The sequence below is a fragment of the Grus americana genome, chromosome 1, assembly GCF_028858705.1.
Source record: "Grus americana isolate bGruAme1 chromosome 1, bGruAme1.mat, whole genome shotgun sequence".
In the NCBI taxonomy this organism is placed as follows: Eukaryota; Metazoa; Chordata; class Aves; order Gruiformes; family Gruidae; genus Grus; species Grus americana.
In genome coordinates, this window is record NC_072852.1 from 128,461,547 (window position 1) to 128,533,635 (window position 72,089).

The window sequence follows — 72,089 nt, forward strand, 5'->3', positions numbered from 1 at the left end:
GTAGTGCAGAGATTTTAGATCAGTCCCCACCTAAAATGCCAGTGAAGCCAGTAAAGGCATGGCATTGCCACTATGGCTGATGTATGTGGGCGCTAAGATACCAGCCAAGCAAAGTATCCTTATACCCCCGGGCAGCACAGCTGTGCTGGCAAGGGGCTGCAGCGTGGGCCTGACTTCAGCGCTGCATTTGGGATGGAGAGGGAGTACTCGAATTTACACAAATGCAAATATACATACTCCGCTCTGGTGAGACCCCACCTGGAGTACTGCGTCCACCTCTGGGGGCCCCAGTGCAGGAGAGACATGGAGCTGTTGGAGTGAGTCCAGAGGAGGGCCATGAAGCTGATCAGAGGGCTGGAGCAGCTCTCCTATGAGGACAGGCTGAGAGAGCTGGGGTTGTTCAGCCTGGAGAAAAGGCGGCTCCGGGGAGATCTAATTGCGGCTTACCAGTACCTGAAGGGGCCTACAGGAAAGCTGGTGAGGGACTGTTGATCAGGGAGTGTAGTGACAGGACAAGGGGTAATGGGTTCAAGCTGAAGGAGGGTAGATTTAGATGAGATGTTAGAAAGAAATTCTTTACTGTGAGGGTGGTGAGGCACTGCAACAGGCTGCCCAGAGAAGCTGTGGATGCCCCCTCCCTGGAAGTGTTCAAGGCCAGGTTGGATGGGGCTTTGGGCAACATGGTCTGGTGGAGGGTGTCCCTGCCCATGGCAGGGGGGTTGGAACTAGGTGGTCTTTGAGGTCCCTTCCAACCCAAACCATTCTATGATTCCGTGATTTTATACAGTGCATCAAATACTTTTTTCTTTCTCTCCTGAATGCCGTCTTCCAGAAGCAGTATTCTTGTCATACTATAAGCCAGATCCATAAAAAAACCCTGTAAGATACTACGCTGAATCCCAACAAACACCCAACGTGTGGACTTAAACATAACTCTTCTTTAGTTCATCACTCTGTACAGTGCTTCTTTTGGACTGGCTACACAGCCACCTGTCAAGATGCAAGAGGAAGGATTAGCTCTGTAAAGGTGGGTAAGGAGTATATGCTCAGAAGAATGTATCTTTAAAGCCTGATGCTGTCTGGCATCTAGATGCACGATTTCATGTGCCCTAAGACTGTCAGACTTTATCTCACTACAGAAGCAGGAGAAGGGGACAGATGGAGAAAACCAGCTTACTGTTCCTGTTCTGAAACAGGAATGCTTTTACTGACACAGAGTCCAGACTCAAAGTGATGGAGTAGATAACCAAACCCAAAATAATAAACCAACAACTGTTAGCAGAGGTGTCTTGGAAATGCCTGTGGAAAGGTTGTACTTCAGCGTAATTTCAAGCAGCACAATAATGAGAACTCATGCCTTACACACTACAAAACCTCTGACTTCAAAAAAAATAAACTCCAACCTTACCCTACTTACATTTGTTTTCTTCACTATGGAACATCAGTTCATTTCAAAGTCTAGGCAGTGTCCGAGATTAAATATCCACAGAGAGAAAGAAACTGCCTAATTATACTTTAATGGCTACTTTGTGCAGATGGACTATTAGGTCCATGTGTAACCTCAGTACTGCAACTTCATGACTTTTGGGTGAAAATTCACAACATTAACAGTCTTAAGGGAATTTCTGTAACTAAGAATTTCCACACCTCTTGTTTTTTTATGTTATTATGAAAGAGGTCACCGTCTTTCCTCATATGTGTTTAGTACTACACATATACTGCAAACTAGTTTGGCAATACTGATCTACAGTGTGTAAATGAACTGCTCATGTGCTGATGTTATCTCTGTTTCTATTGTAACGTAGTACAGCTGTGACTCATGTTTCTGCATAAATATTTAAATTATGATTTCAACATTTTCATTTTGAGAATACTGTGCCAAATGCTGCTGTGATACTTTCAACAGATGCTACTTTGAAAGGCAAGTGGGAATAACTGATTTTTTTTTTTTTTTAAATGAAGGTATAACAAAATCTTCCAACAATTTCAGATATTCAAGGATACTTTGTAAACCAGTATCATCCTACTGTTATGACATTCAACTATCCTGTTGCTTGTTATATTGATCTACTACTGTGTTACACTGGGTTCTGAACTGCTAAAATTCTGGTATGTTTTTTCTGTCTTTCCTAAGTGCTTACCTCACACACAAAATTATAAAACCATACCTGCATATTCCCATATATAATATGCCTCAGTTGGGACTCAGTATTTCACATACTCATGAATAAACAAATAACTTATTTCAAGATTAGCAAATAGAATCTTTCAGCACTATTATGTTTAATTAATTTAATTAATGCGCTTTTTACCTAACATTGCGTAGTTTGACAAACCTTGCATTGTATACACTTGCTTGTTCGTGTAGTATCAGCAAACAAAAAGATTGGTGACAATCAAAGAAATGATTGCATGATCTGAAATCTGCTGCTGAGTCTGATGGCCCTGGACAACTCTTGAGTCACAAGTTCATCAGGGAGCTCAAACCCAAACCAAGGTACAGTACAATTTGTTTACTTTAAGGTTTATGTATTAGAGGGTCACAGAGTAGAGACATCGTGTTGCGCATGAAGTGGTTTGCAACTTGTTGAAGACTAACTAGGGTCCAAGCAAGAATAGCTTGCGTTGGTAATACAAACTTAATAATCCATGTCTTGAAGTTTAACTGAGACACAACAATCATTATTTAGAGAACAATATTGAAGTTATCATCTCATATTTTGCTTAATGATGAAGACAGCATTCTTGCATGTTACAGATAGGTCACTATCCCCCCTTTTTCCCCTTCTTCCTTAAAACAAAACCAAAAATCTTGGACAATATGTGATGCCTCCAGTATTTGTAGTGCAAGAGCTCTAGAAGCTTTTCTCTTCGTAAAAGCAGTTTCTTCTGCCAAAGCATCAGTTTTTCAGAACTGAACAACTGAAGAATCAGTTCTCCCTGAAAAATCAAAGTTGACAAGCAGCACTGGCACATTCATTTCCAGCAAGTGCCGTCCACAGAAGACTTGGTGTTAGATTCTAGTTATAAGCAGATTGAGATTGAAGCCATGTACATAGTTTTTCAAGTAACCTTCCTTCAAATGAAGCTGTACTCGGCTTTAGTATTTGTGGAAGAAAGCAATGCTGATACTGAAACATCATGCGTGGGGGGGGCATTAATATTTGTGTTATACAACATCCTGTTGTTGGACATGGAGTAGTAATACAGAAGGGATTTCTGGGCTCATAAACACCAATGACAACAGTTAATGAATCTTGCGTTTCTCTGCATCAAACGGTAAGCTCTACGGCACATTTTCAGTAATCTGTTCACCTGCAAGACAACAGTGATATACTCAAAACTCCTGAAGCTGTTTATGAAGCAGCATAGGAAATGTGGGTGCTGTTGAGCACGCTGACTAACCCATCCTGTTGCCAAAACAAACAGAAGACAACTGCAGCTGCTTTAGAGTTGGGAGGGAAAACACTTGTTCTAGACTGCGACAAGTGAGCACCAAAGCCGTCCTGTCTGCAAGTTCTTTTCCAGTTGCACAAGACCCAAGAAGCGTACCAGGCAGTCAGGAAGCCAGAGCTGCTGGATCTTCACTCCTCAGAGCGCTCCATCCCCACAGAGCTGAAAAGTAACGATGTGGGAGATCCGTCCAACTGAAGTGAATGTGCTTTCAAGCATAGTCGGGGAAGGAACCCCCAGATCAGCAGCCCATGGATTAAAAGAAAAAAACACCACAAACAAAAAGATATTACTCCCAAACTGATGTCTTCCCATTACAAAAATTTAAGGAACCCATGTTTTTAGGTTTTACTAACTACAATTTAACTGTGCTCTCTTTGGAAGCATGTTATCCTCTGCTTGTCTTTTGGGCTGCTTTGAAGTACCTGGTGGTATAATCCCCTATGAAAAATGGGGTATTAACTAAAGCAATCAGGAATCTGAAAAACAGTCATACTGCTTAAACTCCAACTAGCAACTGCTTAAAAGACTCCCTCTCAAAACTAAACCGAGTAAGATGATAAGCCCACACAATAGGGCTGATTCTTCCAAAACAAATAGGTACATAGGGTAACACAGTAAGAATGCCAGCTGAATAATGTTGAAATACAGCAGTGGGTGAAAACTGATTCATGCAAAGTGAACTGGTTTTGTCCAAATAAACCAGCATTTCCTTGTCACTGGCCTTTATTATTAGCTGGCTCCAGCCTTCAGCCTGTGCTGGACATAGGCTGTGGCTGACCTAACCCCAGACTTGCAGACCAGCTGAGGCGGGAAGGCACCTCTGGAGATCATCTGACCCAACCTCCTGCTCAGAGCAGGGTCAGCAAGAGCAGGGCCACGTCCCGTTGGGTTTTGAGTATCTCGAAGGATGGAAACTCCACAACCTCTCTGAGCAACGTGCTGCCTCAGCATAAAAAATTGTTTTATTTTGTTTGAATGGAATTTCCTTTGTTTCAGTTTGTACCTGTGTCCTCTCATCCTGTCACTGGGCACCACTGAGAAGGGTCTGGCTCCATTGCCTTTACTGCCTGCATCAGGTGTTGTATCTGAGCTTTCTCCAAACCGAGCAGTCCCAGATCTCTCAGCTTCTCCCATAAGAGAGATGCTCCAATAGTCTAGCCACCTTGGTGGCCTACCACAGGAGTCGCTCTGGCACGTTCGTGTCTCTCGCATCGGCCATCCCAGAGCTGGACCCAGCACCCCAGGTGTGCCTCGCTGGGGCTGAGCAGAGGGGAAGGATCATGTCCCTCGACCTGCAGGTGACGCTCTGCCTGATGCAGCCCCGGGTGCTCTTTGCCTTCTTTCTTGTAATTGCTGCCTCATGTTCACCTTGGTGTCATCAGGACCCCCAGGACCTGTTCTGCAAAGCTGTTTCCCAGGGGTCGGCCCCCCGCACACCCCGGTGCTGGGTGTCGTTCCTCCCAGGGGCAGGACTTGGCAGGTCCCCTTGTTGAACTTCACAAGGTTCCTGCCAGCCAGTTTCCCCAGCCTGTAGAGGTCCTTCTGCACAGCACAGGAAAATCATTCCAGCAACGTTTCTGTGCCATTCCTGAGCTTTAAAGGGCTGCTACTTATTTCCCTGCTCTTATCTCCAGGACTGATGAGTCCTACTTCCATAAATGACAGTCAATTATAATAATTAAAAAAACCCAAACCAAACCATACTGGGCTTGTGTTACAGCTCTTACTGGGATGGTGTTCCAATAGCTACAGAACTAGGATTCTTTAGATGAAAAGAAAGATTATGGCTTGGATGCTGATACGGGTATTAAGAAGCTTGTTTGTATAGAGTTCCAATAATAGACTAGATATTGTACTAGCTTTCTTTATGCATATACATTTCTGGTACTAATTACATTAATAAAGTTCTCATCTCATAATATTCCAGCTTGATGAATCATGAAATTTGAGTATGCTCCTGTGCAGCATGGCTAAGGACAGGCTGTTAACTTTGCTGTGTGAGAGGAAGACTCTAGAATCTCATGAGCAGTGGGAGAAGTCTGGTATTGAGCAATAACATGTTGCCTAAGGTTTCTGTGCTGATATGATAATTTTTTTTTTTTTTTTTTTGGTGGGGGGTGGTTGTTTCTGACTCACACAACTGATTTCAGTATAGGGGATTATGGATGAAGACTATACCCTTGGTAGAATTATGCAGCACTAGAGGTACAGAATACACTTGGAGCTAGATAGAGACAGAACAAGAACCTGGCAGGCACGCTCCATACACGTACCCTCCACATATACACATATCCCCATGCTTCTTAAAACAACAGAAATACCTTAAGCTTCTGGCTACGTTTTCTAATTTATGAACATTTCTTCTCCCAACTCACAATGGCTTTGTAATCTGTAGCATTTAGCAGACCATGGTGTAATAGCAAAAACCATTTGGCCTGTTGGCCCCACCAAGCAAAGCTGTTCCAGACCTTCAGCTCAAACCTGTATCACGACTGAGCCCGTTTTCATCATCCTACTTGTGTTTTCCTGCTTCTTCCTGAATATGGAGGGGCTTGAGGAAATGTAATTTCTAATCCAGTCCTTGAAACTGAATATATCACTGAAAAGCAGAACGCAGTACTGCAGGCATTTGATCCGTATATCTGAGCAAGTTAAAGCATACGTCTGTGATATTTGGAGAGGGTGCTCCGTTGTTTAATATGCATCAGTGTATACTAATGCCTCATGTAAAAAACATTAATGAAAGTGCGTCTGAAAGATAACGTGCAAGAATAAACTGACAGCTGACATCAATTTTTCATGGTATTTTAATACCAAGTTAATGCATTTCTCAAGTAAGAATTTATAAATCTGGTAATTTATAGAAAAAAATAAATCACAGCTTCACAAAAAGCTAACTTTCAACAATTTGTCCCCTCCCCCCCAACACACAGTTTACAACATATTTCAACTATGTTGGTAGAAAGTTAACAAGTGGTGTGAAATTCTTAAAAAATATTTGCAACAGCAATTGAAAATAAAATAATGATTTTTACTCAGTGAAAAAGTAATAGGGCTTGTGTCTCCCAGTAAAAGATAAGTCAGAAAAGCAGCAAAAAACCCTCCCCTCCTACTTATTACGTGCTACCTTTCCCCCCACCACATACATCACTGGCAAAGGCAACACTTCCACATTAATCATTCCCAGGTTCAGTACTTCGGTGGTTTTGGCAAGAAGTCATACTCAGAAGTCCAGAGTTTGAGGTGTGTGCTGCAAAGGCTGCTGTTAGTTCCGTTCCTTGGGGTAAGGTGGGATCAGCAACGGCTCCCAGTAAAGGTAAGGACTATAAAGATTTTTCTATGGGTTCATGCTCATTTTTCACTCGTTCTTCACCTCTCCAAGACCAACTGGAAAACCCAGAAATTTTTGTTGTCACACCTCACGTTTGAGCATTTATAGGAGATATGGGATTTGAATGATGTTATATTTTCACCCGTGCACAAAAATCCCCTGTTGAATTTATACATGCAACCACAGGATGAAAAATGTTCCTTCTCTAACTTCTTACTTAAAAGTCACATTTTCAAAGGTCATTGCACTTGATAACAAAAGGCAATTAATATGCATTTGATACTAAATATATTGTACAGACCTGAACTTCTGTGCAACCCATTGCTTCAGACACACAATATTTAACATCTTTTTAAAAACTAAGCCTCTAATCCTAGTTTAACAAAGAAAAACAAACTTTGTTAAAGACTATTTTTTTAAAGACAAAAATCTTTAAGAAAAAACACACGCAAAAACCCGCTCCCTTTAACTCCTAGTGCATTTAAACGCATCTTTCAAATACCTCCATGTTGTTCCCATGTTTAACCTCGCTATCATTCTATACCGATTGAATGACACTACACAAGAACACATTTTCTCTGACCTAACCAATAAGGCTGGCATTTGTCATGCTGTTGGTACAAACAGGAAAGCTGAAGGTAAGATTATTGCCTCCCTCCTTTACCTGTGGAAGACAAAAAGTTTCAAAGTGGATGCAACTCGGTCATCAACGCACATTGCCTGCGAATTCCAAAGGCCTGTTTCAGGTGCCAAGTGCTTACTCTTCCATGCCAGGGTTTTGGGTTGTCCCAGCACATTTTGTGACAACTTGCTGTTAAAACTATGGACATGGAAACCGAATGGGAGATTTTGGTCCCTGAGATATACTGAATGAGATCAAGAACTAAAGCACTAATATTTAATTTGGAGCAGACCCTCTTTAAGGAAAACTAAGTTAGCTTCAACTTTCAAAAGTTTAACAAATAGTCACTAAAATATCCTTAAGCAGGATGACAGAATATGTGCAGTATTGGTCAAGAAAAGTGCATTGTACAGAGCAGTTTTAAGAGTTACCGGTTGCTGAGGACCAAGAAGCTGTCCTGTCAATAGCATGCTGTATCAAATTTGTCTTTCCAATCTAACACAAAAGCCCAAGAACATGAAACATGGCCTTAACCAAAACGTCTGGTTACTCCTATCTATTTACAGGTACCGCTACAGGCCTTAGTGTCTCACATACTTATAACAGGCAAACTGACTGCGTACGCCAGAAGCCAAACCAAACTTTTTAACTTTGTGATTGATCATTTCGATAGTACTCCGCGGACCACATCAGCAACCTCTTCATTGCCAAGTTGGTGGCGATGTGTGTTACTGATAATACATTTTGAGCTAGTGTTTAAAAGGTTTGTACCATTGAAGGTGTTTCAGACCAGTGGCCACTACAATAGAACACCTTTGGCAACCACAGACATATGATAGGTAATTCACAGCAGCTGGAAGAATTGTAAGATATTTACGAAGTTCTATAGTGCATCATTAACTTTCTGCAGTGTGTTGTATAAAGTACCAAAGCTCCAAAAAGGATGGCTAAACATCTAACATTACCTCAGAAGTTGCAGGGGTTTGTTATACAAAGCTAGGGCTTGTGAAATTTTAGAGGATGATGTGAGATAGTCCACACAAAGGCCTCCAGTGCAGTTGGGGTTGATGGGGAAGGGAGAAGAGTAATGAAGGGCTGAAGACTTAAGTTTCAGTGTACCACTGGGAGGTTACTCAGGGACTGGCAACAGATGGATTCATGAATGGATTTAGTCGCACAAGTAGTATAATCACATTGGTGGTGGAATATCTTCAGACAACAAAACAAAACAAAAAATCAGCTGCATCCAGAGAGTCCACTAAGTAGTCTCATTTACCAGTACCTTAAATAAGAAAGAAGGTGCATTAGTAACATAGAATTTACTCTAAAACATTAATAACACTCTATAACACAGCTGAGCTATAAAAGGAATTCAGTATAACCATCTTTTGTTTTCAGTTAATGCAGTTATGAATGAGATGTGTCTTGTGACACCAGACAAGCCAGCACTTAAGTGTGTGGGATGTGCATATAGTAGGAGAGAAGAGACCACACTATTATTAAGATGGGTAAATTTTTAACAAGTAGAAGAATTGAAGGAAGGTACTCTAAGCTTATTTTTTTCTGAATATGAGCTCGGCTTTCCGAAATTTGGGAAATAGTGTTGCAACTAACTTGCGGAACTGCGTAGTGATCCCTATCTGTAAATTAGTATGCAATTTGGCAGTAACTATCACAACACAAGAAATTAAAAAGGAAAAACAGAATCTTAAAAAAGCCCCCAACAGGTATTTAAGTAGGAAGAATACAGTATTACTATCAGCACTGACACCTTATTCTGTGAGAATAAAGTCAAATAACTTTGTATCCCAGATGTCACATATGATACCATACATAGCCAATCCCCACTTACACCTCACTTGAGAGGTGCTACTTCAAGCATGCAAAGGCATTTCTTTAAATTTGAGTCTAATAAAATATAGTATCGCTTTCAGTTAACTTCCACTCCCCAAAAAAGTACAGCTACGGAATATGTTGAAGTCTCTCAGATGTCCACTTCCAAAACTAGTGTGCAAAACTTAACAGAATCTTAGCATAAGGACTCCAGTTGCTGCATGCAACTTGTTTTAATAGTGAAATAAAGCAAAATATTGGCCCTTTCTCCCCTGGGAGAGAAGAATAATGAAGATCATAAAATAAGGTACAAGTAATTGACCTGATTTTGATGAAATTATGAAATGATATCATGAAATTATGAAATGATATCATGAAATACAGTTTGTCCTTTATATTGAGTCATCAGGTGCTGCAAGAAAATGCAGTTAGTTTAGCAGTTCTGTAACTGGGTTTTTGCCATGTCAGTGTTCTCTATTCTGCCACAATGGCTTTTTCCTTCACATTTCAGTAGTTGTAAAATCATGGCCCTGCCCTACAGAGACATGTTCAACAACAGCACTGTTGCCATGCAAGACTTACTGCTGTTTCAGCACATGAAGGATGAATTCAATCCTCAGTAGATTCAATCCTCAAACCTACTATACTGATGACTGCGTTGGAGTTCCAGAGTTTCATTAAAAGATAAAATGTAACAAATTAATTAATGGAGTTCCTGTACTGAATTAGAAGGAAAGTCTGGTCAGCTCGTTCTGGCTTTTAAAAGCAAAAGGATATTTCCCAGAGTAAATGTCTAAGGGGGAAGCAGCCCTGCTCCAATCAGCAGCACAAATTCTATATATCATGTTCTACCCTTACACACAGCTGAGCAAAACTACAACCCGGACATCATTTTAAAAACAAATAAGAGTTGGAAATTTCTTGCAACTTCTCCTGTCCCCAAGCTTACCAATGCATATAACAATATATTGGTATATATAGTAACTATATATATGTAGTAACTGTAACTATATCAATAGTTACTGTTATCTGAAAACAAGGGCAAAAATAGGTTCTGAAGGCCAGAGTGAGTTGAGATGAATGTTCTCCACTTGTGGGTCAGAAAGGCACTGACAAGCTTAGGGAAGGGAGAAAAAAAATCTTTTTTTATGAGTTCCAGCAGTGCAAGTTTAGATATTTATATGCAGGTTACTGATTAGTTGTATTTAAAAGGCAATAAACCCAGAATTTAACTTGCTTATCATTGATCTTCATATTATTTCAGGTATCCTCCATGTGGTGAAGAACCTGACCTGGAATTAATATTCAAGTTGCTTAGTTCAGCTTGTTAAAAATTTACCCACTCATTTACAGCTGGTTTTATTTTATTCATCATAATCAAAATTGTTCTCATTCACAGATACATTCCAGAGTTAGTAAATCTATGTCAATCCATTTGTTCAATTAGATTTTTGCCTAGAATTTGTTTAGTTTGATTTTAGTTCTCCTACAAGCTCAGTCTCTTCCATGCAAGAAAAATTACAATTGAATAGTTAATTCAGGCTGAATGAGTAGAAACAAAATACAAACGCATCATCACAGGAGCATGCTAGAGTCCTCAATTGTCTGTTTAATTAACACCCCCCGCCCATCCCGCCAAAACCAAAACAAAGAAAGAAAACTAAACAACCACCCAAAAAAAGCTTACTAAGCAGCAACAATGGCTGTATTGTAAATTTTTTTTTCTGAATGAAATTATGAAACACGACAACAAAGAACAAATGACATCAGCATATAAACTTCTTTTTCTTACCATATCTTAATGAAATGTCTTACTCTGGCATAAGTAACTAACACTGTCATCCACATTAAGAACTTTCTTTTAAAATAAAACATATATTAATAGGTTGAAGATGCATCTTCATTGCATATGCACACAGTCCCTTTCCCCAGTTTTGCAGATAGGCCTTTTAGGGTCTCTTCTCTTTACACAAAATGAATTCACTTATCCATCAAGAGTAAACTACAAAAAGAATATTCTATAGATTTAGTAGATGAAGATTTCTAACCATACAATAGTTCCAAGGGGACCAGAAAAATGAAAGGGGTGCATGAAGCCTTTCAGAGACAGAAGCAAAGTCTTCACTTTATTTAAACAAGATCCTCCAAGTAATTTTAAATGTTATGAGAAGAAATACAGGATAAAGGATGGAACCTTATTCTAACTGCAATGCACGCTGTAATGAAGGCAATGCCAAACTCTGCTAGGCTGCTCTAATCTATATCCCTTTTATAAACTGTGTACAGTCTGCATAGCTAGCCAAAGGGAGGGGAGAGTTCAAGGTTCCATGTGCATCTAACAACTAAGAATTTCATGGCACGTGAGGATGAATTTGAGATGGCATTCTCTTGGTTCCCTTAGGTACCATGTCTAATTCACACCCTCAAACACTCGTGTGCATGAACAACAAAAAGCATCAGTCATTTTTGCTAAAAATAAACAGATGGAATACAAAAAAACCCGACACTTAAACTAGTGTAGATAGCTTTTAAAGTGATCTAGTTCAAACAATAACTAACCTGAGACGTACTTTGCTCCGATTAACATTATCATGCTACTCATAATAAAAAAACCCAAAGGCAGACTACAGAAGATACTAGTGTCACCTGATGTCATCCAGAGGAGGGTGTTTCCAGTCAAGCAAATCAAAAGAGAAATATATATATAAATTGCAATATATGTGTTAAAAATCATACGAACAGCAAAAAGTAACAAATGTAGTGACATTTGCAGAAAAACTAAAAAAGATTATGCATAACCCCCACAATAATTCAAAACAGGCTCTCAATATAAGAGTTCAAATCCAAATTCCACTGTTAGCACTATCTAGGTTGAGCCCATTTCTAGTATTTTTCAATCTTAAATACTCCTAGCAGGCAGAAGATAAAGTTTCAAAGCAAGAACTAAGGAAAATAAATTTCCACTCCCAGTGTTAAACTAGATAATCACTCAGGGTAAGTTTTGATAAACATATCCCTTTTCACATGAGCTGAAGAACAAGATCTAGTTTTATTTCTGCAAGGCAGAATTTTCTATCCTTCAAAAGGAACTAAAGATATATAAGTAAGATATGCATCAAGCACTTGGGATTTTAGGATACACAACAGAGACTTTAGATGTAAGGCTACTAAACCCTAACGGACAATACTGCAGTGAATCTTGTTACTGATGCTAAGTTACCTATTTTCCTTCCAAATAGCCTTGATTGATAGAACTGTTTGTATAACCATGGTGTTAAATAAAATACTTAAACCAACATATAGGATGGTAAAAGGAAAATTTGAGCTTTCAAGACAAGTTAAGACACTTCATGCATCTTGAGGGCTGCAACTGTGGATTGCGGGGGGAGTTTACATTTTGAGAATTCTTTACTTAATACTTTTCATTCTAGTAGTTTTTCCAACAAAAGGGAAATTAAATGAAGATAAGGCCCATAAATGATGTATTGTAGGATGATTCAGGACTAAAAACCTATCCTGAAATAGTGCTGAAACAAATTAAAATTATAGATCATAGAAGACTGCAGATTTTATTTAATTAAAACCTGACAGATGAAAAAGCCCTCTACTTCAAAAGAAAGATTTTGTTCAGTTCCTCAAAAATGATCGCATATTCTGTGTGTGTGAACAACAGGTCTGTGCAATTCTTCACTTTATGATAGCTTCTTGGTCTTAGCCCTTGTGGGTCAAACAGATTTTGATGTGGCTACCAATTCCTCCTTCCTATACAGCAAATAATAAAGACAAGATAGCAAGAAAAATCACAGGATAAAATTTTTCTCCTTTGCAACATGAGGTTATAGTATAAGAAAGTTTATGAAGTCCCTGCACTGTCTTAGAATTGTTCTGTATCTCTTCTTCTAGGTAAGAACTTTTTATTTTGTAAACCAATACTATTCTGCAAAACCTGCAGTTAGCCTTGATTTCATGTCCTCTGTTTTTAGAGCCCTACAAGATATTGCTTGTGCCCTCCTTTCAAGAGGAAGACCTATCTATCTATTTTCCTGCTTTGTTTCCACAGTGGTTTTAAGTAATAATTTTTAAATCATTGGCATAGTAGATGCCAACGGAGATGGTATGAACAGAAATGGTCACCAAACTCAAGATTAACTACCTATGCTAACTGGCTAATTAATAAATTTGACCTGCATTAATTTCTGGATTACCATTTGAAGGAGCTTCAGATGTCTCCCAGCCCATAGATTTCATTACAGCTTTCTTCCATCTGGCATAGCGAAATTCACTTTCTGAAATTGAGAGATCAGCAAACAGAAAAGCCTCTTAATGCGTATGAATACAACTACACGTATTTAAGAAGCAAAGGCTACAATATTAACTTTCCACTCTTTTGTACAGTATAGTTTGTCTGCACAGAACAAGTACTATAAAATGCTGTTTTGAACAAAAGAACCAACCCAACCCAACCCAAAACCCCACAGTTATACACAATAAGGAGAAATGAACCTTAAAAACAATTTTCTGCATGTTCACCAGTAAGAATATTTACAAGTAGGACAAAATGGGGCAATTGTTATTCATGTAGAAGCCCTTCAATGTTGAAATTTCTGTTTTGAAGTAGGGGTTATAACTGTAATCAGAATCAAAATGGTAGGATAAAATTCTGTACCAAAAATTAAGAAATAATTGAAAAGACAAAAATGCATTTGTCTTGCATATGGATTAATTATGTCAAGTACATACTTTCCATCTCTAGAAGCACTTAAGAACTGATGAAGAAGATAGCTAGCTAAAAAATAATGACTAATTTAGGCTTTTTAAAGCCAAAAAAAAAGTCTCCCAAATCCAGTCAGTCTGTCCTTTCTACTTATGTGAAAACTCACAAATGCACAGGAGCTTTAGGAATCATCTTTCTCAGTAGAAACCTTTCAAGATTTCTTTAATTTTACTTGCTATAAATCAAAAGCTACTAACTGCAATGCCCAGTGCCAAACTTCTTTCAAAAAGAAGAAAGGAAAAACCCCAATGCATTCCCTTTTGGAGTTATGTTGTTATAAACATTTTCCAATCTTACTAGTCAGTAAATGGACAAAACAGCAAATGAAATGCACTTTTCTCTAAACCAAACACTACAAAGCTGATCTTCAACATTTGTGATGATATTCATGTATAGCTGTTTTTATATCAGTATGTTAGACTGCAACAAAGAATAAACCTGATGTGTTGGACATAAAATATTGAGTTTGCAATTTCTTAGACAATATGAAAGCGTTTTACCCTCTGGGTTGATCTGTGGTTCAAATCGTTCACATGTCACTGCTGTCAAATCTCCAGGATTCAGACTCCAAATTCCAACTCCTTCTGCAGCTCCTGCTGCCATAGCAGCTCCTAGAGCTGTTGTTTCAGGCATTGATGGCTTTACTAAAGTAAATCACAGAAAAGGACATGATGATTTTTAATGAAAGTCACCTTGATGACAACAAAACTAAAGATTTACATATATATCTAGAATGATATATATTTTCTACAACTGCTGTATGCTTTCTTTAAGTTTACCAACAGCAAACCTCATTTTATTGCCATTCACATATTATGAGGCTAACCACCTATGATCATCCAAGCCTTTGAAATATTTCAGATCACTACTTCCTTCAAGCCTGAATCATACAATTGCCCCTTTTCATACCACGTGCAGAGCTACTGATCTCAAACATGAGTTTCCTTAGAGTACTTCTGTTAATAGTATACTATTTTTTTGTCTTCTCCCTCCCTCCCTCCCTCCCTCCCTCCCTCCCTCCCTCCCTCCCTCCCTCCCCAAAGCTGTGATCACTGGCTGTTATCAGTCTTGTTCCCATGCTCTAGATATTGTGTTATTAAAAGCATTTCTATTTAGAAAAGGCATCTTGAAGGAGGCTACACACCTGTTCTTACCAGCTTGTTTGCCTTCCACAGACCCTACAGAAGACCATCCCACCCCCAAGATGTCAATGGCAAATCTGTTCCATTAACTGTAGAACTGCCTGCCTCTGTGCTTCAGGCAGAGGATCCTTTAAAATCTGATTTTATTGATCATATCATTTCATCTGCTAACTATGCATCTGCACTGATAGTATGAGCCTTGTGTATTATGTATTATTAAAGGCAAGCTATAATATCTCTAGAGTTAAAAACTTTCCACTGAAATCAAAGGTTTGTGCAGGCAAAGGGAACAGAAAAAAGGGTATTTGCTATTTGCTGAAATCCAAGAGCAAAACATGAGCAGTGGAGGTACAAAGCTCTGATTTATCTCTGAGCAAGAGTCTCAGGACCAACATGTTGCAGGAGAGTGTTAATTTCACTGATTTTAAAATTGTTAGATGCTTAGAAATTGATATGACAAATTTAACGTTCAATACCATCATAGTGCTGTAATATTTCAACACAAGAAAAAAGTCAGTGATTCTCTATGAAAATGAACCTCAAAACTGGATGCAAGATCTAAAAACATTCTCTGTAAAACCCCCAACATTCTCAAGCAGTAGCAAAAGACAAAAAACAACAAAGCAAGCCATCCAATCATCAGTCATTACAAACCGATGTTGTTTTCAGCTTTAAAAAGAAAACAGGAGTTGTAATTTCATCTTACCTACTGGAATACAGAGAATGTCTGATTGGAGTTGCATGAGGACTTTATTATTGGTCATTCCTCCATCTACTTGTAACTGATTTAGTGGTATCCCACAGTCCTTGTTTATGGCATCTAAAATCTTAAGAGTAATATATGTTATGATTTAATTGCAGAGAAATCCATCATACTCTCTGAGTGTAAAATACTAATAATTCAGCATTTGCTGAAGAGTCTTACGTAGATAATTCCCCTTCCTTATATATCAAGAGAGCAAAACAGAGGTAGTGACAATACAGTTTTGTTTAATATACAGCAAATGTATTCTATTTATTACAGAAGTCCTAGCATAGGAGATGTTTCTCTGATGCTCTATATCTAGCCTATGTGTTGCTTATATGGTCTGAGAGGAAGAATTTTCAATAAAAGCTGATGACAACTACAACATTTATCACAGCTAACAAAGGAAGAAGTAATACTAAACAGAGTCATTTAGCTGATTACAGTTTCTCCAGATACTTTCTTTAAAACGTTTGAACTGGCAATCTGGAAGACACTTCAATAGGAATTGCTGAACATTGAACTGTTTTGAAAGAGCAGATTCTTGAAATATTTTCAATTAATTGTTGAAAATTGAGAATTTCACATTACACAAGATAGACTGCAAAAATAAACTATTAGTGTAATTTTTTGTAAAACTATGTTTCCTTCTTTTGGGCACAGTGGATAGGTGAAAATAAATGAAGAGTGTTAAAGTGTTTGCAAGGGATAATTGAGTGGAGTATTTAATTCACTGATACCTATCAATATGCTTTTTAGAAGGTTTCCTAAAAATGTAAGATTTGCCTCAAACCTTAGCTACTGGTTATACCATGGCATTATCCTACAAGCATCTATTAAATGCAGAATAGTGGGTTTTCTAGGGTTTTGTAAAAGCAGCCAATTAAGTCTTGTTTACATTTTTTAAAGTTAGTGCATAATTTTTGTTGACAAAGTTAGGCATTAACTAGTGCAGAATGATTTTCTTTTTGCAATTTTTCAATTTATTTGAATAAAAAAGAGGTGTGCTTTTCTCAGCTTTAAATGACAAAGTAACATAGACCACGAAAAAGACCAAAACTACAAGGCATTCTGTGCCGTTCTGTAGTTCACAAAGTACCCAGTTATACAATCCTTACTGGGAAAAGCCAACATATTCTTTAAAATAAAGAACAAAAAACTTGTAGGTTTGTAAGGTAGTAAAAAATATATAGAGATGAGTTGTCCAGTAAATTCTACTTATTCCCAGAAAGTAAGTCAGCAAGGTCTCTTACCAGGAAATCTTTAAAGGAACTAAAATAACCGATGCAGGATAAATAATGGTTAAAAATTAGAAGGTAAGAGTAAAAGGCCAGTTTTCATGGTGGCAGCATCTGTCCATGGGCCTGCACTGTTCAATACATTACAAATAACCTGGAAAAGAGGATTCATATCACAGCAGCAAAGTTTGCCGTCAGTACTAAGCTAGTACTGCTCCCCACCACTTATTTCCTTCACATGTATCATTTTACATTTGTCTATGCTGATTTCACCTGCTTTTTTACCATTCAGAACTTCAGCACTGCCTCATAATCTCAGCTTTACATACACATACTGTTTCCTCCAATAGTGGCTTTGTTTACCACTGTGCAAGAGCATGTTGGATCATACTATGTAGTCAGCAGAGATTAAAAAAATGAAAAGAATGCTAGAAATCAGGAAGGGGCGAAGGAACAAAGCAAATCATGATCATGCTGCTGCTCTCTCTATTGTACTGAGGTTGGATGAAGAGCAAGGTGTCCAAGTATGTGAGTTTTGTCTAACGACAGCATTGTACAGCTCTTAGAACTGAAAAGTTGCTTATTCTTCCAAAATGCCTTCTGGAAGAAAAAACATGACAAGTGTCATCTGTCTGCACAAGGAAGGAGCTTTTTGGATAACAAGGAACAGAGACTTAGAAGGATTGAATGGCACAATAAAACAAGCAAAAACTCCAATGAACATGAAATTCGAGGATTTTCCTGAAGGATGCAAAAGACTTCCATTTTAACTGGAATTAAAACAAAAGAACTTTGTTTCTGACAAGACAGAACTAACAATGTATCTTTGAAAAATGTACATATATTTTATCTGTGTCACTAGGACTTAATCTCTTCATTTAAACGCGTCCAGAGACCTGATCTGGCACTCCTGTCATAGTGATAAAAGCACACTGACTAAAGCATGAGGAAGTATTAGATTTGTTCAAACAGTTAACTTCACCCTCACTCAGTTCGAAAGCTTTATTCCCCTCCCTCCTACTCCCAGCCACACGCCCTGTCTCTTGTTCTGACATTTGCTACACTCCTCTGCGAGGCAGCCGAGGTCATTAATCCAGCAGAAAAACAGCCCAGCAAAAAGAGGGATAATTTTCTGCTGGAAAGTTCATTGAGTTGTCACGTGACAGGGAATGGATGGGAGGAGGGGCAAGGAAAGAGAGGAGCAGACAGAAAACTAGACTATCAGTTCAGTTCCCTCTAACTTTACCCTGACTTCTAGTAACAGAATTAGAGATATATACTACTTCCAAGCTCCTTCATGACTTTCTGAGGACTCAGAGGCTGTTAGCACAGCTTCAAAAGCAGATGTCTGGGTGAAATTTCTGGCTGTCTTTTTCCACGAGTACTTTTTACTCTATTCTATGTCACTACAGAAACAGCAAGCTGCTTTCCTCCTCTCACACAGTTTTAGCTGGGTGTTATTTTAAAACTCAGTATGTTTAAATAACAGCAGTTTTAAAACATACAATCAAATTAAGGTTTGACTGTCACCCTTTGGGGTCTAGGGATTTCATTTTCTCCTGTATTTGTATGCAACACAAATATGGAGCGTAAATTGATAGTAGATGGTGACATAAAGATTCTAATGCTGAGAACATACTGATATCAACCCCTTTGATTTGGTTGGAGGATTCATTTCTTCTGTGAGAATTCAGGTTTGCTGTAGCACAATGCCAACTAAGGCAATACAGAATGTAACGGGCAGGAAGTGAATCCAGATTTCCCTTGGTATGTTTGCTGCTGTCTTGCTTTAACTCATTTTTGTTCAGAAGCAACACAAGCCATCTCTGTCACAGCAGACAATATAAAATGTAGTCTCCTACACTAATGCAATCTTTTAGTTATGGCACTGGCCTTGTTATTTTAATGTTTCTATGTTCTGCCTCTCAAAATATTCACAAAATAAGTTCACCTTATTTTAAGTGCTGATAAAAAGCAGCATTGTCACTCCAAAATAATGTACCACCCACCCACATCATTGTAGCTAAGCCCACAGGAAAAAATTTTCAACATTAGCACCAAGTAAAAAGAAGAAGAGCATTCAAATACAATATAAAGTGTATAATTAATCTTCATTAAATCTTTACAATCTTGTCTCTTCCTGAAGAGCTACAGTCCCTGTTATCATACTAATTACAATGAGTTTAGGACCCAGTTTGCCTTTACCTCTCGTGTTTGAAAGCAGACCGCTTCTAGTGCAGCAAAGGCGATATGTTTTTTATTTGTAAACTGAGTAAGGCCACAGATAATACTGTTGAGAAAAAAAAACCACAAAAAATCGCAGTTAGGACATAGTTCTTTACCAGACATACACCGTTATTTCAGACCTAGGCCTTCTTATTCAATTCTCAGTCAGTTCCATTGTATGAGGACTGCTTTTTAATATTAAAAAGCTTGTTTCTCTTTAAACTCTCTCATTCTTGTTTTTCTGACAAACATGCTTTCAGTGTCCAATCAATACAATTGCCATGAATTAAAATTTTATTGCCAATCTCATGCAATTGGGTGCATATTCACCTATATACACACACAAATCCTACTCTTCCTTTAAGAAAAGGAAATTATGATTGAGGCTGATTTTTCTTTAAAAAATAATCACCTATCACTAAAATCTTAATAAATTCTCTAGTGCTTTCAGTTCTTAAAGAAAAGCGCAGGTGGCTCAATGCTGTGCTTTAAATGCTTAAAGTTTTTTTCAGATCTATTTTAATCATTAGTTGCTTCTGCACCTTCAAAGAGATTTTTGGATATGGAAATTATGCTACATCTAACCATGAGTAAGCTGAATTCTGTCAATGTACTCTGAAGTGCAGAACAAATAATCATCCTTTCATACTATTTCAACATCTGAGGAATAGTAGCGTACTACACAGAAATGCCGCTGTATTTGGTGCTGGATACATGCAAATTTAAAGATATTAAAGGACATTTTTAGTTGTTGCTATTCCAAAGATCAGCTTTTAACAGTTAAAAAGTTAAGCACTGTGATCTGAAAAACTGTAAAAATATCTAACTCAAAGATTTTTTTCTTCCTTACGTACAAAAAGTATCTAAATTCTAAAGATGCAACTACTCAAAACCTTGGGAACTATATATTATTTAAGATTTCTTTTCTCACTTTAGGAAAGCTATTTTATATTTAAATTTGTTATGTTTCTGTGACTCCCATGGCATGTTGTGATTTCAGCAACTGTAGGCAAGCTCACAATAGACAAATAGGTGGTAATTGTTTGAACTAGTAATTCTAACTAGTACCACCTAGTTAGATCTTAACAACCAGGAAAGGGACTGGAAGGAGAGGAGAAAAGAGTGTTCAAAAGACTGGAAAGAAAGCTGGACATAAGGGAAGGAGAGGGAGGAGAACTGGGGAGGAATTAAGTAGCCTGTATCATTTCAGATAGTGAATGAAGCAGCCATGGGAAACTGAGCTAAAAAACCCCAAACTACTCAGCACCAAGTTTTTCACTTTCTACTGCTGTAGCCTGACAGCTCAGAGGTATGCAGACCTCCTTTCTCTTTAGTGAGGTGAAAATCCTTTCAGAACCAGAAATGTATGAAGAAAAAAAGCTGGCCCCATTAGTGGCAAGAATGATAGAACTATCTTTTATTTGTCCTCCAAAATACACAACTCAGCCCATATATTTTCCCTGCCCCCTTTTTTTTGGAGGAGGAGGGGAGAGAAGGGTGAGTAGCTGAGCTAGCTAATCCTCCTTTTTCTCCTAGTAGCAGTGCTGTTCTGAACTGATTAAATAAAAAAGGGAAACACAGTAGCTGCTTGAAGATACCACAGAGAATGATGTAGCCAGACAGAACAAAAAGAACAAGTTCACATACCTGGAAGGACAAGTGATAGTATTTGTAAAATCATCTCTTTGTAAATGCAGTATTTAGTCAGATCCTTACCCCCTTGCACTGGGTTCCCAGTATGGTGCATACAGTCCTGAAAATGCTGGCACAAAGTAGCAGCCATAAGAAGTTCCCACTTCCGCGGCCAGTTTTTCTAATGCACACACACAAACAATCTTCACTTAGCTTTCCACAACTGTACCAACACTTAAATATGACATTTAAAAGTGTTATTATTTAAATAGGGAAAACATTCAGAATATGTTAGGTAGCTACAAAAATAATCAAGCCACATACAATTAGAAAATACAACTAACTCTGACACTCTGCTCCTCAACTAGTTGTTTATTTGCAACAACATGAATGGAAGATAGGGCACAGGGAATTGTGGGAAATGTAAAATGAAAAATCAAAACCAAAAAGCAAAATCGTGTACTTAATATTCTGACCTAGATTTTGTGAGGTTTTCAAAGGGTATCCTGTAGGTAAAGAATACAACCTTCAAAGCAGTTCAAAAGGTCACACTTGCATTTAAGTCAAGGCAAGCAAGTGAAACTGGATCAAGACCAAAGGGAGTTAAGAACTAAATTCCTATTAATTTCAAATGGATTTAGAGTTCTAAATTCTCAGCTTACATATATAATCATAGGGCCAGATAGAAGGAAATCTGAAGTTTCTTAATATCTGAGTAGTAACTTTGGATATCTGAACTCCCCGATATTAAAATATCTGTAATTTTAAAAATTATATTAAAACACCTAGATCTGCAAAGGAAGTAATGCTAATGTGCAGCTCCTTCCTATAACAAGAAAGGGTTTTTTCCCTGCTTTTGTAAATTTCTTCTGTTTGCATTCTTCAGAGAAGCATAGCAATAGAGAAAAGAAGTAGGAAAACTTATTTAAAAAGTCTTTTTAAAATGGTTCTTTCATACAGACTCCACTTAAAAAAAGGAGTGAAGGGAGAAGGAAGGACATGTTCAGGGAAACACAAAGAGATGATGAAGACCCACATGACTTTAACGACACTGACAAGATTAAAGTTCTTGAAACTCAAACCTTCCAAAGGTCTAGTCAAACTTGTGAAGCCAACAGTTACTGCAGTGTTTCAACAGCTGGCTAATTCACATGACAGTACTTTATATTCTTCTGTATGATCTGCGAAGCTTTCTTACAGAAAAACAGACTGACATTTGAAGTTTTTGCTCATTCTTTGAAGCTTTACATAAAATTTGAATTCTAAATTTTTCCACCTTGTAATAAGATATCAAATTATTAAAAATATGTAACACATTGCTTTTGAATCCTAAATCTCATTAAACCAGTCACTTTCAGACTGTTACACTTGCATGTTTCTGACATTATCTCCTTTTTCAAAGTTTGATACATTCCTAGTTTCTACAATGTCACACACCAGCTTCAGTTCAGCTCAAGCAGAAAACACCAGCTACCCCAATGCTAAAGGATTACTGTATTCTTAGCCAAAACAAATTACCATCCTCCGCAATTCCTTTACAAGGCAGCTTTGCAAACTGAGGTCCGTAACTCAATGGACATGAAGCCTTCTACATAAATTGTTGCATTTAGAATAGAATCACAGAATCACAGAATGGTTTGGGTTGGAAGGGACCTCAAAGATCATCTAGTTCCAACCCCCCTGCTGCGGGCAGGGACACCCTCCACTACACCACATTGCCCAAAGCCTCATTTGTAAGGCCTCAGGTTCTCATGTTTATGATGGGAATGAATATGTAGGTTTAGGATCAAATATGCTCTTGTTTCTGTAATAGAGACTTAAATACTCTTGGCTCTGGAAAAGTCAATATTGTATGAAACCAGGAAATATACTGTAAGCATAGTATCTTCCTGAATATCAGTTTGCCGCAGAAACTACTAAAAAGTACAGACTGCAATAGAACAAAGCTGGCAAACGGTTTCAAAGACTGTATTGATATGCTCTATGAAATACATCTGTCAATTAACAGTGATTTCATGGATGCAAAACGAATTGTTCAAACAACAAAATATATACGTCTTCCAGCTTCTCTTTACTTGAATATTTTGAGCTTTCATTCAACATTAGAGACATCAAGACATTGGAAAAGAAAACTTAAAAAACCGAACAGCTCCAAATTGCAAATACTCACCAACTTCCTGCGAAGTCTTAACGATACCTAGATTGTCCCTCAGCCAACGAACAACAGCACCAGCAATTGCAACAGATCCCTGAAGGAAACAAAATCACTACGGCATTAGGAGACAACAACTGGTAGCTTTGTGTGCCTTTTTACAAGACTGGAGAGGAGGGGTAGCTGCAGTCTCCAATTGCAGGCTCACAGTCACAGCTTAAAGCACTCCCAAGAACGCTCACAACCAAACCACAAGTCTCTTGGCAGCTGGAGACTGGCATGTAAAAATGGCAGCCTGTTACACAGGCTTCATGTAGAAAAGGTGCATATTGCACGATTTTTTCCCATGGGCGAGGAGTTACCATGACATTTCCTAAGCAGCCTTCTTGTCTCTAATTTAGGTCTTCTCCTGCATACAAAGTTACAAGGTCCAGTAGCCTCAAACTTCTTTTGCTGCTAACTTAAGATTTTTATGCTTTGATTTAAAAAAAAGATTGATTATGTCTAGAGTCTAAATACAGACAGACAGAAAATTCAGGTGTTTGCATTTGCCAGCAAAATTGCTCTGTTGCCTCAGCAAATGGCCCTGAATGGTTCCATCATATCATAAATGAATGACATGGCTCCCATCTCATTCCAAAGTCCAAATGGAATTCTCTACAAGACAGTCTCAGGTCTACTAGACTAAGCTTCAAGTAAAATGGGAGCAGCATTATATTTTCATTCAAAGCCATTGCTAGAAGGAGCAGGGGGTGTTTTCTAACCAACTAGCTGTCACAAGATATGGGTTTGATTAAAAGGCTGAACGCACATTTTTTGTCTCTCTGGAAAGTGTCTTAACCAGCAGATTGTAGATGGATATAGGAGAAAGGACACTTGATATCTTCTGTTGAAGCCATTTCTTCAGACAATATCATTAAAGACTTGGAGATAAGGAAGAAGCAAAGTACACATGCATGTGTTTTAGCATGCAGAAACACAAATCACTCTCAAGATGCTTCCAGTTCTTGCTGTATGAACGTGGGTTAAAAATAAAACAAACTTCTCGCACACCCGCACAAAATGAAAGCCCCAAAGTTTGCCAGAACATGGCAAATGCAAGATCAACTTTCCTTAGGGAAGAAAAAGGAAATGAACACAGCCTCCCACATCCTAGTAAAGTACTGTAAGCCACAAACTATTCTCCCAGTGACGAAAATCCTGTGGTTTGTCTTCATCTGTTTCACATGGAAAACACAGGCTATCTACAAAAGCTCAATGGCAGCAGAGAATTCAGTATGCGTGTTTTGAGAATAACTATTACATCAAGCCCACTAAGCAACATAGATGGAAGAATAATTATTCTGTTATTCTTGATGAAGGCGTGGTGCCAAATAGGTGCTCAGCTGATCTGTGCTTCAGAAGCAGAGCTTTAGAACAATGAACCCTGAAGTTAAGTAAAAATCTAATTTTCTACAGAATTTGGATGCCCTCCTTACTGAGGAAGTAAATTCTGGAAGTAGGCACCTAAGTCTTAGTAGGTAAAAAAAGCTCAATTGTTAGAGGATTCTTGTCGCAGAAATTTGATTCAGTTTTTTAAGTGTTACAGGTAAAATCCATTAGAATGAAACAACAACCAAAGAAATTTAGTTATGACTTTTATTATGAGAGGATAACTGAAACATTAGTACTTTTTCCCCTCTTTTTTAAACCAAATTTTAGTATTAAAAAATTGTTTTATTTATTTATAACATTTATGAAAGATTTGAAAGACTGTGTAACAGAAAAATGTTTTAGCCATCATGACCTGAAAATATAAATGATGCAACATAGAAATATTTTCATTGGATTATGTGATATAGATTGGAGATAAGGATAACCAAAACCACACATAAGCCTCGAGGCACACAAGCTGTAACATAAAACTATTTTGACTTCCATGCAACTGAAGACAACATAAGGATACTAGAAAACAAGTAAATAAGAACATGTATCCCTACAAAAAGGAAGAAATTACTGGACTTACCTCTAGTGCATAAAAAACAGGCTTGTCTCTGCCCAGTTTGTAAGCTATTGTGGTTAGAAGACCATGCTCAGAAAACACAGACTAAACAGGGAAAGGGGAAAGAAAAGGTAAAGCATGAACAGAGGTAGAAAATATTTAAATAAAAACACTCAAAGTATAATAAACAAGAGACAAAACCTTCACTGGAAAAAAAAAAGAAAGATGAAATGTTTAAACAAAGTAAATTATCAGTCACTCTAAATAAACACCTAAGATAGAACCCTCAGATCACTGGTCTTGATTCTCGTTTCTACAAGCTGCCTCAGATCGTTCCAGCCTCCTTATAGCAAAGAATTGGGGGTCTTTAGAAGGAGATGTGAATGAGAAGGAAGCCAAAGCTTTGCATTATTTATTCAATTACAACTACAAAGAAACAATGGGAGAAAATGAAGGGCAGAAATAAAATAGCCAAGACAAGGAGAAAAGCACGTGGTTAAGTAACACAACTCGGCACTTCTAGGTAAGGTTAAGAAACATATACAAGGAAAGAGCAAGAAACTTGCTATGAAAAGTTCTTTTTGGAAACTTAAGGAGCTATGAAATGGAGTCTTACTGAAACACCTTGAACAAGTTATTACTTTCCTTTCTTTCAGATTTCAGTATGCGCTTTTCCTTACCTCTGGCAATGTAACTGTTAATAAGTTTAAGAAATATATAATATATAGTTGTATGCAAGAACTTTAAATAAAGATTGTTAAAAAAAAAAGTGAACAACTGACAAATATAACTGACCTTCTGACCTGTATTGCACAGCAAGAAACATCCTGTTCCATACCTAGCATGAAAGCAAAGGAAAGTTAAAACCAGGATGTTTAAAGGATAACCTGTTACTGCAGTTCATGAATCCATGACTCCCCTGTGGAGAATCAAGACACGACTTTTTGCCCCTTGAAGGTTATGTTACCATTAGCTGATGATAAAACCATCCTCAAAAAGTTGTTTTAAATGCAGCCTGCAGCTGAAAAATCTAGTCCCACGCCTCTCTCTCTGGCTGTTTCTTGTATAATACTTGTTCAAGGAGCAGATATGGCTGAAAACTAAGTGTGAATTCTCTTTGGTGGCAGTGTTTACCTACTTCAATTTAAGCTGATTATGAAAGCTACTTTATAAAATAAATATTTCACAATATTAAATTCAAGCTTTTAAAGGGGAAAATTTAGGAACCTTTGTTCCTGTCACACAGAGGGTTTTCTTTAAACATATTTAGTTCAAAAATTTCTAAAAATGGCATTTTTCTCATTCGAAGACCACATCACATATATGTGTGCACACACATACACATAAGGACACAGTTTAATAAAAGCAGCACAAAATACTTACAATCCATTCTAATTTATTCTAAGAAATTATGAGTTCCCTACCTTTTTAATACCCTGAAAATTAATAGCTTAAAATAGTACTGAGATAGTCTTCAGTTATATTTGGAGAGAAAACAGGTAAAGCAGTAACACAAATAGATTAAAAAATATCTCACTTTTACCTTTTGGTTTAGCTGTTGTTTTTTTGTTTGTTTGGTTTTTTTGTTTGTTTGTTTTTCAAAATGTCTTTTGTGTTATAAAAATATTTTGTGACAATATTACTTAGAACCATGCTCGCTTTACTAAAATAGAAGGCCACTAACCATTAAATTTTTGTATAAATAAAAATATAAAGTGAAGGTTAATTAGCAACAAGTATAGATTAATGTGTAATTAAATCTGTGAAAGACCCATACTGTGTATATACCTACATGCTCAGTTAAGCACATGGTTGTAAATGGAACAGTAAGTCATTTAGGCAGAGAGCTTTTCCTCACATGAATGTTTGATTACACCAGTTGCCTGATTTAACTGATCGGCTATTTTAAACAAGGCACACTAGGAGGCTGAGAAATAGAAAAAAACCAAAATGTAAAATTCTCCACGCTGAGCTAGACACAGGAGCAAAACAAAGCACTGCAACTGAAATAAACCTTTCTCATCTAGTAATGCTGTGGATTTTTTGTCATTCAAATCTGTGCGATCTAACTCACACAGCCTGTATTTCTTTAACTTTAGGTCACAATTTAAATGATACTGCAACTGTTTTACTCTGTGTTTTTGAGAATTTAAAAACTAAAAAACTCCTGTCACACAGATACTTCCTCACAGTGACTTTGTTCCAAAATATATCTCAATAATCATGTAACTTTAATGTCTTCACTATTTTATATACAAGTTAGGATGCTGTGTACTTTGTAGGTCAACATAGTCAAAAGGTAGAGCTGTAGTTATGCAGTAACTACAGAAGCACTTGGCAGTTAGCTTGAAAGAGAACATAATACTAAATTCAAACAGAACACTGTGTTTATCTTACAACTTTCATAATAACTTACGTATTTTTTGCCTGCCCATCTTGAAAACACATTTGCCCAACAAGAGCAGCAGATTGGTCACCCAAGCACTGAAAAGAGAGAGAGAGAGAGATTTATTTTTATTTTAGCAAATGTCTGCGCATGAATCACATACATGAAAAAGTAACATGAACAGATATATTTAACTATAGCTCAAGTCTATTAGGAGCACGCAGGTAATTGAAAGTGAGGAAAAATCTATAGAGACAACCTGTGCTTTTTACTACTTTTTCCTTTGTAAGAACTGCAAATGAAATGTGTTGTGCTACTTATTGCGAACAATTCAAAGAAACCAAAATTAAAATTTAGTATCTTTATGCATGTTGTATTGGAAGAAAGCTGAAAATCCACCCAACATTCCTGGCTTATGTATATACTGAACTCCTTTTATATATAAAGCAGAGCGTGCTTCCAGTTTGTAATGTTACTCCTAAGTTTCCAACAACACTACATATGTGCATTAAAGCTGTCAGCCGTATTTCCACAGCCAGTCCTTAACTTAATAATGAAGAATCCAGTCAGTTAATAATTCAACTTCCAAAGTTTACTTCATGTTTAACATGAAGTAAAAAACCATCATTTTTATTTGTAGCAGGATTCACTCATCTTAAAGCTTTTTCCAGTGAAGATACATTCATGCAGTATCAGGTTCTCATGCCACAATCTGAGTTGAAGTAGGACTTACCCCAGAAATTGGTACACCTGTCAAAGCTCCAGATTTCTGATTTGCAAAAAGAGGGAGGGAAAAAAGCTCTAAATTAGTTTTCCACGACTATAATTTAAGGCAATGAAAAAGAAGCTAAACTTCTAATGCTCAAAGGAAAACAAAGAAGGGTCACATAAGCAACATGGTTCGGTTCAGGTGTACATTAGACTTCAGCTTAATGCATTAGACTTTAGCTCACACTTAAACCACTATAAAATAGAGAGCAGGAAATTCAGAGCTATACTTTATGTCACCTCAATAGTTTTTAACATAAATTTTGTTGAAATCGTAGTGTACAGAAAATTAGGTTCAGTGTAACCTTTGCAGTCAGTGTCAAGTGTAAAATGCAAAAGTGTAAAAATGGTAAAGCGACTAGAAGAAAAGTGATTGTGATGACACACTAAGCAAAGACAGATGCCTCATGTTAAGATATAGCATTTTATGTCTCACATAGAATTTCTTCCAAACACTACCATGTAGTTTTTCAGTTGCATTCTTCTAATAAGTACCATAAGAAATTTATATCCTGACTATTTTTACTTCTTTCTTTAAATTATTTCTTTGTGCAATTGTGAAAATGCATATTCAGTGAAGCCATGCAAGTGCATTTCCAATCTGAACGTTTTTTCTTTAATTTTCATTTTAATTAACTGGATTTAAGGTAAATGAGTTTATAAATGCACTAAGAAATCCCTGCATGAATCTGATGTTTCACTATAATAGAATGAATATTTGTAAACAGAATGTCTCACTTTTCTCATTTATAAAATGAGACAGCCAACATTTATTAGCCAGTAACTGTATTTTTTTACTTCACTATAAAAAGAAATATTCAAGAGCCTGCAAATTAGGGCAAACACATACATCAAGATTACATTTTAAAAACAACTTTGGCATGAACTCTAATTGTAATATCTCAAATTTGGAAATACCTGCCAAATTTATTGGTCTAGAAAGTCTGCTTTTACTAATCCTTAAATCAATGGAAATGCACAGCATCTGAAGAGAATGGATAAGCCTAACGGAAGCCTCTACTCACCAGGCTAGGACAGATTTTCTACAGTCAGCAAAAGAAAGAAAAAGAAACAAAATGGAAGGAAAGGGGAAGAGAAACAAAAGTTGACATTTGAAGTGACCAGCTATTCTGTTTCAGTTGCCAGGTAGTATCTTTTTCCATTTACCTTGCTCATTCAGCTTAATACAACTCACTCTCATCTGACCTTCACATTAATAAAAGTCAGCAAAGCCTTCTAATGGCATTTCCATTAACAGATTAGCAAAAATACTTACATTTCAGGCAAGTTAGAGTTATATTTTAAATAAAAATCTCATAACTTATCTTAATTACAAAATACCTGTATGTTCTTAGTAAACAACAGGGCAAACTACCAGGAAAAAGAATGCAAAATCACAACATCCAGTTTATCCAATTCTAAAGCTTTTAAGAATAAATTAGATGCCACTGTATCAGAAGAGTTGGTGCTGCATCAAAGTAAACTGGAAACCTCAGCCCCATGATAATAATTACTGATTTATTTCTAAGTAATATTCACAGCTGCGCTGGAACAGTGTGATTAAAAAGACATCACAATATTCCAAAATATTTTTTTTACTGAGTGCTACATAAACATACACAGCACGAGGAGTTTATTTTTCAAAAAGAAGGCAATCTAAGGTGTCACTTACGATTTTCCAGTTCACAGACACTGACTAATCTCGCCTTCAATTATGTGGAAATAGGACATTACACATCTCGTCAATTCTTAGATCATGAAGACTTCCATAGCAACTTTCATCTATTCTTTTCAATTGTACACGAAGTAAAAATATTGTGCTCTTTTAACAGCAATCTCATTCTTTTAATCTACTGATTATACATTCCATTCTGATGGGTAGTTTCTAAATGGATAAGTAATTGTAATAAAAAAATCAATTTTTAACCTTATTAAAAACCTCTTCCATCTTGTTTTGTCTCTTTGAGACTTAAAAGAGAAAACAACAGATATTCAACTTCATGTAATACTATACAACAGTAGATAATGACATACTAATCATAAATCAAACAATACTGATCTAGAAAAAGCCATTAGTCTTAATCTATTGAAATTCTGTCAGTTCTATATTGATATAGTTATATCTTTACAAAATTAGCTTCACACACAAGAAAACATACCATCAAGCCATAAATCTCAGAGGAGCTTCGTACTTTTGGAAGTATTTCCATAGGAATATCAAAGAACCTGAACACAAAACAAAATAATTTTTATATATGGTCAGTGCTAAATCAAAAAGCATTTTGCATTTATTTTCTTAAATAAGTTTAAGCTGTAAAGAAAAAAAAACTATAAAAAGAACTTTGATTTCTAGGGTTTAATCCATCATTGTGTTTTTCCACTTGTTACAGTATGTGACACTGAATTACAGAGTAAAACAGCATATATTTGAATATTTTGAAGACATATCCAACACTTTCATATGGGAAGCCATTCCTCTTCCAACAATATCTTTATAATACTGTTATTAATAAATTTAAATTTTAGAAATACTAACATTGTAAGTGCCTTACAAATTTGATTAAATTTGTATTAATTTTGATTTAATTAAAAAAAACTATTAAATGTCATTGTTTCCATGAACCAGTCTTCCACCTTAATCCAGACAGTGGTAATTTGGACATCTGCAGAACAATGAATCTTAATTGTTAATGTTAACAGTAAATACAACAGTAATTGCTGATCTTAGTCTACATAAGAGATTCTTACTATTAAATGAGTTTCTTTACACATCACTTATAGAATCTAATTAAATAACAGTATTACTGAAAAACTGAGCTTACTGGCAGAGCTCAGGATCCCATTCCAAGGAATGAATGTTGAATAACATTGTTCTACTGGCATTGGTTACATCTGTACAGTGAACACCTCCATTCTTTCCACCTGTCAAACTCTGAACAAAAAAAATATCAACAGTATTTGCCAAGAAAAGATATAGGTTTACTTCATAAAATCACAAAAAAAATTTTCTACCTTCACAAAACTTTCAGCTTGGGACTGAGAACTCTGACAGTTCTGCAACAACTAAAGAACTAAAGAGATAGACCCGATATAGTGGAAACAAAGACATGACAGAGGTAATAAGGCTACAGCAGTACCTCCTGGATTCTTATATTGCAAAGGCGGCTAATAAACTTTTCTAAAGTCCACTGTTTTTCCAAAAGCATGAGCAAAATTTTATAGCAACGCATACATGGTAAACTACACATAAGCATCTTAAAAAAAAAAAAGCGATACAGGAACAGTAAAAGTTCATCTTGTAAGGAATTTTAATGGAATTTCTCTAGTGGTTTGTATTGACATCACTGTGGGATCAGTGAGCATCATGTGTCACAGTACTTTGCACAGAAATTTGCATGATATGGAAATTCATTTTAAAAAGAGTGAGAATAAACTCACAAATACATACCCATATAAGCCACGAATCAATAGTCCCAAACATAGCTCTTCCATCATCAACAGCTTGCCTAATCTCTTCCACATTATCCAAAAGCCATCGAAGTTTCACTGCACTAAAATAAGTGCTAAGTGGAAGACCAGTCCTAAACTGTAAAATAAAATGAAAAATTATAATAATTTAAAGACCATGCAAGTACCTTTTTCATTAATACCATAGTTATATATATCATAAATGGTGACAATAAGTGGAAAAACCAAAGACAAAACTCAGAGAAATTACACAAGCTTGTTACTTAAGTAAGCATACAATACACAAGTCTGAAAATATCAAAAACAAATGACTGGTGCATTAATGGACAAAGATCAAAGCTGATCTAAATGCAGTTCAAAGACCATTTACGTGGAAATAGTTGTTTGCAGAAGTCCTGTCTTATCTAGGATATCTCCATATGACTAGACAACATTTTGTTATTTTTGTAATGACAACAGAAATGAGCAGCACGACACAGGAAAGATGGAATTTGTATTCTACTAGAACTTAAAAATCACAGTTTGTTTCTACTTGCTCTTAATTTTTGTGTGTGATGTTTACTTATTATTGGATAGGTAGCAAATGATTAAGTCTCACTAACAATTACTCATTTAAATTCTCTAGAGAGATACGTAAGGAGTGTTAACCACTTATTTTGAAGAATATTTTTGAAGCTACAACTGACTTACTTTGTTCTGGGGAATTTTAAGTGCACATCTCCAAAACATTATATACTGTAACAATAAGAATTCAGCTACTATTTAAATGTTGTGGAATATCTCTTACCTTAAAAAAGGCTTTGTTTTTTCCTGGAATTCTTTTAAGAAGTCGTTCAACTGTTGACTGGGTTCTCAGGTCAAGCCACACTAAAACCACAAAATTAACTGATCAACTGATTTAATACACAAAAAGTGACATGTACAAGCTTCTTCTACAAAACTAGAGCTCTTGCCAGTAAATTCCTGTCTTTATTTTTAGCTTTTCATGTAGTTGAAAGAATATTGTATTGCCATTGTATTTTTAATGCACTGTTGCAAAAATTAAAAATGATTAAACTCATTTGATTTAGAAGAACAAACGATTTGAGAAATCAAACAGGATTTTCCACATAATAGGATATACACTTTCCTCTACCAGAGCATAAGCAAATGACTAATACTACTTTGTTTATAGCAGATGACTGTCGTTAAACTAGAAGGTTAAAACAAATAGGAGGTTGATTATTTACTAATGCTATGAAAACTTTGAACTGAACTGCTATGTCAGAATTATCAAGGTACAGCTGGGCTTAAGATAAAGCTGTAAATAATATATATTTGAATACAGAAAAGTCCTGATTTTTCAGTGATACTACGCTAAACTAAATCTGGCACTTGACATGACCTATAAGAGCAAATCTAGACAATTACCGTTTCTCGGCTGACATAATCTGAAAAGCCAAGCTAAGTTAAAAATAAAACTCCAAATCAATAAGTATTCATCAAACCTACTTAACACATTTTTCATTTAAAGTTAAATCAAAAGCATCCTGAAAACTTAGTAAACTACTTCATTTAAAAGAAAGTGATTAGGTGTAAGTCAGAGCTTCATTACATGCCTGAGATGTACAAAACCCCTCAAGAACATTGTTTTTTGTTAAAAGCCCATAAAGCAATTTATTAACTATTACATAATTTTAACAAAATAGGGATTTTTTTAATTGCGCTGGTGTATAGAAACACACAGCTTATAACACAGATACCAAAAAATCAAAGAAGTGAGTAGGCTAGGCCACAATGAGATCTGCACAGGAAACTAGGAAAGCATTTTTCTACAACACGCTCATTTTATGATATTACATATTCAGAAAGTATAATGGTTACCAATAGCATTATAAAGAGGTTCTCCAGTTGTCTTGTCCCAAACCACTGTTGTTTCTCTCTGATTGCTGACTCCAATGGCTTCAGGACAAAATAGAAAGAAGTATCCTTTTCAGAAGGTTTGTTTTCCCCTTTTGGGGGGTGAGGGAGGGAAGGGAGAGGTGGAGAGGAGGGAGGAACAGGTAAGGAGAAGAGGAAAGTAAATGGGAAATAAAAAGTTTCCAACTTTTCATGTTATAATCTAGAAATATTACTTCTAAAAATTCGTGATTCAACTTTTGCTGCTTAACCTATGTGACTAAATGTCTTTTTTTTTTTTTTTTTTGGCCACAAACTGAGACAGCAACAACACTGACAGGGAAACTAGTTTTTCCCAGTAAGTCCTAATATAAATGTCTCTGTGATTTTGCAAGATTAGGTTAAGCCTACTTTGTAGATTATGCATTGCTAATATACATGAAGAACTTATTTTCTCATTATTCCTCCCAAACAAACTGCTCTTAATTCCAATTTAACATTTCCTTTGAGGCCCGCACATGCTGCCACCCTTCTATTGACTTAAAAACTAGACAATCTGATTTGCTCAACCATGAATACCTTAAAGCCCTCGGTTACCCTTAAGTACTAGGAATACCTTTTATGTTAGTGATGTCTATGTTCAGTTGTTGCAGCTTCTCACAGGTCCTTTCCACACATTCATGGACAGACTTCAGTATTTCCTTTGGATCTTGTTCCACCCATCTTTAACAAACAGTAAACACCAGTTAATAAAAAGACAAAAAATTACACTTAGGGAAAAAAAGAAATTCTAGTCTGAAAAACCAGCTGAGAATTTTGACAGAATCATAAATACAAAGTATGTTTTCCATATCTAGAAAAAGTGTAATGAATTTCAAACCCTTTTTAAACAGTAAGTTGTATTTTCACAACAAAACCATCTGCAGAAAATGACAAATTTCATTTTGTTTTATTGTATACAGAGCGCTTTGGCAGCAAATGCTAGGTCAGTTAAGAACAAAAACAAAAAAAACACCTCAGAGAACAAACTAAGCAATTTCTATGGACTAAGCTGAAGACAATGATTAAATTGTAAAAATGACCAGCTTTACCACTTTAACTCAGACCTTAAGTCTCATTTAAACTTCAGTTTTAAACTTTAAAGTTTAAACTTTCAATACATTAATGAATGGTCAGAGTAAAACATTAAGTATTTTTAGTTTATGTAACTCAAGAGCACATACTGGACACCCAATGTAAGATTTTTTATGCCATTTTTCCTACCACACAATCTTTTATAGCAGATACCATGGTTTTAATAATTATTAATCAACTTCAGTTTTGATCATTCATAGATAAAAATACATAAGCTCTACCAAAATGTACACAAATAAAAAACCCACAGAAAATTCATACCCCTCTTTAGGGAATTTCTGCTGTATCTCAACTTGATGGTGACTCAAAAGCTCTGCTGTTTTCGCATTAAAAACCTGCAAATAAATTACACAACAGAATTTTCTATGAACACAGAAGTTTAAACAACAATAAATTAACATTTATTCTTTGGAACAAATACAATGCTGGGATAATTGATAGTCATTTTCTATCATCAGCCCAAATATCCATATAACCTGGATTCAGATATATGAATTTTTGTAATAAAGGTAAGCAAAGAATATTTTAGTAAGCCTGGCTGTCAATTACAACTGCTTTTTTTTTTTCTTCATGGATTGGTAAAGAACCACATTTTTTCTTGTGGAAGTTGTAGGAATTAAACTAATGATGCATTTTAGAACATGCTTTCCAGTAAAATACCCACTGTTAGTCATAATAACATTTCTTTCATTCCTGCTCTGATACTCTAATGCCAGTCCTATGCCTTTTCTTCGGTTAGCTTACTTTTAAGAGACAGACAATGACATGTAGTTTAGAAATCACCAAACTGTGAAGAAAGAAAAAGCACCTAGGCAGAACCCAGCTTGTTTCAAAACAAACTACAAATATAGAGCTCATGAACAATTTGACAAGAAAGAAACATCACTGCAGCAACACAATACATTAAAAAAAAGAAAAACATGCAGAAAAGTGGCTTAGATTTGGATATACTACAATAAAAAACAGCAGAGTAGAGAATCCAGAGGACTACACTTACGGCTATTCACAAGTTAGAGGCTCTGCCTTGCAGTGGAAGCTCAGCTAGAATATACAATGATCTTCATTAGCCATCAGTGGCCTCTTTCCAAAAGTAATCTACTGTGGCCAAGCTACGACAACACCCACTAAAACATCCAACTTAATTGTACAATGAGTAAGCCAGCGTAACTGACTGGGCAAAGACGATGTTGCTGTTAAAATGGCTCTTTCTCATTAACACCGTGCAGAACCTTTTGCTTGAAGAATGTTCAGGGACCTAGAAAGTAAAATCTAACAGCAGACTCAGGTAAACCACAGAACATGCTAGTAGGACACCATTCTACCTTTTTATGGCAAGTGGAGGAGGGTCACATTTAAAAACCACTCTGGCGCTAAGGGTACAAAATCCAGTTATACCCATCCACTCTAGGATACAACTGAATCTTTTCTAGACTTCCTTCATAATGCTCTCTTCTCATTCCTCAAATTTTAGCAATTTCTCTTAAAGCTTTTAGTCCATAAACTCTTGATTTCGGTACAGTTTACTCTGAAACTATTAGAACAATTCTGACGAAGAGCAGATGAAGTTCTGATTCTCCCAGTTTCTTTGAAAACTTAAAGTGTATCTTTGGAGTGAAACTTTGAAGTTTAGAAACATTCCAGTTATATATTAGAATCATTGAGTAATTCAGGTTGAAAGGGACCTTGAGAGATCTCTCGTACAACCTCCTGCTCAAAGCAGAGTCAGCTATGAGATTAGACCAGGTTGCTCAAGGACCTTTTCTAGGCAGGTCTTGAAAACCTCCAAGGATGGAAACAGCACAACCTCTCTGGAAAATACTAAAACCTAATTTTTCCCCTCCACTGCCCAGAAGAGAAGTCTTAAAAAGGTACATGTTCATCTTTTCCTGTTATCAGTTGGAAAGATTACATAGAAAAAGCACCACTGTATTCTTTTTACCGGATTTACTTATCTGTGTTTCATCTACTAGCTGAGGCTTTACATGAAACTATCCTAATAAAAGGGTAAGCTCTATCGTTACTACATGTTTGGAAGGAACTAGTATAATGGCATATGGGTCTTAAAATGCTATGCAACATCATTAATAGGAGAGATTAAGTTTTACATGTATACAGCAAGATTTTTTTACTTGAAATTGCGTTTCTGTCAAAAGCATAGAAACGTTTACTAAGTTTTAATAATAAAGATAGAACACTTTTTATTGAACCTGTATGTATCTGACCTACTAACAATGTTAAATATCATTTGGTAATCATTCATCATCCAGTATTCCTTGGAACAGAAGGCAGTGCATCAAGATTCCTACTGTTAGCAGGAAATAAATATAGATTCAATTAGACCAGGTCATTCATTGAACCTGGAGCGTGTGACCTGCAGATAATAAAGGGTGAAGCTCTAGCACAGCAAGGCTTTTTGCCTCCTACTAAGCAAGCTGTTCTAACAGCAATAAATTCTCAACAGAAGCAGTAACACTACAAATGCATAGATTTTTTTTCATGCCCATAGAGAAGAACTAGGTAAACACGCTCTCCTAATCCATCACAAACAAAACCACAAGCTTCTGATATCCTCAACAAAAGCAGCAGACACTCCCTGCACCTCAGGGCAAGGGATTAAAATGTTTCACTGAGAACAATACCATGTTCTACAGTGATAAATAGAATTCTGATACATGAAAGGATGCCAAACATAAATGAGTCATTACATTTAAAGCTAGCAGAGCATTAACAAAGTAGGGAATAAATAGAACATATTGGGACCTCCCCTCCTTCCCTCCTCCCCCCCCCAAACAAACAAACAAACAAATAAACAAACACACACCACCAGTTGCCAAAAAAAAACCCACCCCAAACAGTCCTTTTTTCTCTCTGACAGTGGTGACAAAAAGAAATAGGTGACAATAAGTATGAGTAATTCAGATAAGGTCAATACATTCAGGTTGAAACAGGTTTGAAGTGTGTTTCTGCCACTGCTTTTCTTCCTTTCATATTCATTAAGAACTGGTTCCAGTTTATGATACCGATCTCTCACTTTTTGTACAGGGAAAAAAAAAAATCAGTCAGTTTTGCACTAATGCATCAACAATACTCACAAAAGAATTATCTAGGCTATTTGGACATGTAGAGCTATCTTAAGCAGAGATGATTTGATGAAAGACAGTGTAAACCACCAGATATGTACTGAATTCTCTGCTGAGATTAAAGAAAAGGAATAAATAACACCCTCCATTCACTCCCAACAAATTATCGTACAAAGAATTAGAGTTTGAGCCTTGAATCTCAGAGTGAAGGAGAGAAGACAGACCTATCTTAGCTATGCTGTATGTAAGCAAGCAGACAAGCACAAGGGCTGATCATTTAGTTCAAGCTCTTTATGGCGTCTCTAATATAATACATGGCATCGTATGAAGGGGTGCAAACAGTTGCATGGCATTACATTGAGTCTTTATCATCTTAGTGGAAAAGAGCTCAGATTAATCAGTTGGAACAGTTTTCAAAGAATGAAAAGAAATATGAGACAAACAGAAACATGAGGCTCATGGAAGTGATGCAAGAAGCTGCACAGTGTGGTGGGCTGACCCTGGCTGAAGGCCCCCTGCAGCCCCACCGCTACCAAAACCTTGCCACACAAATCCCGTACACACAGCTAAAAAGACAATAGTGAAAACATAGATTTTAGAAGTAACTCTGCCTGTAGAAAAGCTACTTCTGTTAGCCAATGCTGTATCTCCCTGAGTTTTTGTTAAGCTGGAACAGCTATGGATTTGCAGGCAAACAAGCTCAGAGCTGAAGTTCTGAAATTGCATTGAAATAAACCCATCTGAGGGAAGGTCGGCAGAAGAACAATATTTCCACCTTTACCATTTAACCATGATTAGCAGGCAGTCAGAATTTACGAATAAGCACAGTTTAACAAGTCTCCTAGAAATTATCTTGCTCGGAAGGCTCCTCATGAACAGATCTCCCTCCCCCCTCAAGGAGGTGCTTATGATTGTGGGAATAAAAAGCAAAACTACAATGTATTTTAAGTGATAAAAGGTAAGAGTTAAGGAAAAATTAAAGTATTTGCAATATTTTTAACCCTTCTTGTTAGCTATACATCCAAGTTTTGCTTTTTCCCAAAACATCACGTTACTTCGGTAGAGGGGTGAAATGGATTCCCCTCTGAAGGGTAAGCTCAAGGGGTACTAAGTTTTTGCTTATCTAAAACTAGGTTTTGTTTACTGAAAAGAATGGTTACAGTGTGATATAGCTTTATTTGAATATTTCTTCTGGAAATGAAGTAAAGGAAGAAATAAATATTCCACTGAGATGGAAAAAGAAATTGTCTGTGGCTGACTGACAAACCTAGAACTTCCAAGTACTGTGTATGTACTTCACTGTATGTGTACTTCACTGAATATTTTGATTCTTGCTGTTCCTGGATAAAATGGCAGAAAGACTTTACCCAGTCAGAGAGATCAGGCAGTGGTTCAGCTGACCATTAGCTCCTGATCCCAAGACTTTTAGCAAAAGAAGTTACAATGGATTTTTATGGTATGATTCTTGAATAAAATAAAATGGAACATGAGCAATGCAAGTGTTTGATGAAAATACTTGGCAAAACATCTAGACCAAAATTTAGTCATCTGGGTACACTTTAGCCCACTCAATTTATTTTCTTGCTTGATATCTTTATGAAAATGTGCCTTAAGCAATTGCAGTGGTACTCAAAGCTCTGCACTCTCCTTGGTAACTCTGAATCTGTTATCCAGGTTCAGCCCAACCTAACAGAAAATTTGAGATCTCAAAAATAATGACAGCTTATTTTGCAAAAGCAAGTAGCTCAGCAAAGAGGGTAAAACTGCAGCATAAGCTAAAATTGTATGTGCATTGTGTGTGAGGCAAGAATAAATAAGGAGTGACAGTAACAGAAATGCACTGAAGTTCTAGTGCTTCTGGTGTTTCTTTATCATCTATGCTCATATAGCCTCATTCACATAAGCAGGAGAATCTCTTAAAACTTGTGTCCATGCACAGAATAATTAATTCTGGAAGGAATCTCTGGAGGTTGTCTAGACCAACCCATTGCTCAGGTAAGCTTAAATTTAAAGTTAGACTGTGGTGTTCAGAGCCTTTTCTTGTCAGGTGTTGAGTATCTGCAAGGATGGAAATTCCACAGGCTTTCTAGGCCCTGATCCAGAGCCTCTCTAGTGAAACATTTCTTCCTTACATCTATTTGAAATTCCCCTTGTTTTCCTGTGCACGTCTGAGAAAAGGCTGGTTCTGTCTTCTCTATAAACTGTGATTAGATAGCTGAAGACCCCCCCTCAGACTTCCCTGTGATGAACCAATCCCTGATCTCCCAACCTCTCCTTGCACGCCTTGTGCTGCAGCACAGTGATCATGTTAGTGACCCTCTGCTGGACAAAAACCAGTTCTTCAGACTCTCTCCTCCTCTGGGGGGGACCAAAACCAGACACAGTGTTCTCAATGCTGCCTCCTAAGTGCCACACAAATGGCAATAATTACTTCCCTTGATCCGCAGTCTGCACTTTTCTTAATGTGGTTAATCTTCACCACCACAAGGACACACTGCTCACTTGAACGTGCTGTTCAGCAGGAATCCAGGTCATTTTTCACCAAGCTACTTCTTGGCCTTCTGTCCCAAGAGCTAAACTTCATTGAACTTCATGAAACTTCTGCCAGGCCCCTTCTCCAACTGGAATTCCAGTCAATTCCTCCCCCTGATCTGTAGTCATCTGCAAGCTTGAGAGGGCATTCCAACCCATCCTCCAGGCTGTTGATGAAAATACTATGGGGTATCAGCCCTCACTACTGACAGCTGTGGAACACCACTTGTAAATTGGCCACCTGTAATTGTAAATTTAGTCTCTGAACTGTTGACACTACCCTTTGGCCTCAAAGGACCAGCCAGTTTTTCACCCAGACATCTTTAACCTGGTCAAAATTGTGTGTCTTACGTCTTAAAAAACTACGCAACAGTTGCACTGTACTACTGAACAGACATGTGCAAAGTAACCAACAATTTGATTTTGACTGGTGACATGGTGAAGATGAAAATTGTTGGAAGCACTAGAGGAAAAAAAAAATGTAGAGAGATCAGTGAGAAAGGTATGCAAAACAACTAACACAACAAAAGATCGAGAGGTAGTAAGAGAGCCAAGGAAAGAACCCAGGCAAAAAGAACACCACATTACATTTTGGCTTAGAATATTTCAAAGCAAAGTCTCTCTTCTAACTGTGGCAATCTCTTTCCAGCACAGAATTACCCAGATATATGTGTTATCTGAATGACTGATGTGGCTTGTAGCAGATCCCTGCACACTTTGCCCTCTTCTTGCCCCTACCTCATGTTATGATTTAATTCAGTGATGTATCTTTTTTGCTCAAATTCACATAACTTTATTATCATAATAGTTTCAACACACTGCCAAGTTTAAACAAATTGACAGAAACTGAGAAGGATACAGGAACTGAAGAGTGACCAACACAATACACTTTTTTAAAAAAAGAAAATTATGGCCTCTTATTTATTTGTGTGAGCACCTGAATCCTCAGAGGAAACATAACTCATGTAGACAGAAAAGAACCCTGACTGTACAGAAAGCATTGAATGCATCTAGTATAAGAAATTTCTTATTAGAAGATCTTGTAAAAATGCTTGCAAAAAAAGCTTGAGTATAAATTTAAAGCTTGCAGTATCTCTTTTAGTTCTACTAGTGTTATCCTTTTATGCTAAGAAAAAAGTTAACTCGGCATATACAGAAGCAGATAGAATTTGTCTTCAGGTGTTACAGGGAACTTTTCCAAATTCTTTTCTGAAAAGGACTCCTGACTTCCTGTATTGGGTTTGTGTGGCAAGGTTTTGGTAGTGGGGGGCGGGGCTACAGCGGTGGTTTCTGTGAGAAGATGCTAGAATCTTCCCCTGTGTCTGACAGAGCCAATGCCAGCTGGCTCCAAGACGGGCCCACCGCTGGCCGAGGCCTCTGTGATAATATATTTAAGAAGGGAAAAAACAAGTTAGAGGGAGCTTTTGCAGCCAGAGAGAGGAGTGAGAAGATGTAAGAAACTCTGCAGACACCAAGGTCAGTGCAGATGGAGGGGGAGGAGGAGCTCCAGGCGCCGGAGCAGAGATCCCCCTGCAGCCCATGGTGAAGACCATGGTGAAGCAGGCTGTCCCCCTGCAGCCCATGGAGGAAGGATGAGGGGGTGTAGAGATTCCACCTGCAGCCCGTGGAGGACCCCACGCCGGAGCAGGTGGAGGCACCTGAAGGAGGCTGCGGCCCGTGGGAAGCCCACGCTGGAGCAAGTTCCAGGCCGGACCTGTGGACCCGTGGAGAGAGGAGCCCACACTGGAGCAGGTTTGCTGGCAGGACTTGTGACCCTGTGGGGGACCCACGCTGGAGCAGTTTGCTCCTGAAGGTCTGCACCCTGTGGAAGGGACACATGCTGGAGCAGTTCGTGAAGGACTGTAGCCCATATGAATGACTCACGTTGGAGAAGTTCATGAAGGACTGTCTCCTGTGAGAGGGACCCCACACTGGAGCAGGGGATCGATGAGAGGAGTGCTCCCCCTGAGGATGAAGAAGCGGCAGAAACAACGTGTGATGAACTGACCGTAACCCCCATTCCCCATCCCCCTGTGCTGCTGGGAGGGGAGGAGGTTGAAGCTGGGAGTGAAGTTGAGCCCGGGAAGATGGGAGGGGTGGGGGGAGGTGTTTTAAGAGTTGATTTTATTTCTCATTCCTCTACTCTGTTTTGCTTAGTAATAAATTAGATGAATTTCCTCTCTAAGTTCAGTCTGTTTTGCTCGTGACAACAATTAGTGAGTGATCTCTCCCTGTCCTTATCTCGACCCACAAGCCTTTCGTTATACTTTTTCTCCCCTGTTTAGTGAAGGAGGGGAAGTGATAGAGCGGCTCTGGTGGGCATCTGGCCTCCAGCCAGGGTCAACCCACCACACTGGCATTCAAGATAGCCCGCTGGTGTCATTTGTCAGTTTGGAGTTTCTCTCCACCCCCAGATCTGTGTTTTGTCATTTGACAATCCCATGAAGGTCATGATATTGAGTAATAACGGTAACACAGGTCAAGAAGATATTCTAGTCTCCTGCTTCATGAAAGAAAATTCCACATGAGGGAAGCATTAACAAAATAAAAGGAAAAAGCAAGGGCAAGCCAAAACATTCATCTTCCCAGTTCAACAATGTGCACATCTGACAACATTTTGTATCTAGTCATTACCTCTATTCCACTTCCACAGTGGAAATTATCACTGGGATCGAAGTCAAATTACCATGACTTACTGAGTAGGTGACAGGACATTTGTAGAGATTTTCAAGCCAGAAGTTTATATAGTAAGTTTCATATATAACAAAAACATTAGTTACTGTCTATTGTATAATATGGAAATAACTGGATCCTTAAAGGGCTTATATATATAGTTAATATATTAATCATCCCAACCTTAAACAAACTCTCTTCATCCAGTATTTAAACAGGCCCATCTTTTATAAGGTGTACAAGTTCAGTCACCTGAATACCTACAGTGCGTAAGATGTATTAACACTAGGGTGGTAGCATCGGGAACTGCAGCAGTCACTCCAACAGGCCCAAGTAGGTTTTAGAGGGGAACACAGCAGAGTCATTGCATTGTTTGAACAGCAACTAATCACAGTCACTGTACTCACCCAATCTTTCTCCAGTGCCTGAGCTCCTTATCCATTTAATTTCATTCAGGGCGAGATACTCGACAGATTTAAAACACAGCCAGCTCGAAGCTGCAGGATTTTGCAGCCTCCCTCAAGCAGCAGCCAGAAACGCTGGCCGCCGGCTTGCTCTGGGCCCCGGGCGGGCACTGCTGGCACCGCGGCCCGGCCCGCTTCACCCCGTTCTCCGCGGGACGGACACCGCTGCTCGTTCCCCAGCGCGGCGGGAAGGGGACGGCGGTCTGATCGCCGGGAGGCACCGCCGGCCAGCGGCTCCGCCACCCCCGTGTCCACCGGCGCCCGCTTCTTCTCGCGGCGCGGCAGCCCCGGCTCGCCGTGGGGCAGAGGGATGCCGGCCCACGGCAGGAGTCAGGAGCCGAGGCAGCGGCAGCACGGCCTGCTCCCCCTGCCCTTCCCCAAGGGCACAGCAGGGGCCGGAGGCACCCCGCGAGGATGCGGCAGAGGGAAGGAGCGGGAAGCGGCGGCTCCCTCAGGCCGCGGGGCCGCCGCCTGTCTCCCCGGCACGCCTCAGCGCCCGGGGCCGCCCCAAGCCCCACGATGTGCTCACCAGGAAGCGAGTAGAGCTGGTGCCCTGATCGATAGAGCCCACCAGTGGCCCCAGCACCATCCGGTCAGACGCGGCCATGAGCCCCGCTCAGCCGCCCGTTGGGTCCCGTCAACGATCCCTCAGCGAGCGGGTAACAGCCGCACTGACAACTGCCCTAGCAGCTCGCGGCCAGCGGCGCGTGGCTGCCGGGGCGAAGCCGCCGGGGGGGCGGGGCGGGGGGCGCTGCCGCGCGCGTTGTCACTCCGCGGCCAACCAGCGCTCGGGGCGCGGCGGGGGCGGAGAGGCGGGGGGCGGGGCCGGGAAGCGCAGGAAGTGGGGCAGGGGCGGCGGGAGCGGTTGGGGCGATCACGTGACAAGTGGCGCGCAGCGGTCTGCCTTCCCCGCCCTCCCAGCCGCTAGCGTGAGGGGGGGCGCGGGAAATCTGAGGTGTTTCCTGAGGGAAGTCCGTCTCACTTGGCAGGGGGCTTGGGCAGGCTGTGCGGGGCTCCCGGCAGAGCCTGCTGAACGAGGTCCCGGGGCCCCAGTCTGGGGTCATTTGTATCCTGCGGCTGCGTTCCCCGCGGCGAAACCTGTTTCGTTTGTAATGTGGGAGAGCGGAAAGAAACAACCCCTCGCGGGCCCGGCTGGCTTTCCCGGTGCGGCTGCCGGCGCTGCCGCTCTGAGGCGGGATCCAGCCGCGGAGGATGAGCGCTCGGGAGGTACCAAGCCGGGATGTCCGCTGGAAATTTTCTGTTCAGAGTGAATATCGCCGAGGAAGCGTTCAAAACTGAGTCACCATAGCCATGGCATCGGCTGAAAAACGTTCGCAGCCCCAAAGGGGCTTGTTTTAGCTTTCAAAGCTTTACCCTGCATCAAGTAAGAATATTCATTAACTTTAAAAAATGGGATCTTGATCCCCCTTCGTTACTACATGTTGGTAACTAGTGCTTCAAGAAAAACTGCTGGTGTTGCAAGACCCATGATAGAATTGCAAAAGCTAATAGCACTGACTAAAGCACATGAGATGTTACCTAGTGACACACATTGCCAGTAAGTCAGCCCCCACAAACGCTATTAAAATTTGTCTTTCTGTAAGTTCCCATTAGTGGTAGTTGTCCAGACTCATGGTATTTTGTCATCATTGCTGCCTCTTGGTAATCTCTTGTGTGACATCTTACCCAATGCTTCTGACATACCCTTTTTTTTTGTTAGTGCTTCAGCTAGCTTCTTGGTTGGGATGTGAACAGCCCTATCTGCTAGTGTGTAATAGATAGCAAGGGATTTAGTTGCAACCCATAATTACAAAATCTGAAATGAGACAAATACAGTTTAGTAATAAGATCCATATTTTCAAGAGTGAGAGTAATGAAACATGAACCACTTACCAAATATTATGAAGGATTCTCTATTACTCTAAAACTTTATAACCAGGGCTGGTATTTTTTCTTAGAACTTAAGCTATAGTTCAGAGATCAATTTGCTCAGCGATGTGCTGCAACCCATAGAGAAGGCTAGATGGCCGTAACAATCCCTCCCGGCTTTGCAAGAGACTCCCCTTCTACTCCCTTCAGTTGTCACGGTGTATGGTGCAGGCAGCTTCTGCTCTAAAGGCACAGGCAGCAGCTGCAGTTGACTTGAAAAGTTTGTGCAAGACTACAGCATCTCCATGTAGATTAGTGGTTCAAGGAATTAATCTCAGGAGATCTTAGGTCTGAATTCATTAGTGTAATTGCTAGGAACAGTGTGTGGTTTGTGTGATTGCTTTCGTTTCTTTTAAAAACTGCCATGTGGTGTTTTGAACGTATTTTAACTCAAGGTAAGACATGACTATTTTCAGCAAAGGTTGAGGTTTCTCAGGATCCACAAAGGGAGGAAGCAATATTGTGACTGATATTTATGCAAAACATGAAATATTACTGCACCTGTGTAAAATTTATAAAGATCACTGAGTTACAGAAATTTTCCAGGAGGTGCAGATCTACCATTTTCTTGAGTATTCCTTAGCAGTACCTGAGTATTTTCATAGACTGGGAACAGGAGGGGTGGCAAAGATAATCTATGCCATTTCTTTAACCTGCAATAGACATGCAAGCAAGAGAGACTGAAGGGGGAAGAATTTTGCCAGAAACTAGAAAATACAGAGTCAGGGAGAATAGCTTATTCTTCCTAGCTCATTCAACAGCATACTCTCCATTCTTTTACATTTCTATTCAGTGTTTGAAGAGAACATTTTTTTCCTGTGGTATTTATTATACAATACATGAGCGTTACTATTTGCAGAGTTATTAGTACAGGTAGTGGGCACTGTCCCAAGGAAGCTGCCTGCAGGGGAAGGAAGGGTGGAGCTGTGGCCATAACTTTATGGTAAGATGGTTTGAGGCTACACTCCGCCGAGAGAGTTTTAAAGGAAGGAGCATGGATATCTGTGTGGACTAATTGCTTCTGCTTCTGGCTCAGATCTCACTGAGGCAAGTCAATACAATGCAGCTTGAGTTGTTAGCTATTCTGTTCCCCTGCTGAAGAACATATAAAAATGGGGGGGGGGGGGGGGGGGGGAATCAAGCTCGTATCTAGCACGTGCTAGTTGGGAGCCTTGTATGTGTTATTCATGACAGAGAGAGAGATTTTGGAAGTTAGATATACTTACGATAACAATCTTGAGCTTGGCAGAAATAATGGAGGCTCCCGTTGATTTTGGAGAACTTAATTACAACAAAGTTGAATTTGGTTCCCCAAAATAGTACATTTATGAAGATGGCACTTGTTTTCAACTGCCCGTGCAATGCGGGTTCCTGCCAATGGTGCTCTTGTTCCACAGGCAGCTTTTTGACCTCTTGTTCTGCAGACTGAACTCGAATGAAAGTTTTCTCCACCTCTGAATATAGCCCCACTGTTTTTTTGGATATTTTAAGGTAGTGAACACATTTGAAACACATTCATTAAGCACATAAATATTTACAATGCATTTTTCGGAGACAACACTATGGTTCCTAAAGAACTATTTTCAATGTCAAATAAACCCAGTTGTTTCCTTTTGGTTTGGATTTTTTTGTTTTGGTTTGGTTTTTTTGTTTGTTTGGTTTTTTTTTTCCATCTCAGCAGAATGGAGGGATGTTGGTAATTAAATTCTGCTCTTTCTGGCTGATTCTTTTTTATTGACCTTAAGTTAGGGACAAAATGTGACTGTGTCAGGCTACTCCAAGCATGTGATACTGTGTGAATTGAAGTATGAATGCCAGAGGTCCACATGTCTTTCCCTTCTGCCTCTTAGTGACAGAGAGGGCTTGGCAATCAAATCCTGCTCTTCCGTACTGATGTCTGATCTTTGTGCTCCCCCACGAAGAGCTGAAGGGGAATATTTTGAACTAGCCTGCAACAGGTGTATGTACAAAGCATACAGTGTGCCAGGATAGGGAGTCACGCTGTCATATACACCCTTTTGCCTACTGGGAACATGAGTGGTATGTGTGAGAGTGCATATGTGTGCACACGTGGATAAATTCATTCTCCCTCACCAGCTCTGGGAGCAGACACAAACAGATCATGACCTTGGCTGCCAATGCCCTTACATTTATATAGATTGTCCGCAGCACCCGTATGCAGGGAACCTTCTCATAGATCCAGAGGAAGGAGATTAGAATGAACAATTCTACATTCTCTCTTCTTGGTTTATTTTGGAAGGTGTCCATATGCAGTACTCTGTCACCACTTGGCAAGAACAGTTTTATTGTGAAGCCATAAATGCGGTGATGCAATGAATGTCTTGCAGGATGTGCTTTACTTCTGACCTGCATATCAGACAAGAGTTTTCCCTGAATGACATTTTATATTTAGAATCACTCTCACACTGTTCAAACCCTGAGCAATTGTTGCAGTTGCTGTCTTTCTGGTGGACAAAAATAAAACAGATTAAATAAATTCACATTTTAAAGACAACTAATACTAAGTACTTTGAAAAGCAGCTATTAAGCCAATAAATCTTTACATGCATAGTATTATTCGAATCAAAATGGGGAAATAAGAAAAAACCCCCAACCCAAGAATTTATATAGATTAAAGTAAGCATTCTTGGAAATTAAAATGAGTAATTATGAGAAATATAAATATTCATTAGTGGTATAGTGGATACTCCATGCTACAAAATCCTTAACTCTGAGATGCATCGTCTTCTAGCTTCCATACAAAAATATGGCAATTTACTGCAAAATTTGCTCCTGAAGGAAAATGTACACTGCATTGAAGGGAAGCATTAAAACTGAGATAGATAGTTTTCTAATGGTTTCATAGCAGCTGTATTTTGCTAGTTGGGTTTTTTTTCCTTATTTTTATCAAATGAGTTAATCTAGTTCGTGTTCCATGAACATATGATAGGACCAATTCTCATGGGCTCATTCTGTTACTTACTTTTGCTTTCAAGCTAGCAGAGGAAAGACAACTGCTGCTCATACAGAGCATCTTTTCACATGTATCTTTTTTGCATGGGATATTTCCAAAAATAAGCTTAAATGAAATTTCTATGCATGATAGTAGGATTAGAAAAAAGGTGAACTGCTCTAAATACTGGTATCTGACACTTTTGTGTCTAGTCCTGGCTCAGGATTGAAAATTTAGTGATACACACTCCAGGCTCTGGTTTCCATATGTTGTGAAAGTATTAAAAACAAGAAGCAGCAGTGGAATTGTATGAGAACCCTGAGACTGTCACTACACTGGATTTAAATAAATTCTGTTAATCCTACATGAACCTGAGCTCTTACATCATGCAGAAGAGCTAAAGCAAAGCAGAAAAAAATAATGTTTCAAGTGAGAGGTGCCATATGTCCACAGAGACTACAGAAGGATAGTGTTTATTAAAGCATACCATCAAATGTATGTTCATTTTGTAGAAATATATTTAATTATATTAAGGAAAATACATATTTAGTATCCTTAAGAAAATATATTCCATACTTTCATTTTTCTGTTTCATTTTGGTTATTGCATGCTGAATTGCTGTGCAACATCCTCAGAAAGGGCATTGAGAATTTAGTACTGATTATTATATAGTGGTTTAGTCATTTACTCTAGGTAATTAGATGGCCCTGGGATCTGTACATTTCTTTGTCTATGAACTTTAAAAGCTTTTGAAGTATTATCTCTAATAATACTTCTTGCAGAAGTACAATGCTTTTTACAGATACAGAGAAAGGCTCAGAGCAGCTAAATTACTGGCCAATGGTCACGTAGCAAGCCCTTAGCAGAGCAGAGGTAAAGGACAGCTTTCCCGCAGGTCCAAAGGCACTGCATTCCTTAGCCACTGCATTTCTCAGGAATCAGTAACTGCATTCCTGTCGACCTCAAATAGAACAGGACTGAATTATCTAATAATAACCAGCAGAGGCAGGATTCCACAGGGTAAGCTGAGCTAGCCACACATAGGTCCTAATAGGCAATGTTTTTACCACTACCATCCTGACCCGGGCAGTGCACAGCTTCTCCTTATTGTGCAATGGGTCTGGTTTTTGTTGGATCCCTTCTTGAGTTGTCTGAGCTCATTAATATGGCAGAAAACATACCCAGACAAAATAAAAGCAGATTGTTTTCTGCCAAGAAGCTGAATTGACTTAATGAGTGCCAGAGTTGGTGCAGAAGCAGAGCTTTCCACAGCTAGGAGCATGGGAAGGGTTAAGAATAAGTCGGAGATGATGATGAGAAGACTAGGGACAGCATGAAATACTCAGCAACTGCAACCTCTTAGATTGCCTCAGCTGCTCACAGACCTTCAGCCTCCATATCATCAAAGCAAATGTTAGCTGCCAGTTGGGAAATTCTGGAGATATTAATGGCTATGCTATTGTCATGAAGACTGAACTATACTGTCTGTTTTTGAGAATATCTTTAATACATTGCTGTTTCCAATTTTACATCACAAAACTAATGTATCTCTCATAAAACTGATGGGAGAGGTCAGCTATACAGAGGTCTTCTGGAAGTTCTTTGTGCTCTAATTATATCCTAAGGGAAAATGATGTTAGCTACCAGTAGTTGGAGTTCTTGGGGACTGGTAGGTAATGTATGAAGAGCATCTGAGAGAGCTGTGTTTGCTCAGCCATAAGAAGAGAAGGCTTGGGGGACATCTTACTGCTGCCTATAGCTACCTAGCGAGAGGGAATAGAGGAGATGGATCCAGTCTCTTCTCGGAGGTGCATGGTGACAGGACAAGAGGGAAGAGACACCAGTCGGAACACATGTAATTCTGTTTAGATGTAAGGAATAGCTAGAAATAAGCAACTTTTTAAACTTTCCCCCCCTACAATCAGAGTTGTCAAACAGTGGAACAGATGCCTGTAAAATCTCCATCCTTTAGGATACTCAAAATACAACTGGACAAGGCCTGAACCCAACCTGCTTTAACTGGGCCTGCTTTGAACAGGAGGTAGGACCAGTTGGCCTCCAGAGGTTCCTTCCAGCAGCCATGATTCTGTGGTTCTGTGATTTTTTTGAGGGTAAGTGCAACAAGCACTTAGTACTGAGTACCTGTAGCCGTGCTCCAGCTCTACTGTCTTTAACTCCATGATAGGTCTGTAGGTAGACATCAGCCCTATGCTTTCAGTTCATTTGTAATCTAAACAGAGACAAGTTGGAATATGAAATAGAGACAGAGGAGAGCATGAAGCTAGTGTACCTGTGGATTACAGTTCTCAAGAAACATAAGCTGTGGCTAAGCAACCTCTTTTCTTTCCTTCGGAAGTACTGCATGCCATTTTCCATGTGACATGACTCCAAGCAGAATCTGAAACAATAAAAGTACTTCAAGCAAACAATGACCTCAGGACTGCTGCCACTGCCTGCACCATTTCCAAATGATCTAGCAGTTGTGTAGCGCTTCACAGTCTATCGTGGTTTAATAAAGAAGCTTTAGGGGGCCATCCTATAGATTTTGAAGATGGAGACAATCCCAAGATCATTCTGAGACAGTCATTCACTGATGTTGCCTTTGCCCTAAATACTCAAATCAAAAATACCTCTGTGGGGCTGGGTGTTAGCCATAGGGATGAATGATATTGGACAGCATCTGAAAGTTTTGAAATGGAAAAAGGCAGAGCTCCATGGATATCCAAGGAGTAGAGTGATTCTTCCATTTTAGAGACTGGAGGGCTAGGAAAACATACCATTTCAGCTAATCTGCTAGTAAATTTGTCTACATTCTTACGCAGAAGCATGATATGTGTGTGAAGGGATACCCCATCAGAAAAACAGGCTTGTTAGGATGATCTTCTGTAAGTACCTAAATGTCACCCGTATTGCAAGTGGAACTGCTTATAACTGCAGTGGTTACTTCCATACTCGGGTCATCAAGGACTCAGAAGTAATGCAAATCCCAACCTCAGATTTCACAGTGTGAAGGAATTTCTTACCAGAAGACGTGCATGGGACATGCCTCTTTTCAGTTTTTTTAACTATTGCCTCAGTTTTTGACACCTGAGAAATGGATAGAAATTGCTACTAGATTAATAGTCAAACAGATATATAACCTACACAGATGGTTCAAAATAAAAGAACAAAGACCAAGGAGCAAAGCTTGATATAGTAATTAGATAACCCAGACTTAAGAGTTGCTGCGAGATTAAAACTTTTTTCCTGTTTTTATGGTTCTAATTTTTTAATGTATTTTTGAATTTTCTAGCTATTTCCGTAAATGAAAGAAGAGGGTAGGTGTTTAAACAAAAGCTCTGTAATCCTAGCAAGGACTTGATATTTACAGTCCACTTCTTCTGCAGAAGGTCACCAAGTAGGTAAGAAGGGTCCAGTGGAGCCTGATTTATAATGAAGACATTCTGGACAGATGGGGTGTTCAATATTGTCCTATAAACCTTGTTCAGTGTTGCTGACTCCTCCAGCAATACCACAGCATTTGGGAATACCTTCCACAAGAGATTATGAAAATATCCTGAATTTATGTTGTGAATCTAGGGATTCTGTATGTAGGGTGAGAAATCCTTTCTGATTGATATTGAGGATAAACGGGCCATTTTCCTGAAAACGCAATGTTTAGAAGTGCAGGAAAAGACTAGGCTTCACAGAATCCAGGACTGGTCAGAACCACTATCAGAACAAAAGAGGCTGAACATCTTGTATAAGAAGCATTCGTGCTCTGATGGAGTTTGGGTTCTATGAAGAGGAGAACCCCAGACAGTCCTTGCCTTGATGTTAGAAGTAGCCCTGCCCCATTGCCTTTCCTTTCTGAAGGGAGCAGAGTCAGTATTTTCCTAAAAGGGGGGGCTGAGAGATGTGAAGTTTCAAGTGTATCAGAAATAGTGTGGCCAGCAGGACTAGGGAAGTGATCGTCCCCTTGTACTTGGCACTGGTGAGGCTGCACCTCAAGTACTATCTTCAGTTTTGGGCCCCTCACTACAAGAAATACATTGAGGTGCTGGAGCGTGTCCAAAGAAGGGCAATGAGGCTGGGGAAGAGTTTAGAAAACAAGTCTTATGAGGAGTGGCTGACGGAACTGGGGTTGTTTAGCCTGGAGAAGAGGAGGCTGAGGGGAGACCTTATCGCTCTCCACAACTACCTGAAAGGAGGTTGGAGGCAGGGGGGGGTTGGTTTCTTCTGCCAAGTAACAAGTGGTATGACAAGAGGAAATGGCCTCAAGTTGCGCCAAGGGAGGTTTAGATTGGATATTAGGAAAAATTTCTTCAGGGAAAGGGTTATCAATCATTGGAACAGGCTGCCCAGGGAAGTGGTTGAGTTACCGTCACTGGAGGTATTTAAAGCACGCATAGATGTGGTGCTTAGGGACATGGTTGAGTGATGGACTTGGCAGTGCTAGGCTAACGGTTGGACTTGATGATTTTAAAGGTCTTTTCTAAGTTAAATGATTCTATGATTCTAAGTGTGATTCTAAAGGATTCCTGGAGACTGCATCCTGCAGAAAACCTAAAAGGTTTTCTTCTTAGTAACCTTTTTTTTTCTTCTTTGTTTTTCTTTCAGCAGTACTAGCTGATGTAGCAGGAGCTGTAAACAGTTCTGGGGGCTGAATCAAGCCAACTCTTGGACCTTCTTTTCTTCTTTTACTTCTCCTTCAAGGTCTTGCTGTTATTGGCGAAGGACTTTGAAGAGTAGTCTACAACGTCCTGAATTGGCAACTGGATATTAAGAAACCAAAGTTCCTTAGACATCTTCAGTCAACAGTCAAGAGTTGGGAGAAGTTGTGGAAAGAGATGACAGATGTGGTGATCTCAGTTCAACCGATACTTCCAGGGACCATGGTATGAAATGTCTCATCCAGAGTAACAGATCCTTTTTGATGCCAAGGTCTGACACTGATGTGATGGCATGTACCAGCAGGAGCTATTCCTGAAGCTTGTGCTCTCTGTTTTGTAGGGTTCTTGGTTTAAAGAAATAGAGACAGACCTGTGTAATGCACAAGTTTCTTCCTGAGTCAGAAAACTCATTTGCTATGTAAGCTGGCAAATATAGCTCACTGGGAACACCAAAATGAACACCAACCTTTTTGAACTACATAAAAGATGCCTTGCTGTGTTTCATTTGGGAATTGAATTGAATTGGATTTGAAATAAATTTGGAAGATATTGCATATATTTATTTCTAGGATTACCATAGCAGAACCCCAAAGCTATGCTTATGGGGGTAAAAACAACAACCCAGCTCTAGAAAGAGAAGAAACTCTCAGACAGAAACAACTAAAATAAACTGGGGAAAAAAAAAAAAAAGGGAGGAAACTAACCAAGCTGTCAATGAAGCTGCCCAAGAGAAAAGTACTCTTCAGCAATGGAGAATAATGGAGGTTGTGAGATAAAAAAGCCTGTAAAGTATCCTGAGGAGAGCATGAGAATGTTGAAACATATCTAATAGATATCATTAGAGCAAAAAAGCTCAGTCACCCAAAGACAAAGTGGATATGTGGACTAATCTTCAAAGACTGAATTTGACATTTTGATAATTTATTGTATGCTTTCTGAGCATCTGCTGAGATTATATATCTTAAGCATTACTTAGGATAGCTAACCTAAAGAATGTACTTTCCTGGTGCAATGGTGGAGGAGCACAACACACAGAAAGTAGAAAACCGCTGGTCTGAAACAGTGACCAGTTCAGCTATTCAGCTCCTTTCCTGGAAGGCGAGGATGAAGTGCTCACCACACAGTCCTGACCCGGCACAGGAACCAGCCTGCCGCCGTCCAGGAAACTCAGGGTAGTGCTAGGTGTTAATACCTGCTTCTGTCAGAGCCAGCTGGATTACAACCAAGCCTGAAGGGCAGGATGCTAGACCAGAAGCAAACATAAGGAGTGACCATAAGGTAACACTTACTAGGTAGTATTGCAGGCAACCAGAGCGGTCAGCTTTGCATACTGGATTCTGAAGCATGGGTGCTTGTGCAACAGAAGGTGTTTGTTACAGGCTTATGTATGCAATGTAAAGATAGCTCTACCTGTGGTATCAGTTATGGCTATTTCAGTAGGTTAGTATGCAGTTCTGTACATGGCCAAATTATGTGAATCTTAAACACTGGCTGAATGGTTTTCCAACAGCAGGTTCCTATTTTTCTTTAATATACCTCAAAACACAGTTTCCCGCTCATGTTTCCTGAGGTAAGTTCCTGATAACTGCAGCACACCGTAGTCATGTTATTCCCTCATATTCCAGAGCCTTTGACATTTCAGTCTACTCAGCAGTGGTTCGTTAACAGAATGTATTTATATATACATATTGCAGCTACTTATTAGACTTCTGTCTAATTCAAGTAATGCTCTTGGTCCATTATCAGAACAGCCTACTCACAGGAATTTAGTTCTCTCCAGGTTACAAGACTCTTCTGCAGGAACAGAAGCTGCTTAGAGGCACAGTTGAGAGCTACGGTGGAAACTATTCCAGCTGCCTTGTTTGTGAGTCATCCCTGTGATGAGTACATTAACTTCCAGAAGCTGAGTTGATTCTTCTATGCAATTTAATAACATTCTAATGACTACAAAAGAGTGATTTGTCTGTACATACTCCTTATTCAGACTATTAGGACAAAAGATGACAGGGACATAGATAAAATCATAACGCTAGACATTCAGATGTAGCAATGGTAAAATTCATCTACTTATTGCAGAAGAAGAAAAATTACCTTTCTAATGACATTATAAGCTTCCTATTATTCCAAGACAAATTCATAGCTATCTGTTCATTCTGTATGACATTATATTTTTGGTATAATAATACAAAGAAATTTAATTGCTAACTTTAGCCTCTTTTATATATTACCATATCGTTTGAGACAGGGAGTCAGCCTGAGGCAACACACTGCTCGGTTTGATTTCATATGCTATAGATGTAGTCCATTCTTTCTGTTTTATGCAGAAATAGTTATCTGGCTAATGACCAAGACACTGCACAGTGAATGCACCACAGCTGAATGTTTCAAAAATACTTTAGGAAAATTCTTGCTCCCCCTGCAGTCAAAGGAAGCTTTTGCAGTGAATTTAAGGAGGAAAGGAGATGTGCATTCTCCTGTGGATGCCCTAAAATGTGTTTGATGTTTGTGTGTGCATTTTGTTTGCTTTGCTTTGGCATTGCTTACTTAAGAATGAAACTAGATTAAAATTTTAACATCAAAATACATTTATTTTGGATATCTTTGCTTACTATCTTTGTTTGCTGTACTTCTGTAAACAAGATAAACAGTGAGTAAACAGAAAAGCCTACTTCCACGATGTATTTTGTACAAAGTTCTCAGATGATTAATGGTGGAGCATGTGAGTCTGCTAAAACAAAAGAGGACAGAGAGTATTAGAAATCTCAGGGGCATTTGAAATGTAGAGAAGTACAGTTCTAATTAATTCACAACAATATTTTAAAGCAGAACATGAACTTTGAAAAAAATGGTATTAACACTATAATTATTACATAAGTATGTAATATGTATGGTTTTGTAAATAACTTCTTATATATATGTAATATAAACATATATATGGTTTGTATAATAATATAATATTTCCAGATATTATATTAAAATAATACCACAATATCCATCAGATAGCATAAAGTAGTAAGTGGTTTTCTAAGAGTTTAATGACATTAATTTTCATAGAATAATTTAGGTTGTGCCACCTCATTACCTTCTTCTAAAATTAAAAATAAACCATTTTTTTTCCTAGAGATTCAATTATGCTATTCCTTAGGTTCCCAGAGGCCACAACATCCAAATAAAAGGATTTTTTTTTTGTACCTTCTCCTGGAAGGACTGATTCTTATTTTCTTTTTCCCTCTTCCTCTTTAGAATTTTGTAATAATTAGAAGCCTGATATAAAACAAAGAGCTCTTCTGTGGCTGAAATGCTATAGTTTCCTTATACACATCAGCAGAGGGTTTTACTTTTTATCATTTTGACAGCTGAGACAGTGCATGTGAAACAGGTGATCCCAGCTAACAAAGCATATTTCTCATGACAGCTTGCTGGGCAGGAGAGGAAGGATTTAAGAATTGCATAACAGAATTAAGCACTGAACATTTCAGATGCTTTAAAGTCATTTCAGAGCTATATATTTTGGCAAATAAAGGAGAGATTTTTTCATCAAGATGTATTAACTCCAGGAAGTTATTTTTAGCTTGGAATATTAGCTTTTCTCCAGGCCAGTCACATAAAATTTGAAAATCAGATTTATACCATTACAGCGAAAATATCTCCTGAAAGAAACACACTGCACACTATCTTTTGGCTATGCAAATAGTCCTCATCAGGTAAACTTTACACAGCCAGCCTCCCAAAGAAATCTGATATGCAATCACTCATTGAAAAAGAGGCTGTTGTGGAAGAAAGGTGAGAAGCTATTTTCCCTGAATATGTTGTGTCCTTCTGCACGTAGAGAGGCTGCTGTGTGGATACTGTGTTTATTACACAGTTGCTCTGCTTCTCTTGTTGACTTGAGTTCAGAGACTATCTTGTTTATAACAAATTTCACTGGTCATGGGAAAGTTCATTCTACAATTTTATGAGCAATGCTCAGTTCATTTACCTCAGGAGGCAAAGAATGAGGAACTGGAATGCGTTCTGCCAGAGAAGCAGTTCAAGGGTGGAGTGTCCATTTCTTAGGAAATCTTACAAAATATGTCTTATCTCATGAATGCAAATCTAAAGAGGCCCAAACTCTTCCTCTCCCCTTTGTCCTTTTAAACATCAGCCATGCCACCTGCAGCAGGCGAGTCCGATAATCCTCTGTGGTTGTGGGCCTAAGGACTGGAGAAGTGAAAAAAAATGTAAAAGGATGATTTCTTCCACTCTGTAGGTAAAGAGCTTCTCAATTCCCAAATGGCTTCATAGCAATATTTTTTTTAGAGGACAGGACAAAGTTTCTTCCCCCCTGCACTACAAAGACACCCACTGTTCCTCATTTCAAACTGGTGTGCATTGCATTAACAAACATTTCACCATTTAAGAGGTACGTTCAACCTCCTAATCATAAGGAATTAAATTTACCACTTAAAACAGCAAAGGGGATAGCTTAGACGCTTTGAGGCACATCTCTCCTCTCCTCTCCCCTCCCCTCCCCTCCTCTGTTATTTCATGCGGACCGTAGCCCTCCCAGTACAGATGGGATCAATCTATAGCCACCGGGGTTGTGAATGAGGGTGCTGATGGTTTTTCCCCTTTCCCGGGCTGCTCTAAGAGCTGCATATTGGATGGGAAGTGCCCTTCAGTTGCTTTGCAGAGCTGGTCAGACCTGCTCAGTTCATCCCAGAGGTCACATTGCTTGGCAGGAAAGGAAGCAACACAATGGCTGAAGTTACCTCTTCTCTGTCCTCTCCTTAGCCACAGCTGAAAGGCAGCAAGGCAGTGACCAAGCAGCTTCTGCTCTTCAGGGGAGCTGGTGTTCATGCTGGGGATATAGCTGAGTCTGTGGAGAAGCTGTGGAATGTAACTGGGGAGGTGTGGAGATATGGCCACCTCCTAGTCTTTTCTTTAGAGTGATGTAGCTGATTCAGACACTTCACTTACTTAAAAAAAAGTTCAGCCCTTCAGGGTAGTCATCATAGACCAGGTCTTCTGTTTACACAGTTGACCTTAGCAGTCATACTCTAGAGCTCCTCAAGCCTACCAGAGAACATTATCTATAATATGACCACTTTTGTCTGCAATGCAGAGCCTGTGAGTGATAAGCAAACCTGCTTTAAGGTCATGAAGCAACCTTAATCCTGAGTTTTGCCTAGGCATAATAATGTTGGGTTCAAAGTACTGTGTTCCGGTACAAGGCTAGATGCAAATTTCTGTGACCATTGATTGCATTGTGAATCACACATGGGTGAGTCAGACATGTTGTGAAATATTTCCTAGTTACTTGTAACAGTAAATCCATAGCAGAATGTGAATTATGCTCTGATGCTAAGTGCTCCTCCTCTCATCTTATCGCGGCATCTGGGTGTGTGTAATTATTTTACCAACTTCTATTATTTTATTTTGCCTTGGCTGACGTAGCATGAATGGCTCCTCAGTTTGATGATGATACAGATGTCTGTGGGGTCTCTGTAATTTTTAAGTTACAATTTCTGTGTTGTAAGTAATGATGTTTGTGCAGCTTGGTGTGAAATGTGACAAAAAAAATTGGAAATGGTGCAAATACTAAACATCTCTATTTTCTGGTGATTTATCTAGTTCTTTCCTAATAAAAATCTCTACCAAGTCATTAAAGATGCCAACTACTACAAAACAAAAGATAAACAATTTAAAGATTAAAAAAAAAAGGAAACAACCAGCTTTGCTTGACAGCACAGGCCTGCATTTTTCAAGTTTTCTAGAATGCCCAGAAAGATATAAACATTCCTTAATACTGACTTAGGAGTGAAACTTTTCAGTTTAGTAGGTGCCATTCCTACTCTTCCTGCCTTCATAATTGCTTTTTTAAAACAAACAAAGAAACAAGCAAAAACCTGTGTCTTCCACATTGTCCTGAACTCTCTAAGTTTCCTACCTCTTGGTGATTTTCAGAAATCTCTCTGCTCTTTTGAGATTCTTGATGCCAGCATTCAAACTTGTTCCAGTAGTATCTTTTACTGTGGAAATAGAATTACTTGGCCTGTAGCCTCCTCCTTTGGTCAGCTTTCTCTTACTTTCCAGTTTTGCTTAGTGGTTGCTGAAATCACTTGAATTTATTTCCCTTTTGTGTAAACAAATTCATAAGATTGTATTGTTTTCCTGAAAGTGATATATAAACTAGTACTTGCTATTAAGTGATTTTACAAGTTGAGAAAATTAGTCATATAATATTTACAGATTTCATTCAGAAATATAGGGGATGTTGGCAATGTTTGCAATATAGCCTGAATAAGCAAATATCAAAAGTTGCTTTGAGCACAAAAATCTTTTTTTTACCTTTAGTCTCCATTTTTCTCCTTTGTGGTTATTCTGTTACCTCTTTATCTAGTTTCATATCTAGCTTTTAGCTACTGTGTGGTGCCTACAATATTTGTGTAATGTATTGTATCGATGTGTTTTCACTCATCACTTATTTTATGTTGCAGTAGCAACAAACATTTGAAGAGAAGTATTTGTTGTCTTTTGTACAAAATACTGTATTTTTTCCCTCCTTCCTATTTAGAAGCACAGACCAGCTGAGGCTGGAAGGCACCTGTGAAGATCAGCTGGTCCAAACATCTACTCAGAGCAGAGTTAGTGAGAGTAGGTTGCTCAGAGCTGTGTCCACTTGGGTTTTGATTATCTTCAAGGATGAAGACTCCACAGGCTCTCTGAGCAAGCTGTTTCTGTGTAACCTTCACAGTATAGAAGTGTTTTGTGTTTACATGAAATTTCTTGTATTTCAGTTTGTGCCCATAACCTCTCGTCCTGTCACTGGGAAGAGTCTGGCTCTGTTGTCTTTACTTCCCACATCAGGTATTTATGCATGTGGATAGATCCCCGAGCCTTCTCTTCTCCAGGCTGTCCCAGCTTTCCCCACCTTTCCTCATGTCTCAAGTACTCCAGTCCCTTAATCAACTTTGCAGCTCTGCGCTGGACTCGCTCCAGTAGGTCCATGTCTCATAGTGGGGAGCCCAGCGTTGGACCCAGCACTCCAAACGTCTCTCACCAGGGGTGAGCAGAGGGGAAGGATCAGCTCTCGTGCTGGCAATGCTCTGCTTAATGCAGCACAAGATGAAATTGGGCTTCTTTCCACAAGGACACATTGGTGGCTCATAATTTTAATTATTTTTTTTAATTTAAAATATTCTACCTCATTCCTAAATCTGTATTGTTTCTGTCCTAGTCTTGCTGAATATGTATATGTATCTTCAGTAAATCCTCCAACCACCACATCAAACATACACTTTAACTCACTGAGTTCCACCTAAAAGCAAATACATTTGTTGTTTTCAGAAACCACACTGGATCAATTTTTCTTGAATTGTTTTCCTCTTATTTATGTAACTAAATAAACCTTTGCTATCAGTTTTCCTTGTGAAATCTCAGTTTCGGCCTCCATCTGAAAAAGCTTCCTTGGTTCTCTATGCCTGTATCATTGCTTGATTTAATGTTTTTCTGCCCCTTACCAGCAACCATCTCTGTCAAAAAATCGACTCAGCAACCCTTAACTTTCAATCTGCCTTTCAGAAACTTGTCCATGGCACCATTCCTCCCTCTCATCCCCTCCGCCAGGTCTCATGCCCCTGGATATTGCTTCAGCAGCAAACTGCCATGAGCTTTTCTTTGTTAGCAGGCAGAACCGACGATTTGTCCGCGGTCGTTCTAGCCTGTAACATTTGCTGCTTTTCCTTTTTTGTTTGTTGTTGGCATAGTTGCCCGGGAGTACCTAACTCAAACAAAACCACAGGCAGTGGTTTGCTGGCATCTGGTTTGTATGGACAAAAGTGCAGGAGGGTTTTCTATTTTTATCTTGTTAAAAGTACTCAGTGAATCCACTGCTTTTGCTGTTGCTGCTTCCAGATTTCCCTGATCATCTCCACTGTAAACCTCCTGAGGACAATGCCTGAATTCAGACACAATATTCAATTTAATGTACTGGCAGAGAATTTGGGATAGCTGAAAAAGTTGGTTGCTGGAAGGTTGAAAGAATACGGAGTGAGGAATGGAAATCAGAGTCAAAGTAAGAGCCAGTACTTGAGAAAAAGATGAAATTCAGCCAATTACCACTGGATGGCTCTACCTAGAAATTACATGTGCCAATACACCTAATGTAAGCAGACATCTGTAATACGTCTTGGGTTTCTGCAATTTTCATGGTATTTTGATACACTATCAAAAAAATCCCATCTTACTAGCCTGACTGCCTTTGATTTTATTATGTTAAACTGAGGTATAGTAAAAAAACAAAAAAGAAGAAAACCCCCATCTATTGCTCAATCCTGTTTTCCAATTAAAAACTCTTCTCCTGATCTTAAAGCCTCACCACTAGTGACTAGTTGTCACTGAACCAAGAAGTACATTAGCAGCGTGACGCATGATTTATTTTTAACAAAGACTCAATGCAAGCATTGGAATTAGAGTGTGTATCATATGGCAGGATTTTATATAGGTAGGCAGTGTTCCAGCTGATCTGTATTGCCTTTGGAAACAGCATTTGAAACTTTTATAATACAATTAAGTAGTTCCTCTTTTGGAATTACACAGAAAATCCTGGCTTATCCCAGAGAGTCTATCTAGCCACAGTGGGAATCTGATGGAAAGACAGGAAGAAAACTGCCAGTATTGTACTGAGCTAGTCCCGCAGAGATGAATAGCCTTCCTTGTCCTCAAGGTGCAGACAGGTGAAACAAGCTCCTCCTCTTATCAGCTGGGATTTGCTGAGGCTTAGAGCTTATTAAATCTGCAGACTTGCTGAGAAGGGAATCTAGAGCTCACCCAGCGGCAAAAAAGCAGAAAAAGGTTCTTGGGGGAAGGAAGCCAGAGGGAGGAGAGAAAGGTAGGCTACGCCCTGCTCTGGCAACTTTGGTGAAACAACTTCAGGCTCTGCTGCCCCCTTCCTAGGATGGTGGTGTGGGCTGCTGGAGTCTCTGCTCTGGACACTGCATCTGAAAAAGACTCCTTCAGTAAAAGGTGGAACTACGTTCCAAGCAGCAAAAATATTTCCTCCCAGACCTACTGGTTAGTCTTATCACTCATCCAATGACGTGCCTTTCTATCTAGTACACAGGACTTAATTAGCTGCTACTTAATTCAGTGAGCATATGTGAGTAATCATTTCAGACTTGTGAAGCAAAGAATGCATTGTAACATCCCTGTGGGATTCCTGCAGTAGGAAGTGATCTGACGTAGACAGGGGCTCAAGCGCTTTTTTATTCTGCAGGAGATGCTTTGAAATGCAGGGATCTGGGATGGCTGCTTTATTTGTTTGCCACCTGAAATACTAATTTTGACCACTCCTATTTGCTAGGCACACTCAGGTTTACAAATAAAAAATATTAATGAAAAAATTTTTTAATATTGTTTGCTGAAATTATTTATATGAATTTCAAGCATTTAAAGAAGTTTTCAGCATGTGAAAAGCAATAAATACAATGAAAACTGGGAGAAACCACCAACCCTTCAGATTGCATATACAAATTTTTAAAGTTTATATACTTACAAAGGAATGACGCATCTTGGGGAAAAATCCGGAAAACAGTCCCTGCTAAATTTCCTCTTTGAAAATGGACTTTTAAAGAAATGGACGAGGCCTACCACAACATGAATTCTGCGAAAGGAGCAGAACTGAAGTCTTTGCATCCTGGAAAGCTTAAAAAATGACCCCAGAAGACCGCCTAAAAAGATCTGGCAGGTGCAAACATAAGCGGGGTTATAGCTGCTGACAAACCCTTGAGCCGAGCTGGCTGGTGAGACGGGGAAGAATACACTTCGTTGCTTAAAGAGTGGTTGCAGTTTGCGCTCTACCCAGCAGACTGCCATTTCAGGCTCCTCTCTGCTGCTGACTGAAATGCGTCATACCCTGAGGTATTTCAGTCAGCAGCAGAGAGCAAGCTGTACGCCGTATTTACGGTGTACATCAGTATTTCAGTATATATATATATGTATCTATACATTGTGGACCACCTTTTATCCTCATTATTATTTGAGGCTAGAGGGGATTTAAAAAGGAGGTGGCATTTAGACTTCTGGGTTTTTTTGTTTAAAAGGTCATCCATTTCTGAGTTGTCATGCTACTAGTTAAAAAACAAAAAAAGAAAAAAGAGAAGTTTTTTGCTTTTGGCCAGACACTGGCAATGGAAAGAGGGCAGCCTGCCCAGCACACTACCTTCTGACGCTTTACAGGCCACTTGTGATTCATGCACTGCAGACTAAATAACAGTGCTTATATGCTTATGTGCCCATATGTGGTTATGCACGGAAACCACAATATACTCCCTGCCATCAATGGGATCACTTGAACAGTAAGGTACTTTACTCAGAATACATTGGTGCAGCATTATTTATGACCTTCATTAAAAAAATATGGGCAGAACAGTTTGACCACTAATGATAAATAAAGGATTATGAATGAAGAGAGGTTGAGATTGAAGGGAAAGATTTCTGAACTGTGACAAGACCGGTCTCCTAGTTCATGTAAATTAGTGAGAGGAGAAAAGAACATGAACATGAACTGAAAAGACTTCATTAACTGGCTATTCATTACTAGAAAAGACTAACGCTGGGAACATAATGTAGAACAGTTTCAATATGCTACGTCCAATACTGCCATTTTTTCTCATAGAAAACTCCCTTTGGCCTTGGAGATTTTATCGGAAGGTGCAATGATCTTGCTTATAATTTTCTCATCTCAAAGGTCTTGCTTTTTTTTCTTTATTTTCACATAGATTGAAGCTATAGAGATGACTGGATATAACTAAAATATTTATGTGAGCCACAAAAGAGAAATGAAATTTAACACAAGAATAAATTGTATATTTTATTGACTAAATGGAGCATGTAAGGCAGAAAACGTTCCCTATTACATTGTCACTTGAAGTACAAAAAGTATATTATAATGCATCAAGAAATCAGGAAATTCATGGCCCTTGCCTCTGTAGATAACTAAAAGATATCGTAGTTATTTGTATGATGAAATGACTATTTCATTTTGATGTATCAAACTCTGGGTGAAAAACTTGATCGATTTAGCCACGTGGAAGGTGCTGTGCTCCCTGACTCAGGTTCCTGGAGGTAAGGCTCTGGGCCCCAAGCACAGCCAGATTTCTCGGTGCTGCGTGGGCAGTCGCTGGCCACGGGCAGCTGGAAACAGTAAATACAGGTGGGCACCAAATCTCCCCCGCCTTTCCAGAGCGTCGAGGCTCTCCGTGCATCCGTGCCCTTTTTTTCCTCCTTGGAAGTGCGTGGCCAAGGTGAGAACAATGCCACAACCACCTTTCTTCCATGTAACAGGCGGAGGGCTGGAATAATTCATCCAGGAGACTCCCTTCGGCCTGAGATATCTCAAACCCAGACTTGTCTGGCACACATTTGGAAGATGGGAATCCTTCCATTTTACCCAGAAAATTACATTGATCTATTTTCTACTACCAGCAATGAAGAAAGAGAAAAGAAAACTGTGCATGATAGAGGCTTCTTCCCTGTTTAAAGACTGATGTTTTACTCAAATAATTGATTATACTGGTGTAATTAACACATTGGAAACTGAGTTTCAGGCTCTGATCAAACATGGCATACTGGGAAGCTTGAAATATAACTGATTTTGCTGCTGTAAGAAACATAAATCATTCGTGATTGTTCTTTATGGTGAAGTACTGGAAAATGTGCTTATCCCCTTCCCATAACCTCTTCCCTTCCAAAGACCAAAAAGATTCAAAATATCCGCTTTGTCATATTGCACAAAGTAATTATAAACTAGGTGATAATCTTAAGGTGTTATCTTTAACCTTTTGAATCTCAAAATTCCTAGTTAATGGTACAGAAATACCAAATGGGGATAGAGCTAAAACTGTTTAATAACCTGATAGAACTTACTGTATACATACCTGCTTGAATATATATACAGGAAAACTGATTTATTTTCTGCACTTATTCCTACTATTCATTTTAACAAAAAGCTATGGAATATTGGTCCTCTCAAAGGCTCCCAATTTATAATTTCTAGAATACAAACATTTCGCCTACAAGTGACAGGCAGCTGCCTTTGCACTGTTTGACAAAACAGGCGCAGGCTAAGCAGGGATTTATTTATACTGAACCTCTGTGGTGGAGCCTGTAGCTATACAGAAGGATCATCAGCTTTCTCTTGTGTTCATGGCAGCGTAGCGTTACCAGTTAGTTACAACATAGTGAAACAGACTAGCTGAATGTCATTGGCGGGCAGGGGTTACTCGGTGAAGGAATGATAAACTGTCTAGTACTGTCCTATGGATGAGTCCCTTAACAGCATTTTTCTGTTCTGCTTACATCAGCCAATAATGCATCACATTCGGAGCAGATGTGGACAGCGAAACAGCTGATGCTGAAACCCTACCTCCGTGATGTGCGTGTTCTGGGGAGGTTATTTTGGACTAGCTCCACTGAGATCCCGTGAAAGCCCATGAAGAAACTTGCCCATGCCAAATTTCAAGTATGGTCCTGGTGTGTGTCCTCCTGTTGAGCTTCATCCAAAAGGAATCTGCTTCACATGCTTCAAGAGGCAAATCAAGACACAGGGAGGGCATACAATTGGAAGATTTGTTTTGAAAATAAACTCTTGAACTGAAACAAAAAGCTAAGATAGACGCACTTAGGGTCAAAATTAAAGCAGTTTCCTAGAGCAAACTCTGTGGGAGTAGAAGGAACGTAGTAGAGAAGGAAACAGGGAACTGTGCAATTTATTTGAAATGTTTTTCTTTTTTTTGGGGGGTGGGAATAACACATTCTTGATGCATTGGACTTTCCATAGTGAAGTACACTGACAAAAAGAAGTTGCTGTGGCCACAGGCAATATCTGAGCTACATTTACAGATGAAGAGACTGACTGACTGACTCCTAAGATGCTGAAACTTTCCCTCTCCTCTCGCTCCTATTCCGCTGGGTGTGGGAGGCACAGCATATGCAGGAATCTTTGCAAAAAGGGTCAGGTACCAGTATGTTGTATAGTCTCCCAACTTATTCAGCTCTGAATCTGGCCCTCAGAGTGTTACACTCAGAACAGTTGATAAGCCTCAACGTAAAAATTCATATAGGACAGTGCTTCTTAGCTGAGGATAACCCTTCGCACGTCATGAGTGAACATGGAGAAGGTCACTAGAATAAATGAGTGTCCCCAAAGCCTAGACTGTCAGGATGTTAATGTGCAATTTGTATGACAAGAAATGACAATTCTACATCTCCCTTCCATAGGCACATATAGCTACTGTGCAGAAACACAGACAGTGTTTGACTTCCTCTAGAGCACTCAAAACATTACATGTGCATGACTGGGAAAAAAAGGGTCACTTATTTTTTCCAAATCTAGATGCCTGGTATCTCTATGAAAGCACATCATTGATTTTTTTCAGTGGTTCTGGATAGCTGTGCTTTTCTGGCTGTGGAAGCGCTTTTTACTTTCAGAAATCTGTCCCTTTGTATCTTGCTGTTTTTACATGGATTATACAATTTAAAATATATCTTGAAAACTCTCTGAGGACCTTTACAGAAATGCTTTTTATACCACCAAAGTTATTTCCCAACAGTCTAACTATAAATATTGAGCTTCTGTGTATGTAGAGCTCTCTGGATCTACAGAAGAGGTAAAACCTCCTAGTGATTTATTTCTTGCTCCCCTCAATGCTATTTCAACCAGATATGGAAACACCAAAAAAAGTGTTGGACAAGTATAAATTTGGCAAGGCCTGACACTGGCCCATAGTACCCATGAAAGATCAGAAAAAAATTACAATAATGTTAATATTAATGTTTATGTTAAGCATAAAAATGTTGTCTGTTACTACAGTAGCTTTATTTCCACAGGGAGCGCTTTTACAGCTAAGATACCTCTTGAGATTTGCATTAAACTTCCAATTTTGTCCAGTTTTTGTGCTTTTTAGATGCTGTTGATCCTAGCATAGCATATGATTTGGTACAGTATTATTTGATTAAACTCTTGTATGAATTAGCTAGGGATGTGTAGGTATTGCCAGAATGACATATGTAGTTTTTCCATGTCTATGGCTAAGAAAACTTTGGATACTAGTCCCAATCACATATCATATCACAGCAATTATTTAGCAAAATGATGTTAATAGAAGCATTGTACTACAACATATTTTCTGGCTGGCAGAGTTGGAGGCTTCTGAGAAAAAAAATAATAATTAAGAAATAGGTCCTCAATAAGGAAGTTAAAATACAGTGAGAATGGAAATAAATTTCTCTTATTGCAATGTATGGATACCTGATGATGCCTTTTTAAGCAAATTCTGTACATGCTGTTGGGATCAATTCCAACAGTACTTGTCCTCTGTCCTTTAAGGAATACTCCAACACCAATCTCAAGCCATCTTCACTGTCCACACACCTCGAGCTTGGAGGGTGAACTCCCGCTTGCCCGAGGTATTTTCCCAGACTGCGCCTGCTAAGAGAAGCCGCCTGCCTGGGTATGGCAGGCACGGAGGCACCGAGTGCACCTCCTGACAGGCCTTGCAGGTACCAAGCAAAACCCGAGCGACCAGCTGAGCTGTGCTGTTTGGTGGGAGCTGAGATGTACGAGGGTCTGCAGATAACAAAGAAGGCCTGCTGTGAAATGCATTTCTGCTTTGGCATCTCACTCGTCCTACCTGTTTTGGCATGACAGTCTTGACATGTCTAGATGTCTTGCTGTGTCAATTTAAAAGCAGAACAATAGATAGTGGTTGAAATGGGGTACACTGTAAGTTACCAACAAATGAGCTGTTTCTCCAAGATTGTTCTAGCTGTTCAATTCACTTTTTTCTTTTTTTTTTTTTTGGTACAACAGTTAATACAGAGAAGTCCGTCTGCCTGGAGCGAGTGTGTTGCAATCAGCTATTTTAACAGTACACAGTTTCACAACGAAGTTTCATTTAGACATAAAAGAGGAAGCAAGTTCAGCGTGTTGCAGTTCAGTCAGTTATAAAACCCCCTCATCTCCTAAGGGACTTTCTTTCTATACTTCTGTGCTATAGAGGATTAGAAATAAAACACATGTCATTCTAGAAGTGTATTTAAAAAGGAAATAAAAACAGAACATTGCATTTTGGGGTAGGACAGACTCACGGGAAATTTTAAACTGGTTAGAAGACAACAAATTTTCTGTACCTGGTCAGCTGCTGTATCTTTGGAGGTAAGAACTAAAATATACTATGCATTATATAAATGTATGAAAATGTTGCTCTTGCTTATCAAAGTGGCTCATTTCTGTTTGTGTGGGATCACAGCTAGTAGCTGGTAAAACGAAGACGTACTTTTTCTGGTTTGAATGCATGTGCATGTTTGCAGTCTCTCAGCCGCTGTCCGCATGCGGTTTCTGCTGCCTTAAGAAGTGATGAGAGCATTTCAAAAGTGCCCTCCTCATAACTGTGACTGACTGTGATTGCAATGCAACTTCAAAATGCAAAAAATAATTGTTCCTCTGATATTTATAAAGTCTTTCATAAAATCATGCTAAAAATGTTTTTCACAATACTTTTAGAGGGAGTCTTACCAGGTGTGTTGCTTTTATCATAATTATGGTATTTTTATTGATCTTTCTGTGCATGTTAGTGTACTGTCTAAATAATGTCTTCAAAGCGAGGTACTCTATTTGTAGATTAGAAATAAAAATACTCACCATAATAGATAAACATGGGCATCATATTAAAAAAAGTTCATAGAAAAAAGCCGAGACTTCTCTGAAAACAAGGTGATGCTAAAAAGTGTAAACAAAGAAACTTTATCATTGTATTCTCCTGATTCACAGTGAATTTCCTGGTTCGCTGCAAATTCGCAGCTTGACCTGGGTGTACACACACAGCAGGCACCCTTCCCACTCTTTTTTATACTCTACAGCAGCTGCGAGTAACGTTTCAATGCTTGGTAGTGCACCATTTCCCTCGCTCCTCCTGGGAAACCCCTTCAGCCTTTTGTGTCTTTCTTGCTTTACCATTTATTCTTTTCACTTCTAGAAAGTGTATTATCTTCTAGAAGAGTGCACATGAATTTATTTCCTCTTTACTTTAACTGCTTAGGTACAAAATATTGCAGTCCATATAGTTCAGTCCTGACAACAACTAACAATTCATTAAAATAAACAGAGAAATCCAGAAGCATGAAATGATTTCCACCCTAGAAAGACATAAAAGCATGGTGTAGAAATATCACACAGTCAAGTCATCCTTATGAATGTAGAGCCTGATTCTTTCCTGCCTCACATTTCATGTTGCTTACAGCTGTGGATATGAGATGTAAAATGCTATCAAACCAGATTGATGGTGTCCTAAAACAACTTTGTATGGATATAGATGTATAAGAAAAGTATGGAAAATTATGAACCAAGCTTGCTCTGTATGATGCTTCAAGGAACTTGAACTGATAAAACTGACTTGGATGGGAAATTATTTGAGAGTTCAAGAAGCTATATTTACCCACATACAGTTTTCATTGTACTTTTATGGAAGCCTATCCCCCTAAACCCCATTTAGAGATACCACAGCTCTCAAACATACAGTAAGAATGTATTTTTTTCTAAATGAAAGAAACGGCTGCTCCTGAAGCTCCCTGCCATCCATTTAGCATGATTAAAAATGGGTAGACACTTGTATAATGAGAACATTCAACAGTACAATACATATATAAAGTATAATGTGTTCTTGGGGAGGATATCTCTCCTCACTTGCTTCCTTCAGCCTGTTCTTCAAGTAGATTCCCTCATACTCTTGAAATACAGGATTATTATCCTCTTAAACCTACTCTAGTTGTTCCTCCAAACACAGCATCTCTTGGACTGTTGACATGTGAATAAAGATGATCAGGGCTCATGTTTTCTTCAGTGGGAAGACTAAAAGATCAGAGCGAAGAGAGCTGCGGGGAGGGGACAAGAGGTGTTTGTCTCACAACCGCTGCTGAAAGAGCCTCGCGTCACAGTCTCGCAGGTCCCAGGTCTCCCAGAGCAGCAGCAGGGAGAGGAAGTTACATATGCACCAGGTAGCATTTGGATGCTTGTGCAAAAGCACCTCTTAGCTATTCCTCTTCTGCCATGGGCAAAGTGGGACAACTCCTACCTCAAATAGCAGGCACTGTTATCATAGAATCATAGAGTCATAGAACTGCCCAGGTTGGAAGGAACCTCGAAAGATCATCTGGTCCAACTTTTTGTGGAAAAGGGAGCCTAGATGAGATTATCTAGCACCCTGCTCAATTGCATCTTGAAAAGCTCCGGTGATGGGGACTCCACCATGTCCCTGGGGAGGTTGTTCCAGTCATTGATTGTTCTCACTGTAAAAAATGTCTTTCTTACATTGAGATGAAACCTCTCGCAGTGCAGTTTGTACCTGTTGCCCCTCGTCTTCTCCATGTGGCTCCTTGTAAAGAAAGAGCCTCTGTCTTCTTTGCAGCTGCCCTTTAGGTATGGAAATATTGTAATGAGGTCTCCCCCTCAGCCTTCTTTTCTCCAGGGAGAAGAGTCCTAACTCCTTCAGTCTTTCCTTGTAGGGCAGGTTCTCCAGCCCTTTGATCATCTTCATGGCCCTCTGTTGGACCCTCTCCAGTCTGTCCACATCTTTCTTGAATTGTGGGAACCAGAACTGCACACAGTACTCCAGGTGCAGCCTGACAAGTGCTGAGTAGAGGGGGATGATCACGTCTCTGTCTCTGCTAGTAGTGCCTGCGCGGATGCACCCAGGGCCCGATTTGCCTTTGTTGGTGCAGCAGTGCACTGCTGAGCCACGTTCAGCTGGCTGTCCACCAGGACCCCCAGGTCCCTTTCAGCTGGGCTGCTCCCCAGACACACAGATCCTAGCCTGTACTGGGCTCTTTGCTTATGTCCTCCCAGGTGCGAGGCCTTGCATTTGTCTTTGTTGACCTTCACACTGTTATTGCTAGCCTGTCCAGGTCTCTGTAAGATGGCTCTCCCTTCTGATGCGTCCACCTCACCACGCAGTTTAGTGTCATCAGCATTACCTTTACCCAAGCCAGCCCTGGGCACTGGAGATAGCCCTTATCAAACGAGGTTCAGATACCAAAGATCTGTGCGTTTCAGGCATTAAGGAAAGGCTATACTCATCCATATGCACAGCTCATTATTCTACCTTCTTCACTCTCCTGATTTCCCTACGCTGGCACTGGGGCTTCCTGGGAGCTGTTTCACATCAGCGCCAGTGGAAGGTGAGATACGGGTCCTGCAACACGTGCAGGCTCGCTCTCCAGCCTCTCCTGCTTGCCAGGTGAATTCTTGCACGCACGTCCTGCAATCTGAGGTAGATCCCAAACCTCACGGAAGGGATCTGTCTGTATCTCCACAGCCTGGAAAAGTGTCTCTTAAAATGGGGAAAATATACTACAGATGGAGCCAGAGGATTTGAGTTTCCTTGAGACAGGGAGACTTCATCATCTGGGGTCCCATCTAGTAAAACAGCTAGAACTTAAGTTACACCCTGTGTTAAAACTTGAACTCCAGCTACCAGCAGCACAACTTTAGTGTCGTTCAGAGCCTCGCTCAGGGATCTGAAATCCAGACGTACTCAAACCAAGCTCGTCTCTTCTATGAGTTTCCATCCCCTCCTTTGGCAATGCAAAAGAATGTCCCTTTCCCCACAGAGCTGTGATCCCAGCTGACACCATGTTCTTTCCGTTCTCCCTAGCAACTTTTCATCTTGCTCAGGTTTTTATACAGGACACAATTTATCATATCTCTTTGTGTACACTTCTCAGGCTTTCCTTAAGCGTTTTGCTTATCCTGAGCCAAGAACTCCCATTCTGTTTGCCTGCTCCCAGACTGTAATCTGAGGTCTTTATGCAAACATTGGCACCATCGCCAAGCATTATAACCCAGCAAATTTGCTGCCACTCAGAAAATACTGGCAATAACACTGGATTCTCCACGTGGCTTTAAACATTCATCCTGCCTTTAGGCTTTTCTGCTGCTGAAGAACTGAACAAAAACCCCAGGCAAGACATATGAGTTTTTGAGATCATCTGACAGTAACAAAGAC

General features: G+C 39.1%; 2 protein-coding genes across 11 annotated transcripts in view; one reads left to right on the forward strand and one right to left on the reverse strand.

Annotated features, from left to right (window-relative positions):
• Positions 1-6,245: 6,245 nt before the first annotated feature.
• On the reverse strand, positions 6,246-44,256 carry GK (glycerol kinase). Of its 10 annotated transcripts, none has more exons than XM_054809475.1 (21): positions 44,045-44,244; positions 35,028-35,101; positions 34,249-34,355; positions 33,618-33,695; positions 32,542-32,621; positions 31,735-31,872; positions 31,109-31,218; positions 30,446-30,512; positions 29,312-29,329; positions 28,252-28,287; positions 27,549-27,616; positions 25,928-25,970; positions 25,157-25,237; positions 23,170-23,248; positions 21,084-21,180; positions 19,347-19,431; positions 15,865-15,985; positions 14,517-14,660; positions 13,448-13,528; positions 11,802-11,888; positions 6,246-8,691 (listed from the first exon to the last, which is right to left on the reverse strand). In XM_054809475.1, the coding sequence occupies exons 1-21, from the start codon at positions 44,120-44,122 to the stop codon at positions 8,678-8,680; spliced, it is 1,686 nt and encodes a 561-aa protein (XP_054665450.1). In that variant the 5' UTR covers positions 44,123-44,244; the 3' UTR covers positions 6,246-8,677. The 10 variants fall into 10 exon arrangements, with proteins under 10 accessions (XP_054665450.1, XP_054665487.1, XP_054665469.1 ...); XM_054809512.1 differs by lacking the exon at positions 11,802-11,888 and adding an exon at positions 9,825-9,895 and having other exon boundaries at positions 44,045-44,243; XM_054809494.1 differs by lacking the exon at positions 29,312-29,329 and having other exon boundaries at positions 44,045-44,256.
• A 23,695-nt stretch (positions 44,257-67,951) lies between these two features.
• TASL (TLR adaptor interacting with endolysosomal SLC15A4) overlaps positions 67,952-72,089 on the forward strand; it is a 9,289-nt gene continuing 5,151 nt past the window's right edge. Inside the window, exon 1 of the mRNA XM_054809574.1 lies at positions 67,952-68,245. The gene's annotated coding sequence lies outside the window, so the exon portion shown is untranslated. The remainder of the gene's footprint in view (positions 68,246-72,089) is intronic.

Bases quoted from the DNA above. Each gene is read 5' to 3' on its own strand.
- GK (XM_054809475.1), bottom strand. From the start codon at position 44,122: ATGGCCGCGTCTGACCGGATGGTGCTGGGGCCACTGGTGGGCTCTATC. The intron at 35,102-44,044 runs GTGAGCACATCG...ATTTATTTGCAG, and splicing joins CCAGCTCTACTCGCTTCCTG to GTTTTTAATGCGAAAACAGC. The intron at 30,513-31,108 runs GTAAGCTCAGTT...TTTTGTGTTCAG, and splicing joins TGGGATCCTGAGCTCTGCCA to GTTCTTTGATATTCCTATGG.